Source organism: Neltuma alba, unplaced genomic scaffold (genome assembly GCF_004799145.2).
Source record: "Neltuma alba isolate B1F8T4 unplaced genomic scaffold, ASM479914v2 tig00013419_pilon, whole genome shotgun sequence".
Classification (NCBI taxonomy): domain Eukaryota; kingdom Viridiplantae; phylum Streptophyta; class Magnoliopsida; order Fabales; family Fabaceae; genus Neltuma; species Neltuma alba.
The window spans coordinates 321,821-383,468 of record NW_021637672.1 but is presented as its reverse complement, the minus strand read 5'-3'; the positions used below and the strand labels follow the sequence as shown (position 1 = coordinate 383,468).

At 33.1% G+C, this 61,648-nt stretch overlaps 1 protein-coding gene, 1 long non-coding RNA gene and 1 pseudogene across 2 annotated transcripts; 1 reads left to right on the top strand and 2 right to left on the bottom strand.

Annotated features, from left to right (window-relative positions):
• Window positions 1-2,910: 2,910 nt before the first annotated feature.
• Window positions 2,911-3,795, bottom strand: LOC114737251 (probable galacturonosyltransferase-like 1; annotated as a pseudogene).
• Window positions 3,796-27,674: 23,879 nt separating this feature from the next.
• Window positions 27,675-38,699, bottom strand: LOC114737249 (uncharacterized). Its single transcript, XM_028925165.1, has 9 exons — window positions 35,754-38,699; window positions 35,194-35,454; window positions 34,349-35,077; window positions 33,116-33,952; window positions 32,637-33,017; window positions 31,257-31,994; window positions 29,469-30,302; window positions 29,008-29,122; window positions 27,675-27,796 (listed from the first exon to the last, which is right to left on the bottom strand). The coding sequence occupies exons 1-9, from the start codon at window positions 38,544-38,546 to the stop codon at window positions 27,675-27,677; spliced, it is 6,810 nt and encodes a 2,269-aa protein (XP_028780998.1). The 5' UTR covers window positions 38,547-38,699.
• A 19,058-nt stretch (window positions 38,700-57,757) lies between these two features.
• Window positions 57,758-59,035, top strand: LOC114737255 (uncharacterized). Its single transcript, XR_003739409.1, has 3 exons — window positions 57,758-57,790; window positions 57,910-57,987; window positions 58,953-59,035. It is a non-coding gene; the product is annotated as an uncharacterized LOC114737255 (long non-coding RNA).
• The last annotated feature ends 2,613 nt before the right edge of the window (window positions 59,036-61,648 follow it).

Here is a 61,648-nt window from a genome sequence, read left to right as displayed (position 1 = left end):
CCATAACAAAAGCAACAGTGTATGCAGAAGAATCGTAGCAAGAAAAGAAATCAATCTTCAACCAGCTTCTTCTTCATGTTGTTTTTTTTTTTTTAAATTTAGTTCACATCTGGAGACTTAAATGTAAAGCAGTACAAAACCTTTTAAAGAAGTTTTTTTTTTTTTACATGTAGCTTATCTCCGGAAATAACCGAAAAAAACACGATCAGAAAAAGAGAACAAGGAAAACAAACACAGTGAACATAAAAACTGGAAACACTTTACAAAATGAGAAGCTCGACTCCTCAGCAAGTTGAAGGAAACTGCCAAAGAAAATGGAAGAGCACAGAGTGGGATGAAGGGTTTGAGAGGAATCAGTAACAATGAAACAAATGCGATGAGCAAGAAGAAGAAGAAGAAACAGCAGAATAAGGTTGATAAGAGTGAGGATTGAAATGGTGCGCAACTTGGAGAAGAGAGTGGTAAGCTGAGGAATGCGAAGACCAACAAGAAGAAGGTGAAGAAAGACCGATAGCCTGGTTAAGGACTTTATGGATTGACCCAAAGACTCTTCAGACTTCAGAGTCGTCGTCAACCTTACCGTTCACGACGTGCTCACGCAATTTTACTATTTACACCTTTCCACTGTCTCCCAAATGAGCTTTCTGCCCCTCCCGATTCTGGAAGGTAAAAAGGAGAATTACTATACTGTTTGGTTCTATTTACAGGGTAGCGAGAAAATAATTTTTGATCCTATTTATAGGGTACTGAGAAAATTTTTTATGGATGTACAGTTTTAACCCCTTATTTATTATTGTGTTGTCTTTGTTTGGATGAGGTATAATGTATATTAACTAGGATAAAATTGAAAAGTTATTAAATTTTAAATGAGAGTTAATAAAGTTTAATGTTTTTTTGGTCTATGTGAAACATACTGGATGTGCTTTATAAATAGGATCAGAGGAGTATATTAAAAAAAAACACCCAAACCCAAATATGTCAAAAGAAAAGGAAAAGATTGGAAAAAAAAAAAGGGTATTTATTTTTAGATCAAGAATATAATAGGTCAACTAGGAATGCTCTTTTTTTTTTTTAAAAAAAAAAGAATCGTCAAAAAGGAAAGTAACACGGGAAATTATACTCTTCAGTCATAAATGTGAATATAATATCTATGTCGTAGCGTAAATTACACACAAATCGGATGAGTATAATAAATGGCTGACCAGTAACAGACCTGATGATATTGAATACCAGCATGATGGGGTCAAGTTTTGATGTCCCCACCACATACTCTTAGTGTTCCCTGGAATTTGCCTAACCTCCCAGATCCCAGTGAAGCCACGTCCCTCTCTATATTATCACCAGTGGTTTAGATGCCGTTTATTACCACTCTAATTGAGAGAAAAAATTTTTGTTTTAAATATAAATCACTTGTAAGATTTTAAATAATTTATTTTTTAATTTTATCCTTATTTAATAATTGTTCAAAAAAAGAGAGAAAGAGTTATATGTTGATGAGGAAGAGGCATGGAATTCCTTTCTATATCTTAGGAGTAGCTTTGAAGCTGACCTATTTTCCCCTCTATAAATGATTTGTAATTATCGATAGAGAACCTTAATAAGGGTAAATTAAAAAAAAAGTCATTAATTTAATGTATTTCTTTACATATGATAATAAATTACAAGTAACTTATAACAACGACAGAAATAGTGTATATTATATATCAGCATGCTGCATGCATCTCACTTGCGAATTATTGGTCTTTGCATTTTGAATTTTATTAATTAGTTGGGAAGAAATAACAACAACCACGATGGACGACATTAATTAGTTGTTGAGGGAGCCGCTAATAAAATTAGTTGCAATAGTACACGGGATCCTCTTTAGTTACTCCCTCCAGTCTTTTTTACAAGAATCTGAAAGTTGAATTCTCTTGATTCTTTTTATAAGAGCATGTGGTTGTTTTTACTATTTTTATGCCTAATTAATTTTATATATTACATTAATTAAAAGGTTGACAAGTCAGTATATGACGCTCACTTTCATACTTTCTCTTATTATTACTTCATTTTTTTTCTCTAATTATCCCTTATAAATAAAAACATACTTAAAAAATTTATTTCTTACATATTTATTATTTTTAACTTTTTTTAATCACATAATTTAATTATTAAGCTCTTATAAAAAATAACGGAGGCAGCAATATCTAAAGAAAGTTTAATTTAGTTAATGGAAATTGCATGGAACTATATATAAGGATTTCTTGCTCCAATTATGTAATTATCGTCATTTGTCTGTGTCAGCTTTCAAATCAAACAGTGACATACTTTGTAAGATTAGAATGGCATTTGTAATTTGTAAGTATTATTTGGACTAAACAAGAAGCTAACTTGCTCATCAGTCATCAGTAGTGTGATGAGCCATTATTGGATGTTTATCAGCTTGACTTGGTACTGCGTCAAGGTTTGATGCCCCCACCATATTTAGGGAGTATTTGGATAAAAACCAAACTATGGTTTCAGAAGTGTTTTTACAGATTACGAAGTAAATATATGGAGGAGGTTACCTCGTTTTGCGAAAAAGTGCTTCTGAAACCACGGTTTTAGAGCATCTAAACAGGCCCTTAATTCATAGTCACTCAGGAAGCTTCCTGGAAATTGCCTAACGTCCATCATCGCCATTGCTTCTTTAAAATGGCCCTTTCATTTTTGCAATTAATTCTGCAATTAATTAATCTAAATAAAGTTTATGATTAATGACATAATTGAAGGATTCTTTTTTTTATTTTTTTTATTAAAGTACGCTCAATACCTGAACTATTTTTTCAAGTGCACTCATTGTTCTAAAATAATTTTTAGTACACTCACTAATCGTAAAATAATTAAAACGCTGCAGCCATATCCAGAATAACAGAAACGTTTGTTTAACCGTTAACCTATACTCAAAATTGATCCACCAGAGTGATCGTTTCCCGTGAACACCAGCAAGAACGGCGGCGGTGATCCCAGCTCATAGATCCGCATTCTCTTCTGCAGCTCCATCCACTCCTCAATCTTCCTCATGTAATTCCCTTCCTGCCATTGCTCCAGATCGATCACCATCACGTTTGTGTTGAAGTAACAAGCTTTCGACCCGCAAACATGAGCGATAGAGACGGGTTTGACCAGAACGATGGCGTGAGGTAGTAGGCGAAATTGGCCTTGCAGTATTCCGACGCGGTGAGGACCAAATCAGAGCCGAGTGGCGAGCTTGGCAACATCTTCTACCTATATTCCATAACTCCGACGCGATGGCATATATGCAGACAATTGTATCTTTGGATCAGATGAAATCCTGACCATTCTTTGAATGATAAAGCAGTAAGAAATCTCCTAGTTCAATGACCATTTGGGCCCCACAGAGACCCAATTTCCACTCAGTTCCAGCAGGGTCCGGATTCACCAAGTCGGAGTCCAGGTAGACGACTATGTGGACGGACGTCGGGAGGAGGTTGGCGAGGTAATTGTGGGCATAGATGAGAGGGCAGTCCAATGCGGAGCATATGGAGGAGGAGATGAGGCTGGAGAGAGTGTGGTTGAGGATGGAGGAGGAGGAAGGCTTGGAGGCAGCGAAGATGAAATGGAAGATGATGTTTTTGGGACAGGAGGAGTGTTGCAGTCTGGAGAAGAAGGCGGCCATGGAACCTCAAAGATAGAGGAGGTCGAGGGTCATCGCGACGTGGACAGCGGCGTCATCATCGTCGGAGGGGGGGAGGTGGGAGAGTTGTAGAAGCAAGGGGCTTGTTTGAAGCGAAGAGTGGTGGTAATAGTGGGATGGAAGAATAAGAGGAGGAGAAGGAGGAGAGAGACGAGAAGAGGAAGGAAGGAAGAAGAGAAAAGACATGACGGGGCTGAGAATGGAGAGGGGGAGGAGGAAGAGGGAAGGGATTGAGAATGAAGAGAGAGAGAGAGGTCAACTTTGAGCTTAACAGTCAAACTAAACGTTTTTGTTAGTTTTGAATATGAGTGCACCATTTTAATTATTTTAAGATAGTGGATGCATCAAAAATTATTTTAGGACACCGAGTGTGCCTGAGAAAATATTTTGAGGTGTTGAGTGCATTTTAACCTTTTTTTTTTTAACTTTTTGCTGACCAAGTATGAAACATCCATTCAGTTCAACACTTGCATTTTGATGTGAACATGGAGGACAATTCAGTTCATGAGGAGGTAATAATGTGAATGATGGTTGAGAGGTTATATAGGGCTTGTTTGGTTTCTTGTTTTGGAAACAATTTTTAGTTTTTTAAAATAGAAAAATAAAAAAACTTGTTTGGTAAGTTATTTTTAGTTTATTGTTTTAAAAAATAAAAAACAGTAACAAGTTTTTAAAAACCAAAAAACCAAAACAATTTTTATATGTTTTTCGGTTTTAGTTTTTATGTTTTTTTATTTTTTGTTTTGAAAATTTTTGAGAAATCTTATTTCCTTTTCATCTACTATCCATTACTTATTATTATCAATCATAACTATCATCTAGCAAGTATGGTTTTTTATAAGTTTTTTTTTTCAAACATGATTTTTTAAAATTATTATCTAAACAAATTCTTTTGTTTTTTGTTTTCAAAACTTGTTCTAAAAACAATTTTATAAAATTGTTTTGAAAACAAGAAAACAAAGAACAAAAACAAACAAGCCCATAATTTTTCTAGATTTAGTTCTGATTTTTTTTAAATTTGAATTAAAAATTGGGCAGTATCAAATGAATAACAATTCAAAATAAAAATAAAAATTTTAATTAATGATTCTTCTAAATTGTAGCGCTTTTAATATGTATGATGTAATCAAAGAATTAAAATGACGACCAACGTGATACTTCGTGGCCTAGGCTCTCAAACGTAGTTCTAATTTAAACGCCAATGGACTCGTCACGCTGCCTCTTCATGCTTCGCAGAGATATCCCAACTTAGCCCAAAGGTCATTTATGTCATATACTCTTAATGGTTTATGTTAGAAAAGGTAACAATGTCATTAGTTAATTGAATTGGATTCTATATAAATAGGTCTAATATGATGTTGGTTTAGTGTGTAGAATGTGTTATCCTCATCAATATAAGGGAGAATAACTTAGGTCTCCCTCCTTAATTCCAATAGTTTTGAATTGTTGATTAATCTATTAAGTCAAGGATTTGGTTAACCCTAAGAGAATTGTTGTATCCTGTTGATAATTAATAATACTTCATACTATTTATTCTCGTTTCTTTACATGGTATCTAGAGCCTAGGTTTGTTCGGATCAGAAACGAAGAGCCCAGTTCTTGAAGATTGGTTTTCTGGTCGGAAGTATATCCTCTGGTAAACGGCGTCACTTGTGTATGCCAGAGGGATATCTTGCTCAGTCCGGCCATCGAGTCCAGCTTGTTCTAACAAAGCCCTAGCAGAATCATGCTTTCTGTCTTAGGGAGGATTCTCACTGTCAATTCTTCAAATTCTTGATTTCCATCTTGTTCTCTTCTTCGCCAATGTCAAAGCTTCCTTTCGAGAATGACCCCTTCATCTTGTCGTTTCTTGTCGCTGCCATTGAAGTGTGCGTCAAGATGAGCAGCAGAGCACAGTGACCCATCATCCGTCACAAGGGCGCCATTTCATGTTCCATCCTTGAGCGTTAGCCACCGTCAGATGACGGAACGCGGTATTCTTCATCATTAGAATCTGTATTAAAGGTCAACGACGAAGCATCGCAGTTAACATCCGGTGCCATCCTTGATGACGCTGACATTCTCTTTAATCGTTTTCGTGAAACAGGTTACCCATTGACTGCTTCTATCTCGCCGCTTTACCGGATCCCAGTTGCTCTCCAATCCACGATGTATGCGTGTCTACTTGCTGTCGAAGCTGTTTCACAAGTCTTCCAAGATTGCCGCTCATGCTGTCGTCTTTGAAAAAAAAAAATTCCATTTCCTTAGGATTTTTCAAAGTTCTGGTTCTTGGAAGGGAAATTGGAAAGCAACGTCAGTCTAGAACGTGTCCGAGTCGAAAGATGAAATTTGAAAGCGGTGGCTATAAATCGACAAGTGAGATTCTGATAGGTTGAGAATCCCATGGTTGACGAAGTTGTGAGTAGAGAAATCTTGAAGACATTGGCATTTACTTTTGAAGACAAGTCTATCTTGTTGTCGAAGCTCTGCTACAAGATTCATATGGGTTGCTTCCCAAGATATGGTTGACGTCTCTGCTCTGAACAACACTCTCTGCAAGCGCGGCAAAGGGAGCAGGGAAGCCATTAATGGCCAGATTGAAGCAATGTGATGCTTTTTTTTTTTTTTTTTGCTCCTTGGTGTAATTGAAGACATAACGGTGAGAAGCATCTAAAGCAGCGACCAATTTGCGACCAGCTATTGTTTGCCTCAATTCGTGGATGCCTAAACTTTGAAGAGAGATTGTCAAGAGGGTTGGTCTCGTGGGTATTAGGAAACTTGATGGAGATAAATTTCTTGGTTCTTTTGATTATTGACGAGTCTGTGATATCTCTTTAAGGATTGCTGGTTCAGGGTGCTGTTGCATACGCAATTCATGTTAAGTGGAGAAGATGGATTCAGCTATGCTAGCTTTTAGACAGCAACGTATAATCTAAAAGTCTTAAAAACTACCAATGGAGTTTTTAGTAGCTGTGATGAGTACAATCATGGGCATTGTCCATCAATCTGAACATAATTCTCACTATGGTTCTATGGTTCCACCACGCAAGCAAACCAATGATGGCATGTGGCACAGGAAGTCGAAATTGAAGTTGTTAGTAGGCGGACCAGGTGGCATTAATTCTTAGGAGCAAGCCAAGGATGTAGGTAAGGAAAAAAATTTTCTAACTTGAAGATTCGAGCGTGACTGAAGAGGATCAACAAGTAGGGAGAAGAGTGTTTCAAGATATCTTGTTATTTTTCACATTAAATTTGTATACCCTTATTGCTTTTGTGTTTAGCAAGTTGTTCACTTCAGTTAAAAGGTGCTCAAGTTGAGGGGCATGTTAGAAAGGATAACAGTATCATTGAGTTAGACTATATATAAATGGGTCTAATGTGATATTGGTTTAGTACGTAGGATGTGTTATCTTCATTAATGAAAGAGAGAATAACTTGGATCTCCCTCTTTAATCTCAATAGTTTTGGATTGTTGGCTAATCTTTCAAGTGAAGGATTTGATTAACCCTAAGAGGATTGTTGTATCTTGTTGATCATTAATAACACTTCATACTCTTTATCCTCATTTCTTTACCGTTTTTGTTTACCTTCTCTCTTTTTTTTTTTAATTGAAATCATATTCATCAAATATTTAGCTTATGTCTAAATAACAAAATATCAACAAGGCAATATTTGTTTATGCCTGATGAAAACAAGCAAAAGGGTAAGGATCCCCTGTTTGCCTATGTTTTTGGCCCCCAAAAACAGAGACAATGGAAATAAGATGCAAGGAGTTATAAATAGTGAGAAGGATGGCGATTCGTAGACTGAAAGCGCAGGGAGTTAACTAAAAGGATATATACCATGGGACCTAATTACAAAATTAAATGAAATTATAAAGATCAGAATATTAATTTCTCCATATGGCAAAGAAAATTAATTTTGTCTAATTTTATTTTTTAAAATATAGGGACTAATTTATAAATGGATAAATTATGTTGCATCAAATCAAAGTGCAAGTGAGTGGAGACAATAGTGACTGAATTGCATTAAATTAAAATTTAAAGATTGAATTACAAATAAGTTAAAACTATAAAGACCAAAAGATTAATTTATCATCATTTTATTTTTAAAAATATGCAAGACATGAAAATAATCTCTTAATGGCCAACTTTTAAAAAAAATGATGATTCGTCATTAATAATATTAAACTTAAACTATTCAAAAAGAAGATTTTTTTTGGACAAACGGATTTAAAAGAAAAAATCAGATCTTATCGGTCAGTAAACGTAACAGCACTCTAAGAGAACCAAATCCAGGAGTTATATACCTTGCTCAATGTGAATGAGAAGTTAACCGTCTTGGGCTTGAGATGTGAGAAAGGCAGCAGCTGAAGTTCTGTAGTTAAAAACCAGAGAGAGAAAATAAGTAAACAAGAAACATGTTGTTCATACAAATTCAAATCCGAAATACTTAACCATCAAGATAAAGATTTTACCAGTGTCAATTTATACGATCAGCTCCACTCTTGCGACTGATCAAGCACAGATGGAGGAAGCACCAAAACTAGTTCTAACTAAATTGCAGACTTCTTCTTAGTTTTTTGTTGCCCACAACAAAAGCAACGGTAGATGCGGAAGAATATAGTAGCAAGAAAAAAAATCTTCAAACCAGCTTTTTTTTTTTTAAAATTTAGTTCAGATTTGAAGACTTAAATGCAGGGAAGCAGCACGAAACGTCCTAAAGAACGGATAGATTGACAAGAAAGTAGCCAACTTAATCAATGCAAAAAAAGACTGATAGAGCTAAAGAAATTTTTTTCTTCTAATTTTGAAAAATTATGATCGACAAGAACGAGACAAACTTAATGCAAAAGAAGAATAACAAGTTTTTTAAATGTAGCTGATATCTGGAAGTCACCAAAACAAACTTGATCAGAAAGTTGAAAGCAAGTAAACAGACATAGTAAATATAAAACTGCAATCGCTTTAGAAAATGAGAAACTTTTTTTCTTTTTTACCAAAAGGAAACAAACTTAACGCAAAAGAAGAATAACAATTTTTTTTTTTGGGGGAAAACGCAGCTTATATCTGGAAATAACAACAAACACGATCAGAAAATCGAGAACAAGGAAACAAACACAGTGAACATAAAAACTGGAAACACTTAACGAAATGAGAAGCTTGACTGTCAGCAAGTTGAAAGAAACTGCCAAAGAAAATGGAAGAGCACAGAGTGGGTGATGAAGAGTTTGAGAGGAATCAGTAACAAAGAAACTGATGCGATGAGCAAGAAGAAGAAGAAGAAACAGCGAAATAAGGTTGATAACAGTGAGGATTGAAATGGTGCGCAACTTGAAGAAGAGAGAGTTGTAAGCTGGGAAATGCGAAGAGCCACAAGAAGAAGATAAAGAAAGATGATAGCTTTAAACCATAGCCAGGGCAAGTTCTTTATGGATTGACCCAAAGAGTCTTCAGAGTCGTCGTCAACTTTACCATTCCATTCACAACCTGTCCACACAGCTTTACTATTTTACACGCTCCCATCTGTCTCCGAACCGAACACGCCTCCTGCCTCCCCAGATTGCAGACATTATAACCAAAAGCAAACTGAGATGAGCTGTAAAGTTGAAAGTAGCAATCTGAAACTTGCAAAAATGACTGTACATGAAGGGCCCACGCGGTTGAAGAAAAAGGGTACGGCTCGCCCTTGCAGTTCTCACAAGTCACAACGCCCATCAATGGCAGCTGAATATGCAGAAACAACAACGATCCAATCTCGGAATTCTGGATAACAGTGAAGTTTTAATAAGAATAACTGAAGCCCATTAATTTTAAAAGCCCCAAAACAATTTAAAATGTTACTGCAAAATGAAATTAACTTCAAAACAGAGAAGACGTTGTTGCTTTTCAAACTCTGACTCTAAAATTTGAAAAAGAAACAATTGCGAAATTTGTTCGGTCTTCCGTCTTTTACTCTCAACTCTCGATATGAAGCCCTTCCTTCGCTCATTCTCTGAAAAACACAAATTTGTGAAATGATAAATAAAGATGATGTCACCAATATTCTATTCATTTTTTTTTTTGACCGGCACCAATATTCTATTCATTATATCATATATAAACATATGTCTACATAAAGTAAAATTCAAAGCGACTCGTCATAATCATTCATGAGTTACGATCAAATGAAACTTATTCTTCATATTTCTTATGATCAAATATCTTTTTACCGAATTTCTTAACTAATGACATAGAATGAGCGTCTGTTTGGTGTGAATGAGTGATGAACGGAGAAGAAACAGAGTGGCAAATGGAAGACCCTTTCCTTTGCCAGAAATCACAGTGGATCCCAGTCAGATCTGTGAAACACGCTCATTTATTCCGCGCATTACCGTATAAAGTGAGGATGGTGGACCAGTGAAATGAAGAAACGTCATCCATAGAGGACAAGGAACTTTACGGATTGACCCAAAGACTCTGCAGAGTGGTCTCAACTTTGCCTATCCGCGTTTCTTTACTGTCCCCGAGCTCGCTTCCTCCCCATCCAGATTCCGCTACTTAAAAAGAAGAATTATCACGAGCTTCAAGGGAAAAATTGATTTCACTACAAAAAAATCTCTGTAACAAAATACTACCTCATGTTATAATTATAAAATTTTGTTTATAGACTATAAACGAAGTTTTATAATTAGGACTAGAGATAGTAATACGTTTTAGAAGATAACGAGACTTTTTTGATAATTATACTTCTTTATTCCACTATAATTCTTTGAAGTTAAAGTTATTTTTGCGCCAATAAAGGTTGAGTCTAGTAAAAGAGATTAATTTGTCACAATGTGATGACTCAGGATACAAATTTCTGCTAAGAGAGGTACTCACGTTTAGTTCCTGATAATATTTCAAATAGAATTGTCTCTAATAAAAAATACTCATGCCTTAGTTTGGGGGGCTACTCTTGCATGCCATAAATTGGGTGTCTCTGTCATTTTAGATTTTTTAAAGTTTAAACATCTTCCCTTACCGGCCTATCATTCTTCACCTTGTGATTTTGTTGTTATTCTTCTCCGCCCGTTTCAAATTTTTTGTTTTTAATGCTCTCTTCTTTCTCGTATTTTTTCGTATTATAACACTAAAGAACGAGTAAAGAATAAGAGAAGAAAATAAAAGAGAATTAAAAACAGAAATATTTCTCATTCCATTCAAGGGTGTTAAATACATGATACATGACCTCTATTTATAGACACAATTTATATTTTTGACAGAATCTACACATTACATAATAATAAAAAATAATTGTGGGATATAGAAATAATCAGAGACATTAGAGATTATAAGAGATATTAAAAATAATGGGAGATATATATCCACAAAAATATTATTATATTCATAACACTGCCTTTTGGATATCCATTATATATAAACTTTCCTCATTAAAAAACTTCAACAAGAAAAAATCTTGTGGGAGAAAAACCTAGTGAAAGAAAAAGAGTACATTATTTATTGATACGCTCTGCAGTGCAGCTTCGTTAAAAACTTTGCTAAAAAAACCCAGTAGGACAAAATTATAGACAAGAAAAATACAGCATGTATTAATTCCTCTTCTTGACAACAATAGTTGACATTTTTTAGCCTGCAAAGTCTAATATAGCAAAAAATCCTTCCAAATATTGTAGTGAGATAAAAAACGTCAAATATTAATTTCATAATTTTCTAAAAATCACAAGACAAATATTTTTTTTATAGTTTAGCCACGTGTGGATCATATTGTGATCTCTCAACATAATGATCAAATGAAAATACTTTATCTATATAGCCAATAAAATTAGTCTTGTGTATCTTCAGATAAAATTATATCTTAAATGTAGGAAGCAGTACAAAACCTTTCAAAGAAGAGGTTTTTTTTTTTGTGAAATGTAGCTTATGTCTGGAAATAACCAAAACAAACATGATCAGAAAATTGAGAACAAGGAACCAAACACAGTGAAGATAAAAACTAGAAACGCTTTAGAAAATGAGAAGCTTGATTGTCAGCAAGTTGAAGGGAACTGCCATAGAAAATGGAAGAACACAGTGGTAATGAACAGTTTGAGAGAAATAAGTAACAATGAAACTAATGCGATGAGCAAGAAGAAGAAGAAAAAACAGCGAAATAAGGTTGATAAGAGTGAGCTAGGATTGAAATGATGTGCAACTTGAAGAAGAGAAAGTTGTAAGCTGGGGAATGCGAAGACCAACAAGAAGAAGGTGAAGAAAGACGATAGCTTTAACCATAGCCAGGGCAAGGACTTTATGAATGGACCCAAAGACTCTTCAGAGTCCCCGTCAACCTTACCGTTCACGACGTGCTCACACAGTTTCACTCATTCCACTGTCTCCCAAACGCGCTTTCCGCCCCTCCAGATTCTGGAAGGCAAAAGGGAGAATTACTATATACTACAAAAAACACCCAAATCCAAATATGTCAAAAGAAAAGGAAAAGATTGAAAAAAAAAATTGGTATTTATTTTTAGATCAAGAATATAATAGGCCAACCAGGAACGCTTTTTTTTTTTAAAAAAAGGATTGTCAAAAAGGAAAGTAGCACGGTAAATTATACCATAAATATAAATATAATATCTATTTTATAGCATAAATTACACAAAAATTAGATGAGTATAATAAATGGTGGACTGGTATGATAATATTGAATATCAGCATGATAGGGTCAAGTTTTGATGTACCCACCACATAGACTGATAGTATTCCCTGGAATTTGCCTAGGCTCCCCAATGTCCAGTGAAGCTACGTCCATCTCTGTAATATATTATCACCATTGGTTTAGATGCCGTTTATTACAGCTATAATTTGGGGAAAAATTTTGTTTTGAACACAAATGACTTGTAAAATTTTGAATGATTATTTTTTAATTTTATCCTTATTTAATAATCGTTCAAAAAAGAGAGAAAGAGTTATATGTTGATGAGGAAGAGGCAGCGAATTCTTTTCTATGTCTTAGGAGGAACTTTGAAGCTGAGCTATTTTTCCCCCTGTAAATGATTTGTAATTATAGATAGAGAACCTTAATAAGGATAAATTTTAAAAAAACTCATTAATTTAATGCATTCTTTTATATATAATAATAATAAATTATAAGTGACTTATAATAAGGACTGAAATAGTATATTTTCAACATGCTGCATGCATGTTACTGGTGAATTATTATATTGGTCTTTGCATTTTGAATTTTATTAATTAGTTGGGAAGAAATAACAGCAATCACGATGGACGACGTTACTTAGTTGTTGAGGGGAGCCGCTAACAAATTAGTTGCAATAGTACACGGTATCCTCTCTAGTTACTCCCTCCCGTCTTTTTTAAAAGAACCTAAAAATTAAATTTTCTTTGATTCTTTTTATAAGAGCACGTGGTTGTCTGAATATTTAAAGTGTTTTTATTATTTTTACTCCTAATTAATTTTCTATATTGTATTAATTAAAAGGTTGGTAACTTGGCATACTATGCTCACTTTCATACTTGCTCTCATTATTATTTTATTTTTCTCTTTTAATTATCCCTTATAAATAAAGGTATACTTTAAAAAAAATATTCTTACATATTTATTATTGTTAACTAATTTTAACTGTTTTTTCAAACTATATAATTTAGTTATCAATCTCTTATGAAAAAAATGGCGGAGACAGTAATATCTAAATCATTATCCTCTTTGGTTTTGATGTCCCCACTACGGACTCATTGTCTCCCGCTGAGGAAGTTTAATTCAATTAATGGAGATTGCATGGAACTATATATAAGGATTTCTTTCTTCAGTTATGTAATTATCGTCATTTGTCTGTGTCAACTTTCGAATCAAACAGTGACATACTTTATAAGACTAGAATGATATTTGTAATTCGTAAGTATTATTGGAATAAACAAGAATCTAACTAGGTCATCAGTCATCAGTAGTGTGATGAGCCATTATTGGATGGTTATCAGCTTGACTTGGCACTGCGTCAAGGTTTGATGCCCGCACCATATTTAATTCATAGTCACCTAGGAAGCTTCCTGGAAATTGCCTAACGTCCAGCATGGCCAATGCTTCTTTAAAAATGGGCCTTTCATTTTTGCAATTAATTCTGCAATTAATTAATCCAAAGAAAGTTTATGATTAATGACATAATTGGAAGGGTTCCTTTTTTTTTTTAATAATTTTTTTGCGGACCAAGTATTAAACATCGATTCAGTTCAACACTTGCATTTTGACGTGAACATGGAGGACAATTCAGTTCATTAGGAGGCAATAATGTCAATGATGGTTGAGCGGTTATATAATTTTTTTAGATTTAGTTCTGATTTTTTTAAAAGTTGAATTAAAAATTTGGCAGTATCAAATGAATAACAATTCAAAATAAAAATGAAAATTTTAATTAGTGATTCTTCTAAATTGTAGTGCTTTTAATATGTATTATGTAATCAAAGAATTAAAATGATGACCAACGTGATACTTCGTGGCCTAGGCTCTCAAACGTAGTTCTATTTTAAACGCCAGTCGACTTGTCACGCTGCCTCTTCATGCTTCTCAGAGATATCCCAACTTAGCCCAAAGGTCATCCCAATGAATTGAAGCCGATTTTCAAAAATCGGACAGGTCTACTAAAATAGATATTAAATGATTTTTTCCATGAATATTAAATGATGAAAATTTTAATTTTAAAGAAAATTTTAAAAAGATTTAAATGAAAAAACTGTATAGACAAAATAACTTTTGCTTGTGTAACGGAAAAAATTGTCAATCATCTTAAATAAAAAACTGTATAACCAAATTTTAAATATTTATTGAGTTTACTGATTCAACCAAATAGTTCAACTGTTCCTAATTGTATGAATCATGAGTTGCTGACCTCTCCTGTGTGTGCTATAGACATAGGACAGAGGAGGGAGAGAGAACTTCTCTTCTACTAATTTATATATAGAAAACAAAGGATTATCTTTACTAATCTATGTAAACTATCGTCTTCAATCATGTAGATTAAATGATTAGAATTATCCTTTGGTGAAAATTTCTTATAATTAATAGAAATATTTTTAGAAAAAAAAAAGAGACGAAATAGATTGAAGTCTCATATTTAGAATAAATCTAATCTTAGACTCGCTCTTATATTAAAAACTAGAGGTAGTATTATTATGACAATTGGTAATAGACCAAGACTATTTCCAAACTTAGAGTCATTCTTATTATTCGCAGCTCGCTGAATGAGGACAAAATACCTCGCTAGAATTTATTTGTATCTGATATGTTTCCAAATTGTCCATGCTGAGTAGATGGCACTATCACTTCATAATTAAGCTTGCCAGCCACTTCAACACAACAAAGGGCGGGTGCGAAAGAGAGTGTATTCCATGTCAAATCCCAAAGCAGAAATTAAGAGAAGGAGCTTAGAAATAATCAACCACAAAAGAAAACGTGGCTTTGGGGTCCCTGAAAATTTAATACTTCAATTACCATAGTTACTCCTTCATATTATTCTTGAATAATTTAATTTCAATATTTTTTAAATATTCATCCTTTAAAAATTAATATATAAAAAAAATTACTATATCACTTGGCTTTTCAACTTTATTGAAATTATATATTTTTTAAAATTTCAAAATATACAATTTAATTAATTGTAATTTTGGTAACTAAAATGCTCTCGGATCCAGTAACCGGTATATACATTTTAATTAAATTAGGAAGGTTTGAGCTTTTGACTTATGTTAAACTCTTATCACTAGAGCTAACCACATGTGGCTAATTGAAATATATATTTACATAACTAATATAAAAAAAACATTTTTCTACATGATAAGTGTGTATTTTATAACTACATAGTTGTCGATGTTTAGACATATTAAGTTAAATTGATAAAATTTTTATAATTATATAATTTATTTTATATAGTTTTAATTTATTTCTACACTTAGTTATATGATAAAAAGGGATTCAATTACGAAATCTACTTTGTGATTTTTTTTAATATTGTATACAGGAAAAGCTATTAAAAAAAGGAAAGAAGGAAGGAAGAAAATGAAACAAGAAATTAGAAAAATGTATAAATATGCTGCCAGGGCCAAGAAAGATGGAGCCACGAAGAGGACGTTGATTTGTTGTGTTAAAAAAGGACGAAAAGTAACGAAAAACAAAAAGAGAACAGTAAAAAGGCAATCAAGGATGAAACATTCTAGCAAAACAAATTACGTGAAGACGCCACCTGGCTTCACACTTCAGGGATCTCCAACCTCTATAAATAGAAAAACCTTCATTTTTTGTTTTGTTTTTGGGTAAACAAAGCATTATCTTTTGAGGGAAAATTGGTGACGAATAGCATTGGGAAATTGAGCCAGCCTGTCACAGGACTCGGCTTAAAACGGGCCGGCCTATTTAAGTTAGAGTTCTAAAAATAAACAATTTTTTCAAACCGATCCCATGAGATGACAGGTTCAGGCCGGCTCACGGTCTTTTGGCCTATTTAACTAAAATGCAATTTTTTTAATTTTTTTATTTATTTTGTCAAAATAATAAAAATAAACCAATAAAATTACTAATAAAAGGTATAAATATAAATAAAATTAAGTCACAAACATAAACATCATCATGTCTAAACATCTATCACAATGTAATAGAGTCTATTGAACAAACCAATTAAATGGAGGATAGACATAAACAACTAAATAAGAACTAAGTTAAGTAAATAATTACAATACGGATGATCTGGTTTAATTATAAATAATTAACAAAAATTTAACTAACAAACATATTATACATAAAGAATAATCATTCATCCTACCGACATAAAAAGAAAAGAGTCTATCATCCCTAGTTCTAAATTTGTTTCTAACTATAAAAATGATATAGATCTTTATTTTAATTTAAAAGATTCTTTAATTAATTCTATTTCAAGCATAAAAAATATGGGAGAATGACAAATAAAGACCATAAATTACTCATTTTGACAACTTATAAATAACAATACATTTTTATGAATATACCTAGTTTTAAATTTTGTAATTTTCACCTTTTTTTTGTTATTTTTTTTCAATAACTATAGTGATTCTTTTTTTTTTTGGGTGAATGCTGTCTGTATGAGTTGCTGGGGTGAGTGAAACTAAGAGTGTGTTATGCGCAAAATGTTAGGGTTTTCTTTTTTAAATTAAAATAGAAATTAAAAAAAATTGTTGGCGGGCTTAAACAGGCTAGCCCGCGGTCCTACAAGACTAGCCCTTTTAAGCCTAACTTTCTTTTCAAGGCTCCAAAATGCAAGCCCGACCCTCAACTTAAATGGGCTCAAATGGGCCAACCCGATGTGCTCAACCTGTTTTCCCGGCTTTAGTGATAAATCCATCATTGAAATTAATTAAAAAAATAGTCCATATAATGATGAGTTGTACAAAGGAAAAGAAATTGTATGTAAGGAAAGTTGAGTTGCATATAGGAAAGATAGTTTGTACAAAACATTATTCTTATACAAGAGACTAACTTGGACATAAGAATTATAATTTGCACAGAAGAAAGATGGGTTACACACAAAGAAAGTTCTGTCACACAAAGATAAGATGTGACACAGAGACAAAAATGGATTGCACATGAGGATGTGTTTGGCTCGGGGAGGGAAGAGAGGGATTTTAATGGAGGGAAGGGAAGAAAAGAGAGAAGAAGGATTTTAATATTATCTTGTTTGGATTGATAGGGGAAAGGGGAGGGAAGGATTTTTTATGATCTAATAAGTGTACAACAATTATCATCCTTTCCTCGCATAATAAGATCAGAAGGAGCAGATCTCATTCCAAGTTCATTTAATGAGGTCATATTCTGTCTAACTAAATTAGAATAGTGCCCTAATAATATTTTCAGCGAATGAACAGCAAAAGTAAGAAATACTAAACATGTTCTCTTATTCTAGACTTAAAAATAATAACATACAGATCAACAATGGATAAATGCCAATTCCTTCAATACCTAACATACAGAAGAACTACATCAGATACAAATAACAGATTAGTATTAATGTGGATTAAACCAATCAAACCATGAGGCTAAGGATGCCTCAGTAGAAGCTAACTCATTTCTAAGTGTGGAAGCTTTGGCTTCAAAATCAAAACTTCTAAGGCAGCACAACACTCTCTGATGTGGTTTCGGTCATCCTTTATTAAGTCGCACCTCCAGGTGGTTTTCAAAATGCGAGTGACTTTGGTGAATAAGGCAGCAAAAATGTAAAAGAAATGTATTACTTCATCTGTTCGGGGCAAAAATAATGGTGGTGAAGACTGATTAAGCAAATTCTCACCAATAGAAAATTTTTAATCCAGTGATTATTCTACAGTTGGTTTCGTTATGTATGCATAGTAGATATGAAATATTGAACAGTATTTTTATCTATCTCATGAACTACTGTATATTCAATTATATATTCATTATTTTTAACTTATTTTAACTGTTTTTTTTTTTAAACCACGTAGTTTAGTTGTCAAACTTTTATTAAAAAAAATAGCAAAGGCAGTAACATCTAAGTCATTATCCCCTTAGGTTATGATGTCCCCACCACAGACTCTCTCCCGCTGAGGAAGCTAAATATCCTGGAAAGAAGGATTTCTTTCTTCATTTATGTCATTATGGTCATTTGTCTGTTTCAACGTTCCAATCACACAGTGACACATTATGTCGGGAGAATTTCAAAATTTTAAATCACTCTTGTTAACCATATTTTAATAATAATTGATAACATTTGAAAAGCACATGACAACATATTTTCACAGTTACTCTTGATTTGAGATTTTAAAATTTTAGAAGTATTTTCTTTTTAGATTTTTCCAATTTTGTAATACTCGAATGATATTTGTAATTCGTAATTATTATTGGAACAAACAAGAACCTAACTAGCTCATCAGGAGTGTGATGAGCCATTATTGGATGGTTCCCAGCTTGACTTGGTGATAATGCGTCAAGGTTTGATGCCCCCACCTTATTTAATTCATTATTGCCAGGGACTTTCAACCCCACGAGGTACGGGTGTGTGTGTGTGTGTATATATATATATATAATTCTGCAATTAACTAATGAAAAGAAAGTTTATGGTGACATAATAGAAGGATTTTTTTTTTCAAAACTTTTTTGCGGACCAAGTATTAAATATCCATTCAGTTCAACACTTGCATTTTGATGTGAACATGGAGCGCAATTCTGTCACTTTACATGAGACCGGTCAGGTGCAAGAACACCCAAATGACAAAAGTCAGATTTAAAAAGATATAATGTGTTTTTGGGGGTCATTCCAAATTTTTTTTTTTTACATATGTATCCGGTGTCTAGACCAATCCTTCAAGAAATTACAAACTAGACTAATTCGGATCAAGTCATGATAGGACTCATGTAGGCGGCAACCCTACCACCTACATTGCGGCAATCCTACCAGTTGATCCAAGTTAAAGGTTCAAAACACAAATATATCTCTTGTGTACCATATGTCATAATAAACGTATCCAGTATTAAATATCCATTTCGCACTTGCTTTGTTCCGAAGATGTGTAAGTGAAAACTCTAGAATTCCTAATAATAACAACTAGAATACTCTAATTTGTTGGTGAAAAGCGAAAACACTCAAACAGAATAGTCTAAGATCACACACTAGTTAGACGGATTCCTTCATTGATGTTATTGATGAGAAGAACCATGAACTTCTTATAAAATTTAAGAATTAATCAGTACAAAATAAAAAAAAACTAATTAAAATAAGTCTGATTCTCATTAATGTCATTTGAGACTTTTTTTATAGGCCAAAGTATATATTTAGTACTTTAATTTTATACAAAGTTTTCATTTGGTCCTTCAACTTAAAAAAATGTACTTTTAGTCTTTTTATCCCAAAATTGTTAAAAAAAAATGATGTTACTGAAATTTTAAATGTTGATAAAATATTTTCAAGTTCAAACATATTAAGTTTAGTTTTCCAACAACTATGATTATTATAAAAAAATTATTATTTAAACCTAACAATTTTAAAGTTAAAAGACTAAAAAGATACTTTTTAGACTTAGGGCATGTTTGGGAAGGCGTTAAAAATTCCTTGTAAGCATGTTTTATGTAATTCGAGACAAAACTCTTCTGACATATTTGTCTCGTATTTTGTAAATCATGATTGAAAAGTTACTTATAAATTGTTCCAAACAAGCCCTTAAGGGTTCAAATTGAATCTCTGAATAAAATAAAAGGTTTAAATATATATTTTAACTTCTTTTATAACACATATATTACCTTTTGTTTATTCTTGAAACTTTGTGACCTTTCAAATAGACTTTTCATTTTACTATTCATGTTCATAAATATGCATGGCCTTTTAGACATTCATTTGGGACTCAATAAAGTTGAATCACATTTTAAAATTGCTATGATGCACTGCACGATGTATTTGGGCTCCAATTCAAAAGATTAAAATTCGTTCAAATAAGACGAAAATTGATCACTCTAATTTTGGACTTGTAATAAAGAAATTAATTGTGAAATTAGATATAATTCTAAATATAAAACCTTGATTTATATGTTATTTCCTTTTCCTTTTTATTTGCAACCAAGTTCCTTAACATAAACCCACAAGCCACTCGTTATGTTAAGCTCAACATATGCTATACCTCAAGTCCCAAAAGGGGGGCAAAAAAAACATACGCCCTGCCTCTACATTTGAGATATACATGCACATAGGGTGTTATTGAGATGGGACAAGATTAAAAAAAATTTTCAAGACGCAATGGGATATTTTTTTTAAAAAATATTTATTAATATTTATTATTATATTTTTCAATTTACTTATTAATAATTATTATTGTTATTTTTTATAGTGATTTTTAACTCTTAAATTATAGTGTTATCTCAAGACGGGATCGGAACGAGATAGGAAATGGAACGGAAATTTCGTCCCGTCCCTATTCACCAGGATGGGACCGGAACTGGAATTGTTCCGGTTCCGTCCTGTCCCATGAATAGCTCTACATGAGCACACACATATATAATCTCTTGGAAATTCTTAAAAGTTTGTTCCTCAAATTTTGTGGAGGAGCAAAGGCGAAATATGTGCCCCTCATGTGTTGTTTCTTTTTTCTTTTTTTTCCTTTTATATATCTTGGGATGGGGTTTATGTATTTATATATACAGATGTGTGTGTATATATAATAGTTGCTTCTCACTCGTGAATGAATATATAATAAAATTGCAATGGAAAAGCAACTAGAGAAATAATCTTAAAAATTATGATAGAGTAATTCTGGAGCACTTCAGCATTAAGGGGTCAAGTTAGTAAATCTGGTTTTTTTTTTTGAATTAATTATTCCACAAATTATCTGGTATTCTTGAGAACTCCCCTGCTTCTCCAATGGAACAAATACTCCACAAATTATTACTCTGTTTTGAGTGCTAAAAACAGGGGAGGGAGTGGCCCTGCAAGAGGACTTTGTGAAATTGGTCGGGTTGGAGGGTATGGCTATGACGGATTTATTAGAAAATTTGTCCACATTTAATGCTCAAGCCTTAACTTGAATAGGTTTGCCTTAATCAGAGAGCTAGAAATATCAATTTTCATATTAATGGTATTTCATATTAAAAGAAATAAGATACACCTATACATCACCATCATAACAGAGGGTTAGAAATATCAATTATTAAGAAACAGGGTACCGTAACAACTAGTGAGTTATTAAATATTACTAAATAAAACAAAATGAACTAAAATAAAATTGAAATTGCTGGGCAATACTGAAATCACCAAAACCCCAAAAACAAGTCAAAGAAAAATATACAAGTAATTGGGCATTAATTTATGACGAAATAAAACTAAAACCTATATCACGAAACAGGGCAGGGTACGTAGATTACCACATTTTGAGGAGTATGAACTAAGGGCACTTTTTGAGTACAAATATATCTTAATTAAGTAGCATCTTCAGTGCTAGTTATAAAACCTTAATTATAATATACAAATGAAATCTTATAATTAAAACCGAAAATAGTAATATCTTTATAGGATTTCAATGGACGCGACAGAAAGTTAGAATTTGTTGGTTAATGCAATGAATACTATATGACAAAAATTGATTGAACATAACAAAGTTGTTCGAAATCAAATATGCTGAAGTAGGGACTGCGGAAAAATTATATCTGGCCTTAATGGGACTGTTTGGGAGGACTTAAGAAATCTTCTATAAGCACGTTTCACGTAAATCAAAATAAAACTCTTCTCATATACTTGCCTCGTATTCCGTAAATTATTATTGAAAAGCTACTTATAAATTATTTATAAGTTGTTCCAAACGACCTAAATGTGTTTTACACATCTCGAGCTCGGAAAGCTACAGTAAGTTAAAAACAAAAAAGAAACAGAAGTTAATTTAAAATTACGACACAAGATTTCAGTATACCGAAGATGAATTACTTCTAACTAAAATGTAAAACATCCATTTCTCTGTTGTATAGATGTTGTGATTTGCTGAATTGAATTTTCAAGGAAGAATTTCTTATGCCATGTGAAATAAATTTGAGTTAACATGCTAATTAAAAAGTTATAATTAATAATTAATTTATTTAAATAGTATAAAATCACAAAGTGGGGTCTAGCAGGTGGGGCGCCTAAGCTAGCTACTCTGTCCTGTTTTCATCACTTTTCAATGACACTGTCCCTTTCTCTATATTGCAAATTTTCTTTCGACAATTATGGATAATATTAAATAAAATACTGTCATTAGTACGTGTTAAAACCAAAGTTATTTAACTTTTATTTCTTGCTCAATCAGTCAAGTTGTTGTTTCGAACAGCACGGTCTAATTTCAACCAAAGACAATCAATCTAATCTAGGCAGAAGAAAGTCCAAGTTCATTTTATGAGGTCTTTTCCCTGATTTCACGAGGAACCAAGCCAAATTCTTTGAAACTATTGAGCAGTAAAGGTAATACCACCACTAGTCCTTGATATAAAAATTAATTGATTAATTTAAGTAGATTAATAAGCTAGTTAAGTTAGTTATTTATACTATCTCCAATTCTAAATATAAGAGCTAGTTGATTAATTTTAGAAAATTAATAAAATATGTTAAGTTAGTTATTTGTCATTAAATAGGTGTTATAATATTCTTGCTAATCAAGATTGGCTAGAACTATCATTATTTGAAGGATTATCTTAGGAAAAAATTAGATAAATATGAAAAATAAAGTGAATTTAGGTCTTATATTTATGATCAAAATAAAAGTCAAATGAGGTTTTGTATTAAGCACCTGAGATAGTAGTAAATAAGTGTTGTTTTTTTTTAAAAATATTCTTGTTAATTAAGTGTATTAGCTAGAACTACCACTACAAAGAAAAAAAACTTTAGGCGACAGTTTTCGGCGACGACAAAAAAAGTCGTTGCTGAAAGTGGACTTCAGCGGTGACTTTTTTTATTGCCGCTGAAAGTATACCTTTGAGAATCATTGGGTTCACTTTCAGCGGTGACATTCTATGGTCGTGGAGGGGGCTAATGATGATGTGGCACCTGGTCGATGATGAGGTGGAAGTGGCTAGTGATAACATGACGGCCGGTGGTGATGACGTGGCAGCTGGCGATGATGACGTGGCGCTGACGGTGATAATGTGACATTGGTAAAACCAATTCTTTTTAAGCATCACTTTTAGCGGCGACAAAAGAATCGCCGTTGAACATTTGTCGCCGCTGAAAAGTCTTTAATGTCGTTGCCTAAAGTGTCTTTCAGTGACGACAAATATCACCGCTGAAACTTCTAAAAGTCACCGTTAAAAGTGTCTTTCAATGGTGACCTTTTTAATTGCCGCTGAAAGTTTTCAGCCACGACTGCTACGGCAACGACTTTTCAGCAGTGACAAGTCGCCACTGAAAACTATTGCTGTTGAAAGTCAATTTTTTTGTTGTGTACTATTATTACAATGATATCTTAAAACAAATGAATAAATATGCAAGACAAAGTGGATTGAGGTCTTATATTTAGGATCAAAATAAAAGTTAAACAAGCTCTTATATTAAGTGTTGAAGATAGTAAATGCTCAATATATTCTTTCCCTTTAGAATGACTAAGAATTAGTCTCCCACACTGCAATCCAAAGCCATATAATTAAAACAATACCCTGAGACGGATATAGCATAGCCAATGTCTGCTGCAATATGTCATAGCATTGCCTAAAATATTATGCGGTAGACAGACCACAAAAGTAGCATATAAAATTAAATACATAGTGCAGAAAAAGAAATCGTCTAAGCAGGTAGCTCTAAGAGAGTGCACACAAACTTCAGGATTCAATGAAGTCGTCCAGCCTATTAGCCTCGTCAAGCAACAACACTGAAGACTCTTTTACAGAAGCTAACTCCTTGATGGACTCAAGCTGAGCTTCGAGATTGGAAGCTTGGCCTTTAGTCTCCTCAACCTTCCTCTTCATGCCTTCTCCATCACTGCATTCCCCAATGCATTTATTTACGTAACTCAGCCACGAAGCATCAAAGCCAGCCACTTCTAAGACGGTGCAGCACTTTCGAATGTAGTTTCGATCATCTTCTGTCAATTTGCCTCTCCGAGTGGTCCTTAGAATACGAGTCACCTCAGCGAAGAAGGAAAAGGAGGAGGAAGCAAACACTGTTCGTTGCTTTGTGTTGAGCCAGTTAAGAACTTGAGGATGCCGCTTCACCCCAGCTTCCAAATAAGGCAGCAACTCTGGGGAAATGTCCAACTCCTTAAAGCTACTACTGCAAAAATCTGCTACTGGTGTTGTTGATGAAGACGGAGCTTTTGAAGCTTGAGAAAGGGTTGGATCAATTATATCTGGTTCAATAAGTAATTAAAAGGAAATTAAAACCAGGAAATAGAATGACTCAAGTTTTTGAAGAGAGCAAAAAAAAAAAAAAAAAAAGAACAAAAAAGTTGTTTTCTTGCTTCTAAAAGAAAAAACCTTACATGCTCTTCTTTCAGCCATTGTAGAGTTTGATGTTTGACAGTGTAAGTTGTTTTCAACAGTAATCTTTGCATCTGATTTTCCAGCATTAGAAAAAAAATTAATTAATTTGTAGAAGGAATATATTCCTATTCAAAAGAGAGCTAAAATAAAGTAGAATCTTGAAATCGATACTTGAAGTATTAAAACCTGTAAAAAAAGTGGGGGGACTTCTACAAGCATTTGATCTTTCATGACAACTTGAAAACTACAAATAATACTACTTCGATCTTTAATATAAGAGTTAGTTTGACATTCAATTTGATCTTAATTTCTATACATGATTAGCAAGAATATTTTAAGAAAGACAATACTTATTTATTATAAATAACTAACTTAACTATTTCATTAATATTCACAAATTAGCTATGCAATTCTTGCATAAAGGACTGGAGGTAGTATGATATCAACTTCTAGGGAATTCATATGTTTCTTGTGTCCCACTAGCTGAACAAATAATTTCTTAGAGAAATTAGAAAATAGAATGACAAGATTTTGTGAAAATTGAAATAATTTTCTATATAATAAGTGAAAAACCACATTACTTTCTTTGTAATATGTGTCCATAGAAGTGACCTGGTGGAACAAATCCTTACCAAAATGGATATCTGAGTCATACGATTCAACTAGTTGATTTCAATGAATATAGTAAAAAATTAGAATCATTATCCGAAAGACTACTGTTATAACTTTTAGGTCCCATTTGGTAGAAAGCATTGAAAATAAGGGATTAGGATTGGGATTGCAATTGAAAAAAATCATTGAAATAGTATTTAGCATGAGTAATTACTTGTTATATAGGATTAGGCAAACACATAGATATGGGATTGGGGAATACCACTTCCCCCCATAGTATTCTTTGATTCTACATACATGGGTTTGACTAATCTCATATAAAAAGTAATTACTCATGCTAAATACTCTTTTAATAGATTTTCTCAATTACAATCCCAATCCGGCAATCACAATCCCAATCCCAATCTCTCATTTTCAATATTTTCTACCAAACGTAACCTTAGTGTAACCAATAAGTTATAGAATAGTTATACATGGCAAATTTGGAGACAACAAAACTGGACTTATTAAATCAAACTTTTCTCCAGTATTATGGTAATGTCCCATTTATGTTGTGTAGCTTGAATGAAGGATTTATCAACACTCTCGTGTCACATGAGTCCCAATAGCTACACAAATGACTAAAACAAACCAAAAAGAAAAAAATAACTGAGAACATTTGGGCAAAATACATATTTTTTCCTTTCAAAATGGATAAAATATACTAATCACACCTATGTTCTCAAGTGAAATAGGGATTAACATGTCTTCAGCATTTTGAACCGATAGTGTTTGAACGGTTTCATGCATCTCTTTAGTCCCATTATCTAAACAATCAAGATTATTTTTGAGAGAAAAACATAAAAACAAATATAATAACACAAATTCTGCAAAAAGATAAATAAAATTAATTCCTTGGAAAAGCAATATTACTTTCTTCGGTATCATTCATAATAGATGTTGTGTCTTGGACAAGCAAATTTTCATTTGGACGAAGTTGTAAACCCTGTGATTCATCTAGTGCATTCCAGTTCATAAAAGAAATTAATACACCAGAAAGTCCTCTAATGGAGTCATTTACATATTGCAGCAATTTTACATCATTTGATGCATATCTTATCATACATCTCTTGATTTTGAAGAGGTACACACTTAGTTTGCAAAGGTAAAAGTAATTTAGTTCCATCTAATCACAAAAACGAAAAATTCATTACTTTTTTGCTGCCAATAATTTTAGAAGTTGTCGTGGCTTGGTTAAATATATTACCACTTAGATATTTGTGTCTTTTTCCTTTTCTATTAGATTTTAGCCCACTCATAATACCAAAAACTTATTTTCAATAATTAAGCTAGACAGTATATTAAACCCAAATGTCATGAAACAAGAATTAACTGAAGAGAAAGATCAGTACCTTCATTTTTTATTGATAAGGTCACAGCTTCTAAAGCTCGTGAAGGTGGATCAACAGCTACATAAACAAGTCAAATAAAATTTAGAAAAAAGGACGATTTATATTTTGGGGGAGAAATTCTTCATTCTAAAAAAAGATGGGGAAAAATAGTTACTTACTCTACTTTTAGCTGCTATACAACTTTATAGTTTCACTCGTCAAATTCTTGTTAGAAGTATATTTTTGGATCATGTAATTTTTTAAAATGTATTTTGATCTACATGGTATAGAGCTTGAAGCGTCAATTAATAAGTAATAGAATGCCTTAACAATTAATAAGAAATACACAAGATCTAAACAGTTCAGATTTAATGAGTGTGGACTATTACTCTTGGTGAGTATGCAAACTCATCCCATTAATGAGTTATTATACATCACTAAATAAGGTGGCAAATCAAACTAAAATAATATAGTTGAAGCTTGGGAGCAATTAGCATTTGAAGCATAAGAAGACATATTAAGGCAAAAAAATCGTAACTTGGAGATTGTAAAACAAAAATCAGTACCCATATTGTCAATGACGGAAGAGCTTAGTGTATTTTGAGCAAAAGGAACTATGGCATTCTCTAAGGTGTGGCATATCTCCTGATTCCTAGTACCATCTGAATGTATTTTTTCTAGTATATTAGTTAAAATAAAAATAAATTATTAGTTAATCAAAAGAATGCAATAACCAAGACCAATTCAATTGAACAAAATTGTTTTAAAACATAATAATATTGTACTTCAATAGAAAACATAAGATTAGAACCTATGTTCTGAACCATGCCAAGAATTAATGTGCCTTGTCCTGTACCTTGAACCAAGGGCCTCTCAACGGTTTCATCTTGAATTTGAAGAGCTAAACCAGTAAGTAAAATAGAATAATTCATTGAACAAAAAAAAATTCAAGATTCTAGGGGCAAAAGGAAAAGTAAAGTAAACTTTTTCTTCCAAAAGATTAAACTGTTTTTTATTATGTTCCATTCACACAATAAAAAGTCCACGTACGTCATAAAATATGTCACGGCACACAATATGATAAAGCACTTCATTAGCATGATTTATGGCAAATAGGAACCACAGAATATACCTGTTTGTTGAACAGAGGTCTGAGTTAATGTGCTTTCATCAGCCTCAGCTAACGGTGTTTGAGTGGTCTCATTCATCTCTTCAGTCCTAATGGCTGAACAGACAAATTTCGGCAAAAATAAATAAATGCTACAAGATCTGGCAAATTAAAATGAAAAAATTTTCTTCTTCGAAAAAGTAAAGAGAAAAAAAATTACTGTCGTTGTCATCAGTCATAACCAATGTATCGGTTTCCAATTACAAGGTATCTTTTAAGTCTTATTATTCATCTAATAGATTTTAATACGTTAGCCAAAAAAAAGAAATAGATTTTAATATATATATATATATTTAAAAGAGTTAAAATTTTAACTATATTGGGCTGCAGAATACTGGGGAACACAAAACAATGTTATAATATCTGAACAACCATAAAAATAAGCTAATTAAGAAAAACCTTAAAAAGCATTAAGGATTAATTTTTGGAATTTATTTGATAATTAAGTACTAATAAGAAGGGGTAAAATAATAATAAATTCATCACCCTAAGCCGAAAAATGATTTTGGGATAAGATTAAAGCCCAAAGTATGAAGGCTAAAACGTGCCCCACCTAAGAATGAAGATGAGTTTCAGATTTGTGGATGTTGGTTGGTCCAATAGCTCCTCACTTCACTCACATTGCAGAACAGAACAGGGTGGGAGAGCAGGAGCAGAGGACGTCGGGGAAGAAGGAGAGGGAGGAGGAGCGCACGGTGCCCACATGCAGCACTGGTTTTAGGACAAGGAGAGTCTCGTAAACCTTTCCCCCATCTCTATTTTCTTCAATGGTTGCTATTTGGGAATGATGGGGCCGATTGAAATCTACTTCTTTTGAGGCAGAAGCAAACGTCCTTGTGGGGTGAGGATAGTTTGGCATAGTTTGAGCTTCCTAAGAGCAAAATTTAGTGTTATATGTGTGAATTGTTGATGCATGCTCGCTGTGCTGATAGTGAGATGGTTTTTGAACCCAAAGCACCTTGTCCTAATGAGTATAGTATCGGGTTCACATTAGAGAACGGAATGGAAGTTTAAACACTAGTATAATGTATGTGAAGATTGTGTGACTCTGGGTTGAATTTTGCTTTTAGGTGGTGAATATATTTTTTGAGTGTTAATATCTAAATAAATAGATATAGAATATGTTATGAGGTTGTAGCAATAATAAAATAAGTTTAACTAGAGAACAGTACTATAGAAAGCCGATAGAATCTGTAAGAAAATAAATTAAAGCCAATATTTGAGCAGTTATGAATAAACGAAGAATACAAGAGAGTTTTAATTTGGACCTGCATGTGGAATTGGAAGTTTGTGCATTTCTTGCGTCCCTGAATCATCAATCTTGTTAGCCCTTGATTTTTCTCCATCTTCCACGGAGCTCAATGCTCTGCTTGTGCTCGCACTCTTTTGAAGGGCAAAATAGAAGGGAATCAATGCAAACTAAACAATACAAAAATCGCCTTTTCTAAATGTTCTGTAATAATGTTTTCTGGTCATGAGGAAAAAAATCAAATCGTGTTCACAAAAAGAACGATTAAATTTTGTCCACGTCTGCGAGAAATGTTTTTCTTAAATCAAAACATGCCATATCCACAAACATCAAATTAAATCACATTGAACGATAAATTTGCCATTATTTTCAAATAGCTCTCGTACTATGTAAAAAGAAATTGCGACTACATGTACATGATATTCTGATGCTCATCATGACATGATTAATTTCTGTTAAAAAAAAAAAAACAGCACATACCATATCTTGAAACATCTTGCTGATTGTTCTAGTAAGATCACCTTCCCAACACCACATTTCATCTTGTTCCTCTGTCAGTATCTTTTGAAGCATGGGTGCACTTATTTCCCTTGCAGAAAAGCTAGTCATTCTTGGACATCGCTTTATTACAAGTTTCTTCAACAATGGAAGCTTCAACAAGCAGTTACTAGAGCAAAACATTTGGAGTTTAGGCAAACTATCAATTTCTAGAACTGTTAGACTGTTGAAAACAATTTCATTTATGCTCTCCCCACCCTCTTCAGCCACAATTTGGTCAACTGAATCACACTCTCTTATCTTCAATGTTGCTAACTGAATCATACTTCTTGCTGTTGAAGAGGTCATTAAATACATCAATCCACTGCAATTTTGCACCTCTAAATATGTTAGGTGATTAAAAGTTACTGAGGAAGGCACCAAGTGCTTCAAATTGGAACATTCTTTCACATGTAGGTATTCTAGAACATCAAGAACCTGATCCAATTGGCATCCTTCTCTGCATATGTGCTGGAGTCCATGCAATTTACATAGCGTTAGCTTCTTGAGTCGTGTTTTAATATCAATTTCTCCTTTCTCATCTCGAGGCGTTTCGTCTGGGAATATCACCTTGAAAGCATTTTCTCGAATGACTAGCCATTCCAGACTGGGTATATTTTGGAGAAACCAATATAAGGAAGTAGCATGAGCATCTTTTAATTCATAGAACCGCAGAAAGTTGAGTTTGTGAAATTGATGATCTCGTGGAACTTGCGATTGGAATATCATGCTTGCATGCTCATTGCCCAAACTCAAGATCTCTAAGTTGTCAATCACCTATGCCATGCAAGGAAAACAGTTGATCACTAGAAAGGAAATATGTCTAGTTATGTCTTACAGGAATTCTTGGCAGGTCTTGAGAGTTCATCAAATCTCTAGTCTCGAGCAATGTAATAGAAGATAAATTGTCACCCAGCTAATTATACCATTCTCAATTATATAATCGGGCAACATGCATGCAAGTGACTGATTATTAGCATGCCTAATATTTAGATTTGAAAGGAACTTTAAGCACTCTTAAAACTTTGGAGGGAACACAAATAATATAAAACATGTTTGAGTTATTAAAATCAACAAGCAGCAAGATCGCGGGATGCAAGGCTAAAGACACCAGCTGCCTCTAGTATGTACATGCAGAACCCACATCAAATATAGGTATATTATCAATATCAATTTTTTTATGAGATAGGCCACAATTAAAAAGTGTTAGGGTAGACTCAATATAAGTGGTAACATGAATTTATGATGTTAAATGGTGTTGATTTATTTTCTCAGTTGAGGGTATTGAGAAGAGTTCTAATAGAAGAAATTAATTAATATTCTCATAGAAGTGTTGAACTGTATAAAAATTGTATTATTTTTTTAAATACATGCATTACTTATGGGATGTTTTTATTGACAATGGGTGTAATAATTGTTACTGATTTAAGTTTTCCAAAATTAGAAGTGCTTCTATCATCCTTAATAGGTTGCAAAATATGTTGAATGATGATTGGCAATATTATCAATTGAAATTAAAAAAGTTAGAATTACTCACTTATAAAACTTCGATAAGTGATTTTGCAACTACAAAAATAAGAAAAATAATATAAATATTATTAAGTAATATAGACCTAAGTCTCTTCACTGACTTCACCTAGAGACCAGTCATCCCTGGACACATCCCTCACAAACATATAAACACTTAAAAAGTATAACTAGTTATTTTCTTTAATAAGAGACAACCCATACCTCTTCGAGTGTAAAAAGAGGCTGTTGCTTTGAGACATGGAGATTGTTGTTAGAAAGTCTTTCTTGGCTGCTTGCACCTTGTGTCTTGAACAACTTTAATTTCTCACACTTGTAAACATCTAATTCTTTCAATGATGAACAAGATAAGCTATGATTTCCGGCACAAAATCTCTGCAATTCTTGTAAATTCCAAAGCACAATTGAGGTTAGCTGATTAAATTCAAATTTCACACCATTGTCTAAGGGTTCTTCTCTCTTGGAAACAATTTCCTTCATCTTTTCAGCATTCTTTATTGTAATTGCTTCAACTTGAGGTAGGTGCTTAGCTATGGAGAATGGAAAAAGGTACTCTAAATTTCCACATTCTTCAACTCGCACAACTTGTAGACTCTTAAAATAAAGACTTGATTGAGGATCTCTCCTCCAAATTTGTTTCAGCTTTGGCAGTCGAAGTATGGTTATATTCTTGAGTCGCGTTGTATCATCTCCACAGCACATTTCACGGACACCCAGCTGGAAAATTTCCTCCACTAAGTTGCAGTTTTCAAGCATCAGTGTCTCTAGTGTTGCAAATGCTCCGTGCATGTATATTGGAAATATATGCTGAATTTTCTGACAATTTTTCACTTTCAATGTCTCAAAGCTGCCCATGGAATTCGGAGTTAGGATAGGGTGCCATATTGTCTCCAGGTTTTGCAAGTCTTCTATTATTATTGTTTCTAGTTTGGGTAGAAGTACCTGCGATGAAGAGTTTCACTGTTAATTATAAACTATCCTTGGGATGAGTTTTATATAAATAAAAAACACACAAGTAACTCCGTTCTGTTTTAGTCATAATTACAGAAATGCAAAATGTAATTCTTTCTTTCTTCCTTCTTACTTTTTTCTATTGGTCAGTTGTAAAAGTAATTTGAGTGTATTCAAGATTCAACAGTCAAACTACTCTACTAAGTTATTCTCTATAGCTTATTGAGTCCTTAAATATAATTTAATTGGCAGAGTAAAATGTGAATAAATAAATAAAGTTGTACCCTGAATGTTTTTTACGTTTCTGTGTACAATCAAAGATGCTGGTCGTTGATGCTATGGATCAGCCTCATCTTTTTTTATTGAATTTTAAAAAAATGTTCAACTGTATTATATAGTTTGTTACTCTACCACATTGTTCTCTCTTACAAAGATTGGTTTTTGGTTATTGAATAACGATTCAGTCCGTTTTACATTAACTAAAATTATTCAAAACTAAAAAGAATATCATCAATGAATTATTGACTGCTTGTACATATTTTGATTATAACTATTCAAAACTAAACTGAAAAGCAAAACTTTAAATAATTTGTAGTTGAGATATGTTTCAAAAGCAAACGAAATATCTCGCACCTTTTGACGTTGGATTTCAACTTCATCCTCTTCTTTTTTCCCTCCAAGGCTTGGCTTCCACATGTATTGGAGTTTAGGCAGATTAGATAGGCAGATTTTTCGCAGATGACTGGTCTCTTTATCTGATTCTGCCTCTTCTTTTGCATTGTCAAATTCAATCACAGCTTCAAGTGAATCACAGTCTCTCACTTGAATTTCTTCCAACTTCCCCAAGGCTCGTAGAAAATTTGCAGGAATAAGAACATCTGACAAGAAGTTACAATTTTCCACCACTAGAGATTTCAAATTACAGAATACTTTGTTCTCAACGGGACTGTTCCAAGAATCTCTTAGATCAGGATACAAGGATAAACGAAGATGCTCCATGTCACGAAATGCAATCTGCACAAAAGGAAATTTCCAATGAAGAGTTGTTAAACAACAAACTTTCGCTTGTTACTACCAATTGTCACACCATTTTCAAAGGGAATAAAACATACCTTATCCACATAGATTTTTTTTATTGTTCCATTCAAGTTACCTTCCCACCACCATTCTTCATCTTTCCCATCTTTTGTTATGACCTTTTTAAGCATTGGTGTGCTTGCTGCTCTTTCACAGAAGGTTTTCATCCTTGGACATTGTCTCATAACAACTTTCTTCAACAAGGGGAACCTGAAGAAGAACTGACTAGATGAAAAACTGTTGAGCCTTGGCAAGCTTTCCAACACTAAAGTTCTTAAACGTCTGAACACTATTTCATCTCTTGCCTCGTTCATCCCCTGCGTCACTACTTCTTCAAGTGAATTGCATTCTTTTAATGTTATGTCTTCCAGATTGACCAAACTTGTTGCAGTTGATGAGTAAATTAAGTTCATCAATCCATTACATTCCATGATCTTCAAATATGTCAAGTGGGAAAAAGTGACGGAGGAAGGAACCAAAGTTTTCAAATTGCCACATTCCGTCACATATAAAACTTCAAGAGCCTCAAGGATGGGATCGATATTGCATCCTTCTCTACATATGTGTTGCAATTGTAGGTAATCTAATCTTAGATATTCAAGCTGGGTGTTAATTTTGTTTTTGCCTTCCTTATATGGAACTCTTTTGTCTCGGAATATCTCTTTCAAGGAACTATGTTGAACAGTTAGAGATTTCAAACTTGGTGCCTTCTGCACAATTGAGTCTAAAAAAGTTGCTGCTGTTTTGTCCTCAAAATAGGACAGTCGAAGTGTCTTCAATTTACTCAGACCATGGTCCTTCCATTGTGGGTCTTGCAACATCATTATAGCCTCTTCATTATGTAATGTACACAGTTCCAACTGTGGAATCACCTGCAATATAATATATTTCATTTATTTATTTTCTCTTACATATAATAACAATAATAAATGCTAACAATAAGAAATATTTACCCATAAGCAAAGAGGCACAATACACACATAATAAGTTATGTTCTATTTGGCTATATCACTGAAGAGCAATAAACTTCACGTAAAAATCCCCATACCTTTTTTCCTGTTTCCATTTTATTATCTTCTAAAATATACCCAAAATAAAATGCTTCATATAAAAATTGAAATATCACAATTTTTCCTTACCTTCAAACCATAAAATTTTCGTTTTCTATACGAATTGCATTAAAAAGTTGAGCTATTACCTAACTGAAAAGGAATGTGTGTGTGTGTGTGTGTGTGTGTGTGAGAAGAATAAACATATGATGACCATACCTCTTCAACTACGAAGAGATGTTGTTGGGTGGGATGCGGATTTTGGCCATCAGCAGTCTCTCTATGGTTGCTTGTATTGTGTCTCCCGAATAACTTCAATTTTGCACAGTTGAAGACCCATAGCATTCTCAGTGATGGGCAGGTTAAACTGTGATTTTCACCATAAAACCTATCAAGTTCATACATGTTCTTAATCTCCAAAAAGTATAATCGATCAAAGTGAAATATGGCTTTTTCCTCCATTGGTCCCTGTTTCTTCGCGACAATTTTATTCATTCCACAATAATCCACTGTGAGTCGTTCAAGTTGTTGAAGTTCCAGCGCTATTGAAAATGGGAAGAGATGTTCTAACTTTAGACAACCTCCAACATAGACATCTTGGAGATTATGAAAGCAGAAATTTCCTTGGGGATCCTTACTCCATATTTGTTTCAACTTTGGCAAGCGGCGCAGATGGAGTTTTTTCAATTGTGTGACTTGTGTTCTTGTGTCGTCCCCATTATTGATTTCATTGGCAGGTAATTTGAATATCTCTTTCACTAAGCCACAATCACTAACCATCAACGTCTCTATTCTTCCCAATGTTGTGTGCATATCTGGGAAAATATTCTCAAGTTTCTCACAATTATTGACCTTCATAGTCTTCAACCCATCAAATTGGGAATGCCATGCTTTCTTTAACCTTTTCATGTGGCTGATTACGATAGTCTCCAATTTTAGAAGCCCAACCTGTGATGCAAAGGCCAATTTATAGGTCCATATATATAATAAATGATGGCAACTACACAAGAGCATATTTTTTTATGTATAGTGATATGAGTTGCTCAAATAATACAAGTTCTTACCTCTTCTATTCCAGTGCCATTTCTCCCCTCTGTACTAATTATCTCCTCCATCATCTCACACTCTCTTATTTCAAGCTCCTTAAGGTTTGGAAAACTTTGAACCATAGACGATGAGAATAAATACTTCAAACCACTGCACTTCTCGACACTTAGTTTAGCCAGCTTGTGAAAAGAATTGGCTATAGAAAGGTGATCATCTTGCCAAATATTTTCTAGATAGATTGCACTCAACTTTAGAGTCTCCAAATTAGAAAACTTAGCCTGTAAAAAAAAAGTAAATTATTAGTAATTTCATGGAGCCACAAGAATTAAAAAAAAAACACTAAAATAGTTAAGAACAGTGAAAATGTTGAGGATTTTGATCATACAGAGGATAATGGTTCGGTTGGAAGTAATTGATCCAATAATCAACATCATACACATATATGGTCAAACTTAAAAATTGTTTTCCTAACAAAATTTTATAAATTATACTTTCATTAGTATTTCTAATTGTATCTTACTATTTCAAAAATATATGCATACATAGAGTGAATGCAATATAAGAATAAAACAAATACCTTTCCACTAAAAAAAGATGATGAAGCGTGAATGTACGACGACGAACTCTGCATGGTTGTTGATGAAAATGTCGACAAACCAGAGTAGAAATCCTCAATGGCTAGTAGATATTGCAAAGTTAAGGATCGCAATGAACAAAACTCAATATTGTCATCAACAGTTTCTGAGTTTGGCAAAGAATTTTCTATAAACACAATCTTTTTCATAGAATTACATTCTGAAACTTCAATCTCATCAAGTTGGCAAAGGGCTTTGACCATCAGCGTTGAAAAGAGATACTTCAACTGGCCACAATATTTGACTCTGACGGATCTAAGTTTTGCAAATGAATTATTCATAAATGAGCCATGGCATATCTTCTCTAATTTATTGAGATTTTGAAGTAGTAATGTCTCCATCTTTGGGAAGAAAACAAGACTTCTTTTTCTCTCCGTTGAGTTGACGATGTGTTGAATTTTTCCATGATTTTGGATGTGAAGATGCTTTAACAAGGGAAATCCTTCTCCATTCAAATGGTAAAGCACATTGGAGATTCCATTTACTTCATCCAAGTACAAATCCTCCACTCCTTTAATAAGTTCTTTAATCCCATGCTCCAAATGAATGACACTGTCAAGCTTGAGTTTCAACATTTTGGAGGCCCCATGATTATCAGCCCATTCCCAAGCATCTCCTATCACTATTTTGTATCTTTCTAGTTTGTCAAACATTATATTCCTTGGTAGAACCCAAGCCCCTTTGATTTGAATTTCTAGAGCAGTCAAGTTCGCTAGATACCCAAGTTCGGCAAGGGAAACATTTTTATTTTCCTCATTTGAATCCTCTTGGTCCCACTTGATGGCAGTATCCCCCAAATACAACTCCTCCAATTTGATCAGTTTTGATATAATGTTGGACGGGAAGATTTCGATTCCTGAATGGCTCAAATCCAACATTTTAAGATGAGTCAATTGCCCTAGTTCACTGGGCAATGTTCTCATAGATGATTTGTAAAGGCTAAGAACTTGTAAATTCGTTAAAGCTCCAATGTTGGTCATATCTTCCAAAGCACACCCATCCAAACAAAGAGTTTGAAGGTCACTAAGGGAATGAAAAGATTGGGGTAATGAAGGTAAGTGCAGGCGAGTCAAATCTAATACCTTCAAGTTTCTCATTCCCTCAAAGAAAGAATTTGGGACGCTTAGAGATTCATTGTTATTAAACAAGTGAAAAAGTTTAACGTTAGGACACTCTAACCTTTCAGGAAGTTTAGGAATATGACACTCATCTAAGCTGATTTGAGTGCATCTTTGAAGGGATTCCTCTGGTGGCCATAACTCATCTCCCCTTCCAATTTTGCAAGCATGTTGATCTCTTGAAGCAATTGAGACTGCCACTTCATGTACAATATCATGCATTTTAACTTCCATGTTTGAGTTGTTTTCGAGTAATAGACAGGATGCCTTCAAGGAACCAATCAACCTGTGAAGTTCAAGTCTTGCATCTTTTGCAGAATAAGTTTGGTTGAATATGCCTAAACCTATGGCATATTTGAACAACCATTCAACAGAAATTTGTGGACCAACTAATCCACAAAGCAAGAAAAATGCCTTCACATCATCACCCTGAAGATGATTGTAACTAAACTCCAAAGCCGAATAAATTTTCTCACTCATTCCTTTCTTATCAACGGTCTTTAGCTGGTTCAAGGCATATTTCCAAGAATCAAGATTATCTTCATTTTTCAATGCTCTTGCCACTGTCACTATAAGAACAATCAAGCCTGCACATTTTTGGGCCACCTTGATTGCCACATCACGTAAACTAACTTCTTTGACAACATCACCCACCATATCTTCAAACAAGCTCCAAGCTTCTTCTTCATTTAAAACATCTATCAGAAAATCTTCGTCAGTATCCATTGTTTTTAGTATTTCTTTATTTCTAGAAATCAACAATAGCTTGCAACCCTTGTGGTCATTTAGAGGAATTCCCACCTTTTCTAATTCAAGCATTGGCCAAATATCATCCAATATGATCAGGATACTTTTCTCATTTTTAATCCTCTGCTTGAGGCGATCTGCTCTTCCATTGATGCTCATCTCTTCAAAGTGAAGACCCAAAAAATCTGCAATTTGACCCTGAATTCTTTCAAGATCTGCAACTTGGGATGCCTTAACCATAACAACTTCATCAAACAGCTTGCTTTTAACTTTTCTAGCAATTTCTTCAACTAGAGTGGTTTTTCCCACTCCGCCAAGCCCATAGACTCCTATTCGGCTTAAGTTGGGATCTCGTAGAGCCAAGACAATGTCCTCCATCATTTTCTTTCTTGATTGAAGCTTCTCACTACTTGTCGCAGACGTAGAGCCTACTCCCTCTAGAGGAGGTAAGAATGCGAATGGACGAATGTTATCTTTTCGTTGCATTAATTCAACAACATTGCCAGCCATTTTCTTAGCTTTTCTACTGAGGTGATGTCGTGACTTCAAATCAGGAAAAGGCCACTTGTAGCAGCCAACGTTCCTGTGACGAGGATCATCACCAAGTTCCTCTGCTGCTCCAATGATTTCATCTACGCTATTTAGCCAGTTCTTTACAGCATCGTAAATTTGCCGTCCATTTCTTCTTTCTGCTTCCACTTCATGACTGATAGTTTCCTTCAGTCTCTTCAGCTCCTCTACTTGATCCCTCAGATTCTTGAAATTGCCTTTGTAGAACATCAAATAACCCAATTGCCTTCCAAGGGGTGCCACGGTGTAGCCTACTATCGGTTCTACAAATTTTCCAGCAATGGTCGTGACAATCTCCATTCTTGTTGCCCGATTTAGCTGTGTAGCAACTCAAATATATGGTCAACTGATAATACCAAGAACAGCAATTGGTAAGAGAAAAATTGGCATCAATATTCAATGCCAATGTCTCCATTTACATTATAGCATAGATGTCTTTTTAAATTAAAGAATTATAAATAATATACTCCATGAGTCCTATTTACAAGGCATAAAAAAAAAATTTCTTGATTAATTTATAAGTTACTTTATTAAATTTTTAACATGAATATACTATTTTGTCCTCCATTTTTTATAATGTATATATTAAATAGGAGTAAAGTTGAAAATTTATTATATTTTAATAAAGAGTTAATACAGTTTAAAATTTTTCTTAATTTATATAAAACATGCAAGAAGTATCTTATAAATAGGACTGAAGGAGAATGCATTGTCTTTCCACTGAAAATGCATTCTAAAATTATCATTTTTTCTAATACTGTGTGTTTTTTTTTAATAGAGTACTATGTGTTTTATATTATATATGATTAAGATTATTAATTTTTGTCTGAATGAACTTTCAAATTAAAATATCTTGCAGTGCTGCGAGAAATTTTTAAGTAGTAAAAGTGAAGAAGTTAGAATAAGCGAGCACAAATTGTCCACGTAGAAAATTTCTCTTAAATGTAACAGATAAAAATTATGAGATAATTCAAAAAAAAAAAAAAAAGAAGTTTCAGATCAATCAGTGCACCAATGAATTTTTACCTCAAAAAAATCGACCTTGTGCATCCTTATCGTGAACAAATTGAAAATAAAACTAGTGAGAATACCCATAATCGCGTGCCCCAAAAAAAAAAAAAACAAAACAAAACAAAAAAAGAAACTTAGGCCTAAATCCAAAGTATATAACCGTCAAGAGAAGGATTTACCTGGATCCCTTTGTGATCAGCACCACTTTTCTGCGCCTGATATAAACGGAAGAAGACAGCACCAAAACTCCTGAAGTGCCCACTTCTTAGATTTTCATATATGATCGATCACAACAAAAGTATCAGTATGTGAAGAAGGACAGTAGTAGCAAGAAGAGAGAAATATTTAAGCCAGACTTTTCTTTGTTTTTTTGTTTTGTTTTTTTTTTTTTAATTTAGTTCAGATCTAAAGACTTAGGCAAGCAGTAACAAAACCTTTTAAAGAGACTTTTTTGGGGCAAGATTGACAGCACAGGAATTTTCCTTTTGTTGCTTTTTTCCCCCTAATTTTTAAATATTTTTATGACTGAAAGCAACAAATTGATGCACAAGAAAATGAACGAGAAGAGAGATATGAACAAGGGAGTGAACGGACACATACGGACAGTAAGGATTGAAATGGTTTGCAACTTAAAGGGAAGTTCAGAAGAGCGTTGGAGAACAGAGACTTAGTAAGCTGAAGAATGCGAAGATGAAGAAAGACGATAGCTTTAACCATAGCCACACATATTGGAGGGATGACAAAATGACTTTATGGATTGACCCAAAGACTTTGCAGAGTCGCAGTCAACTTTGCCTACGCACACTGCTGTTTACACAGTTGTCCCTGAACGTGACACTCCAACTTAAAATTACTTATGCAGATCATAAATTGGTTGTCTCTCTTCAGATTATGAGCTTAGAAATTAAGAGAAGGAGCCTAGAAATAATCAACCACAAAAGACAATGTGGTTTTGGGGTCTTTGAAAATTTAATACTTTAATTACCAGCTAATCCTTGATATTATTCTGCAATAATTTAATTTCAGTATTTTAAATATTCATCCTTTAAAAGTCATATCCATTAGCTTTTCAACTTTGTTGAAATTCTTCGCTTTTTTTAAACTTCAAAACATACACTTTGATTAATTGTAATTTTGGCAACTAAAATGCTGTCGGGTCCAATAACCGAAATATATATGTTTTTAATTAAATTAGGAAGGTTTGAGCTTTTAGCTTTTAACTTATGGTAAATTCTTTTCACTTGAGCTAACCAAAAGTGGCTAACTGAAACATATAAATTTACTTAAAGTAATATAAAAGAAAACATTTTTATACATGATAAAGGCATTTTTTATAATTAAATAGTTGTAGTGTGTAAACATATTTAAGTTAAATTCATAAATATTTTATACTTATATAATATATTTTATATATTTTTAATTTCTTTCTACACTTACTTATACGATAAAAGGAAATTTCACTACAAAAATCTACTCATAGTTGTGATTTCTTTTTAATATTTTGGACAGGAAAAGCTTTAAAAGAAGGAAAGAAGGAAGAAAATTGAAAAAGAAATCAGAAAAATGTGTAAATATGTTGCGGGGGCAAGAATGAGGGAGGCACGAAAATGTACGTTGATTTGTTGTGTAAAAAAGAAATTATGCTAAGACACTACCTGGTTTCACACTACAGAGATCTCCAACATTTACAAATAGAAAAAACTTCACCTTTTTTTTTTGTTTTCCGGTTAAACAAAGCATATCCGAAAGTAATCCTCTTATTGCTTGAATTTTTTAATTAAAAGAACAAATTGGTTCACGAAAAGATGACAACAAAAAAAAATAAAAATAATAAACAAAGCAATATTTGATTATCTTTCAAAATTATATTTTTAAATATATATTACATTACATAAGCAATATATGTATTATTAAGTTAAATTGAAGCATTATCAAGCTTGAACAAGAGTAGTCCCTTTAACTTGATTTCTTAAATCCACAAGATTTGATTGAACCTCACCTTTGATTAAAAGATATCAAACCCTCTTTAATTTAATCCCCTCATTCATTATTACATACAGAAAATATTTTTCATATACTCAGTTAATAGAAAAGCATGGATATATTTTTCTTTACATTTAATAAAAATATTTTAAATTAATAGTAACCAAAATTTAATGAACCTGGCTTTCCTTTTGGGCTCTTACCATCTTCTTCCCTCCTCTACCCAAAACTACACCGTTTTGGGTGTGCAAAAAGTAGACTGATTTTTTTCCTCCAAACTAACATTCTTGAATCTAAAGTATTTTTTCAATAATATCTAATATCTTAAAATAATTTTTAATATACTTGGCACACAAAAATATTTTTCAATAGGACTCAATATCTAGCAAACTGTACTCTAGTAGCACCCAATATTCTAAACTAATTTTTAGTAGGTCCAGCATCCTAAAATAATTTTTCATGCACGTGGCACCCAAAATTATTTTTAAGTAGTACTAGCAAGAGTGCAGCAAGCTACATTCTGAACTATTTTTTATTAGCAACTAGTATTTTAAATTAATTTTTAATACATCCGATGTCCCATATTATCTTTCTAGTAATAACACCTAATTTCCTAAAATTAATATAATACTGCAAGTCCAACTTACTATATACTGGGTGCTGAAAAAATATTTTAATATATTAAATGCTTAAAAAAAAGACTCAATCACAACTTATGCTTAAAAAAAAAAAAACCTAAAAGCTGAAACAAATTTGTGTGAGACAACTATAAGTAAATATAAATACGCAATATAAAATAAACTTGAGACATGTAAATCATTTAAATAAACAGTAAGTTGCTGGGGGAAAAAAAAAAGAACAATAAACTTGAAGTAAACATAAATAAACAACATAAAATGCACTACTAGTATATAAATAACTTTAGTGTACAGTAAATATCTTTTAAATTTAAATGGATGAGCTTGCAAATTTATTCGAACACATTAATCTTTCAAAAACAATGATAGAAATCATTGCATATAATAATCTGAATTAATCCGCAAACCTGAAACAAATTCATTAAAGAAAACACCAAAACATCTGTGAAATCTTAATATGCAATGATAGCATCGTTAAGTGAAGACTTATTTAAAATTTAGTCAAAATATAAAAACATAGTCTATAATAACTAAGCTTTTTGAAATGAAAATAAAAATAAAAATTTTCTAAAAACAAAGAAAAACACAATCTATAAACTAAATTCTAATTCAAATTCTAATATATATATATCAGTATCAAAATAATTAAAATTGAAGGGTGTAAACAAAAAAAATAATGAAAAAAATGTTTTAATTAAAAAAGGGGGTTGGGACTGGGATGAGACGAGACATCATCCCAAGGGTCTTCCTGAGTCCTGTCCTGTTCCCTTTGTGTCCCGAATACATCCCATCCTCAAATGACTAAGACAGATACAAGCCTATCGAGACGGGTATATGGCTCAGCACTTCTAATCACTATATGAAAAAAGTTTAGGAGGGTCCTCAACAGTTGTTATTCAGAACATTAAGAAAATTGGGTCCAATTCTCCTTCTTAGATATGATAGTCAATTAATTAATTCATCAATGTTAAGAAAAATGGACCTTATAGAAGGAAGCTCTTGTCCCATCATTATCATGTGATGTGATGTGACCATATCAAGTCAAACTTATTTAATAATAAACCATTCTAAGCTGCTTGTGAAAAGTTTTTTTTCTTGCTTGAGTCCAATTTGAGCATGTTAAAAAAATTTATAATTTAAAATTTTTTTAAATATGTAATAAAAAATACATATAAGTAAAATATACATACTACATAATAATCATTTTTTATTATTATATTTTATTTAAATTTTAATATCAGAAGTAATAATTTAAATTTTAATCACAGTTAATACTATTAAAAACAAATTAGAATTATATATTAAAATTTGAAATGAGATTAGATATAAACACAAAATTAAAATTAAAATTAAAATAAATAAATAAGTCAGTCTTAACATGATTCCCAAAAAGCCTATGCTTAGTATACTAGGCTAAAGAACAACAATATCCAAAACGCCACGGCTTGCCTAAGACTAGATACAAATTTTCCAGCAACGGTCGTGACAATATCCATTTTGGTTTCCCGATTTAGCTGCCTAGCAACTCAAATATAAGATCAACTGATAATATAAAGAACAGCAATTGGTATAGCACCAATACCAATTTCCATTTACATTCATACAATGTGCAAGATATCATAACCTTTTAAAATTTTAAAATTATAATTATAAATAATACACGTGTATTGTCTCACCAAACCGAAAATGCATTCTAAAATTATCGTTTTTTCTAATACTATGTTTTTTTATACTATCTATGATTAAGATTAAGATTAAGATTATTATTTTCTGTTTGAATGAACTACAATGAAAAGTTTTAAACAGTTAAAGCCAAGAAGCAGAATAAGTTGGTACAAATTGTCAGCATAAAAAACTTCCCTTCAATGTAACGGATAAAAATTGTGAGATAATCCCCCCCCCCCCACCCAAAAAAAATAAAATTTCAGAACAATTAGTATACTAATGGATTTGTGCAAGAAAAATCAACCTTTTTTTTTTCCGCCATAAAAAATCAACCTGGTGCCGACTTGTCGTGAACAAATTGAAAATAAAATTAGTGAGAATCACGAAAATCGCTTGTTAAGAAAAAAAAAAAAGAACTGGTTATATATCCGAAACTTCTAAAGTGCATACTTTTTATGCAGGCAAGAGGAGGAATATTTAAACCATCTTTTTTTAAATTTAATTCAGATCTAAAGACTTATGCAGGCAGTACAAAACCTTTCAAAAAAACAAAAGACTTTTTTTTGGCAAGATTGACAGCACAAGAATTTTTTTTAAAAAAAACTTTTCCCCTAATTTTTAAATATTTTTATGATTGAAAGCCACCAGTTGATGCCGAAGAAAATGAACAAGAGAGATATGCACACGAAGAATTAAACACAAACCCCTTTCTTTGTTTTTGTGGGGTTAGGAGGTTTAAGAACTTGTTTGTAGAACAAAAATAGAAAATAGGTGAAGTTCTGCATAAACCAGAGAGAGAAAGTAAGTAAAAAAAGAAACATATTATTGTTCATAACAATTCAGGTCCAAAATATCTAAATTAACCATCAAGAAAAATATTTTACCTGTATTACTCAATGATCAGCACCACTTTCTCGCGTCCCTAATAAAGCACAGATGAAGATGCCACGAAAATTTGTTCTAAATTGCACACTTCTTCTTAGGCTTTTTCCGCCCACAACAAAAGCAGCAGTGTATGCAGAAGACTAGTAGCGAGAAAAGAAATCTTCAAACCAGCTTTTTTTTTTCTTTTCTTACAATTTAGTTAACATCTAGGGATTCAAAATCTAATAAAGAAGAGTTTTTTTTTTTTTTTAACTTGGCAAGATTGACAAGATAGTAACCACCTTGATCAATGCAAAAGAAGAGTGACAGCTAAAGAGATTTAAAACGAAAACAACAACATTTTTTTCCCTTTTTGAACGAGTTTATGTTGAAAAGATAAGCAGTAATAAATGGAAAGAACTTTTTTCTTTTTTTAAAAGGATATATAGTTGACAAGAGCTCAACGACCTTTTTTTTTTTTTTTTAATCAACACGCAACAAAATTAATGCAAAAGCAGACTAACTTTTTTGAAAGGCAACTTATGTCTCGACACAACCATAACAAAGTCGATCAGAAAATTGAGAACAAGGAAACAAACATAGTAAACATAAAAACTGGAAACACTTTAGGAAATGAGAAGCTTGATTTGAATTGATCTGGTCAGCAAGTTGAAGGGAACTGCCAAAGAAAATGGAAGGATGAAGAGTTCGAGGAATCAGAAACAATGAAAATGCGATCACCAGGAAGACAAGGAAGAAGAAACAGCGAAGTAAGCTTGATCGGAGTACCGACAAGAAGGAAGTGAACAAACAGAGTGAGGATTGAATGGTGTGCAACTTGAAGGAGAGAGAGTTGTAAGCTGGGGAATGCGAAGAGCCACAAGAAGAAGACAAAGAAAGACGATAGCTTTAAACATAGCCAGGTCAAGGACTTTATGGATTGATCCAAAGACCCTTCAGAGTCGTCGTCAACTTTTCCATTCCATTCACAGCCTGTCCCATCCACATAACTTTACTATTTTACACGGTCCCATCTGTTTCCGAACCGAACACGCCTCCTGCCTATCCAGATTACAGAGGTTAAAATTACTTTTGCATCTCAAAAGATTGAGATGAGCTAGTAATCAAAAGAAATTGAGATTAGCTGTAAAGTTGAGAGGAGCAATCTGAAACCTGAAAAAATGACTGTAGATGAAGGGGACTACACGCTTAAAGAAATACGGATCGCCTTCCAGTTCTCACAAGTCACAACGCCCATCAATGGGAGGATGTCACGATCACGACATCAATCATCAACTAACCCCCCACCAAACGTTGCCGGCCATTTTCTTAGCTTTTCTACTGAGGTGATGTCGTGACTTCAAATCAGAAAAAGGCCTCGTGTAGCAGCCAACGTTCCTGTGACGAGGGCCATCACCAAGTTTCTCTTCTGCTTCGATGATTAACAAATAAAAATCAAGTTCATCCGATTTTATCGGCCGCTTCCTCCTTTTATTCACTGTTTTGTGAACAGTGCAGCTCCTATATCGGCTCTAATCCAATGCCAGCTCGTGTTGGACTTGATGTCTTCAGTTTTAAATTTTGAAATTTCCTCCATCTTCCAAGGTTTAATTTCGTGATTCTGTCGCTCGCATTTTAAAATAGGCATTTTTTTTGTTATCCACTTTTTAGTTTTTACTCTCTCTTTTCGAAGGAACTGTAAGTGTGGACGGAGGAAGAAGAGCAGAAGCCGGAATACATGCATGAGCAAATTCGTCCGTGGTCTCCCTTCCATTTCAAACTGCAATGCCTACCTCTTCTATCAAACACCAGCAACATTCATCTCCGTCTGGTGTGTATTTTTTCCTGCCTCATCTTCTTTTCATGTGTTGCTTTTTTTTTTTTTGGGGATACGTTCATGTATGCTTGGAAACTTGTCATAATATATATAAGAAAATTGATTTGATGTAAATGTTGTCTGAATACTAAAATTCATGTTTGAAAATATTCCCTATAGTTTTTTTACCCCTACTAAGAAGTAAACACTATTTCTTTAATGCATGTATTAAAATTTTTAAACCCTCATTAATAAAAGAACAAGGAATTAGTTACTAAGTTACTTGTCAATTTTTTAATATCATTATTAAATAAATAAATAAATAAAGATATATTTTCAAGATCATTTATGTATTTAACATACTCGTATTTATAGCTTCCAATTACTCGGCCATGATAAATTGCTTGCTTTATATTTTCAACAAACAAACCTATCCAAATATTCGTAATAACTAATAAAAGGACAATTTTCTTATCATATTTATTATAACTCATGCACTTACCTTGTGAACCTGTAGTTACCCAAATTTAGTAAACAATTTATATCTTTCCAATAGTCTTACTTTTGAGTAGCTGGCAATAGATTAATTTTTCAAATGAGAGGAGTATTTTCTGTAGTAGTGGAGTTACGCAATTCAATAGGCATCTCGTGCATTATTTTTTTAGGTAATTTGGACTAAATTAGTCTTGGAAATAAAAGTTTAACGACACGGGGGCAGGAAAAGTGACCCTTCTATTAGTGGGTCCCTGGTGACAGGACGGTTGCCCCGGGCAAGTCGCCAGCAACCAATTGGCAAAGGACATTTTTATTCTTCCATTATATTTTCATTTATAGCTAAGGACCGTAATTTTTTATTTTGTTGAGATATCAGTAATTTGGAAAAAAAAATTAAAGGAAAATTTTAGAAAGGTTAAAACATACACTACAAAAAAATTAACTTTCAGCAGCAACAAAAAGTCGCCACTGAAAGTTTTCAGTGAAGACTTGTTGTTGTTAAAAAGTCGTTACCGTAGCAGCTGGGCTGAAAACTTTCAGCGGCGACTAAAAAGGTCGTCTTCAAAAGACTTTTCAGCGGCGACAATTTGTCGCCGCCAAAAAGGATGCTCAGTGGTGACTTTTTTGTCGCCGCTGAAAGTAATGCCTAAGAAGAATTGGCTTTACTAACGCCACGTCATCACCGCGACCGCCACATCATCATTGCTGGCTGCAACATCATCACTGCCGTCTGCCACATCATCATCACCGGCCACCACATCACTCCTCCCCGCCACGTCATCATCCAAATATTTTCACCTTAAGTGTGTCTTCTTCAAGGCTTAAACTCGTGACCACCTCCTTTCGTGTCCAATCTTCTTGCTACTGAGCCAAATTGAATTTGTTTATTAATACTGTAAAATAAAATATATATTATTATATTACATTTTCAGCGGTGACATTATAAAGTCACCGCTGAAAGTCAAACCTTCAGCGGCGACACTGATAATCGCCGCTGAAAGTTATCGCTTAAAGTCTTCTTTTTTTGTAGTGATAATTTTAGTCCTTTAACTTTATACAATATTTTAATTTAATTCTTTAATTATAAAATATTTTTAGTCTTTTAAACTGTTAATAAAAAATAATAATATTAAGATCTCAAATGTTCATAAAACATTTTTAAGTGCTAACATGCCAGCTTTAATTTTTAAAATGATCGTGATTATTATAAAAAAATATTATTTTAGACTAATGATTTTAATATTAAAAGACTAAAAATATACTTTTTAAAATTAAATGATAAAATTATAACTACATATAAAATTAAAGGACTAAAGTATACTTTAGTCATTTTGAAAATTCTAAAGTGAGATGAGTGTTTTACAAAAGTGGTATTATGCAAATTAAATAGAGACATTTGCTGGTGATAACAAAATCATTTTGTAAAAAATAATTTTGGGAAAAATATAAATTTATAATCTTAAAAATGTAATCTTTTTGTTTGACAGGTCTTGAGTGACTGTTTGGATGCAAACAAGAGAATCTCTAGCTACCAACAAAATCTCCGGTGAAGGGCATTTTCGTCAATGCTTGAAGTTTTTACTTACAACTAAGACCCTGTTTGGCATCACTTTCAGATGTAAACTAAAAAAAAAAAGAGCAAATTTGCCGGAATATTATGAACAGTAAAATAAATTACAAGGATCATGTATGGGAGAAAGAATTTACTAAAATACTGCATTTAAAATTGTTGTAAGTGTGAATTAGTTTAAAATGACGGAGAAGTCATTTTTGTTTTGAACTATTTTATTACATTTCTCACCTCACTTCCCATCATATTAATTGATCAAGTTTGACATTTATTTTTTTTAATAAGAAAAGTGAAATTGTTTATTGCCTGGACGATTTCACCTCCGCTGCCTTCGATTCTGTGCTTTGTGGGAGTTAAGAACAAGTGAGGGGCAAAAGGGGAAGAGAGCGATGATGGGAAAATGAATTAGGAAATGGGAAAGAGAGAGAGTGGGGGCCTAGAGCAATACTTAAAGATGTGAAGGAGCTGCCTGGTTACATGAAATAAATGTAAAGGTGAAATCCAAAGCAGCAAAGGTGAAATCGTTCTGGCTTAATGCAATTTTCCCATTGTGTGCCATTTTTTTTTTTTATTGAAGCTTATAATGTGATGGCCCAATAAATACTCCCTCCTTTCTTATATGCGCGATGCAAATAATTTTAAACCAAAACAACAAATAATTGAATTATATAAATAAAAATATTTTAAAAAAATGATGTCGTGGCACATGAAAATGATGACATGACATCAAGATCAAGTCAAACGATTAAGGTTTGATTACAGTTTTCATAGGAGTTTTTTTTTTTGGTTTAAATGTAAATTTACCCAAGAAAGTCTTTCCTCAGCATATACCTAGTTAGATTTCTAGAAGTTTTTTCTGTGCTTAAGGTCACTTAAAAGGTTTTCAATCACAGCAATGTGGCCTGCTATCCAAATTTAACTGTAAGTTAATTAAATATGCTGAATTGACATGTTCATATATTATCCATTTCAATTTTTGCCAAGGCACAAATTTATTGAGGAAATTATCATTTAGAAACAAATCAAACAAGTATGCAGAAATTTTTTTAGTTCAACGTTGCTTTGGAATGTTTGCAGGTGCATGTCACGATAAAGGATCGCATTATTATTATATTATAATTACAGAGGAAAACGACATGTATTTGTTGCATTTAATCTCTTTTAAGGTATAACACACCTTCAAAGTACTTGCATAACAACACAGAAGGTAGCCATTTTATCCCTTCATATTTATTAAAAAAAATTTCTATTTTAACATTATTTTCAGGACGTAGAAACGGTATTTTTTGTTATCCTTTTTGTGGCTTTACTTGTCCACTAGAATGAAAGTTACAGTTATTTTCGATTAAAGAATTTAATTCAAAAAACTTCTGAACAGCAACAATATAGCCAAATAATGTCTGTGGGTATTATATAATTATACACATGAAAATCCAAAATGCATAAGAAGCCAGATTTGGACATAAAAGCCAACACCTCTCTGTTTTATTTGTAGTTTTTATCAAACCAGGGGTAGATCCCAACCAAATTTCTGAAACACACTCACTTATTTCATACATAACATTACCATATAAACTGATGATGTTAGACCAGTAAAATAAGGCAAACCTTAACCCTATGTTTAGTATAAGGGAAATGGAAGAGAGAGAAGGGGAGAGAAAATTTTAATGAGCTCCATTTAAAAAATTAGAGAAGTGGAGTTTGAAAATTTTAATAAAAAGAAAATGTAAGATGAAAAATTAATTAAAAGTTTTTAACCTCACTTTTTTTATTTTCCAAATCAAGTTTATTTATGATTTTTTCTCCCTTTTCCTCTCTGCAGTTTCCCTTGTACCAAAGGGATCATAAGGCTGAAATCACAGTTTCAGAGGTACTTAAATTTTATTAACAGAATCTTCACAAGTTAACCATTCTGTGTGGTGCCTACTTCATTGTTGAAAATTGGAACAAAAGACCTTAGTGGTAAGAAAAAAAATTTTCCAAGCTGTTCCCTTTTTGTATCCACAAAATGAGAAAAAGTACAAAACTTGAGTATATTTTCAAATTTAATCCTATTCTGATTCTCACCCTTTCAAAGATATAACAACAAATATTTGCCTTTTGAAGACTAAACTTTTATTCTTTGAACCTTCTAATTCATCTTGAACATAAAGGTCTTCATTAACAAAATGCCTTCAATTTCTGATTCTGGACCATAAAATTTTCTGATTACTTTTCTTTCTCCGTTTGGTGAGCAGTTGTGTGCTGGAACCTTTGGCTAATAGAGAAGTCATGCAAAAATACTATACTAATGGGCTTTGATGATTATATGAGATATGAGTGGTTCACAAAAATGTGCTAACATATGCATCCATGGCACAGAAAGTAATATTCATCTAATTGAATATACGGCACTAAGTAGAAAACAAAAGTAAAAAAAATATGGATCTTTTTTAATGTTTGTAATTAGCTATCTAGATTTACAATAAAAACCAACAGAACGAGGAGAAAGTTGACGTAACAAATAGAGCTTATGGGTGGCACTGACATTTTGGGAAACAAAAATTGAGCCTTTAAATTTAAAATGAATAAACTTGTTCACTTCTCTTTGCCCTGTCTTTCATCGCATTTTTAATAACACTTCAACTTCATATTTCAAATTTTCTTTGAAAGAACATATGTAGTTACGAAGAGTGAGAATTTAGATAACACATTTATCAATTTGTTAATAAAACACACATCTCTTGTGTTCCAAAAAGACCCCTAACTAGGCTCGTAGGCCTCAACACTGGCAGCAGAAGAAGAAGAAAATCCTGTGTTGTGTTTACATTGAACAGGGGAACTCAGAAACAACAGCTCAAAAGAAAACGACGTTATTGATGCCGCAGTGAACCAAGTTTTTAATCTCTTACATATTTCTGATTTTTAATTTCCATACCTCCCAGTTGAACACTACTTTTATTCTCCCATCAATATTGGTTTCATGAAAAGTTTGGAAGCCATAGTTGATTTGACAAGAGTGTTCCTGTTTGTGTTTCTGGACTTGAAAGAACAGATCTCAGTGCTGGCACAGAAAGCTTAGAAATAAACTTAGAATCATTATATTACTTCATTCAGAAAGATAATCGAATTCAAAATCAATGGTTCATGTTTATGTCATGATGCTATTGCTCTCTAACAATAGATATTCAGTGCAAAATCCAAGTTCATTTAATGAGGCATATCCTGTCTAGTTAAATTGGAATATAGCTAATGAACAGTAAAACCACGAAATGCTAAACATGTTCTCTTATTTTAGACTTCAAACTAATATTCTTCCGGTTCTTAACGTAAAACCTAATTAACTAATTTGAGTAACATACAGAACAACAATATAGAAATACCAATTCTTTCAATGCCTAATATGCAGAACAACTACACCAAATACAAATGACACATTCCTATTAATGTGCATTACACAAACCACAAAGCAACAATTGTGAGGCAATGTCCAAGGATGAAAACCTTCTGTGAAAGAGCAACAAGCACGCCAATGCTCAGAAAGGTAATAACGAAAGAGGGGAAAGACGAAGAATGGTGGTGGGAAAGTGACTTGAACAGAACAATAAAAATGGTCCATGAGAATAAGGTATGTTTCTATTCGGTCGGTTGTTTAAATGCTCTTCATTGCCATTCTGTTGTAACTGACATTGGAAATTCCTTTGCGTGCAGATTGCATTCCGTGATATGGAGCATCTTGATTTATCCTTGTATCCTGAGCTAATAGACTCTTGGAGCAGTCCCATTGAGAATAAAATATTCTGTAATTTGAAATCTCTGGCGGTCGAACATTGTGACTTTTTATCAGATGTTCTTATTCCTTCGAATTTGCTGCGAGCCTTGAGGAACTTGGAAGAAATTCGCGTAAAAGACTGTGATTCACTAGAAGTTGTGCTTGAATTTGATGCGGCAAAAGAAGAGGCAATATCAGAGAAAGAGGCGAGTCATCTGCGAAAAATCTGCCTATCTAATCTGCCTAAACTCCAATACATATGGAAACCAAGTCTCGGAGGGAAAAGGGAAGAGGAGGAAGTTCAAGTCCAATATCAACAGCCTCTGTCTTTTCTTGCTAAGGTATGCTTTAGTTTCTTTCATAAAGTAAGATAAAGATGCTATGGTTTTTCTCTTCTTTTGTTTCTTATGTTATCAAAAGGTGAAAGATATTCTGTTTGTTCTTGAAAACATATCTCAACTATAAATTCTTGAAAGTTTAGCTTTTCTGTTTAGTTTTGGATGATCATAACCAAAGCATGTAATTATAGCTAATGTAAAAACAAGACTGGACTGGATTGTTATTCACCAACAGTAAAGCAATCTCTGGATGAGAAAAAATGTGGCCAAGTAGCAAACTATATAATACATCTAAACAAGTTTTTAAACTCAGAAAAAGAAGATAAGGCTAAATTCCACCATCAGCAACAAGCATCTTCGATTGTACAGGTGTGCGACTTGCTTCTAAGTTCTCTCTCTCACACACTTGTATAGAGCTGTGGAAATGTACTTAAAATAATCTTGTACACATAAACGTAGAAAACATCCAAGGAACAATTTTATTTATTTAGTCACATTTTTCTCTGCCAATTAAATTATGTTTAAGAAGTCAATAAGCTCTGGAGAATAATCTTGTAGAGTCCTTTGCATTCATAGCCTAGTTTAGAAGCCATGATGCCCATTGCGTAGCCTTGCTCTTCTTACACTTGTGCTTCACAGCGTGATTTATGAACTCTATGCACAGCCTTGTGTTTTTTGTTTTATGCGGCATTGAAGTGCTGAGAAATATATATGTTTATAAAGTGATTTTAATACATACGAGATATTTGGGGGGAAAAGTGAAAACATTATTCAAATGTTTTATGAGACATATAAATTATATATTTCTTTTAATTAAATACCTTATATATAAATTTTAATATTTTGAGATTTTAAACAACCGCTAAACGAGGGTTCATAAATCATATTGTCATGTTTGCTGACAGGGAGAAGACATGAGGCAAAGTGAAGATGAGCTGGTTGTGTGTTTTGTTTTTTTTCTAATGTCAGCGTCTTTTAATAGCTTAAATATTATTATTGTTTAGAATATTTAAAAAAAACTTCAAAAAATATTTAAAAAATTAGAGGAGTAAATCCAACAAAATGAAGTGAAATTAAAATTAACTAATTGAGACAGAGAAAATGCAATTGCGTATGTTATTACAGTCAATCAATCAAACAATTTCTATTGCAAAAACATGATAACTATACATGTTTCCCAGATAACAGCTATGATTTTCTTCACTAATCGTACCTGTCAAGTTCATATTATTGGTTTCCAATGTAATTATCATGTATTTGTTGAACATTTTGATAAGCATATAAGTAATTGCATACAATGAAGTGACATAAACAATCAAAATTTATTTCTTTTTACCGTGGCAAATCATCCAGTGTTGTACCATATGCCATAGGCATATTAAGTCCCATATAATCCTTTTTGTCGCTAAATGGACTTGTGGACTGCACAAAACCCCCTAACACGGAGGCATGAACGCCGGAATGAATCACTGACCAAATCTGTATGCCTTCAATTTTTGAAAACTTGTCGAAGTACGTGGCGTGGGCTTGGCTTGTTCCAAACAGAGTTTGCTCGTTATTTTGCCAGAAACAGAGTTTACTCAAATGATGTATTTGTTTTTATCAAACTTATCCCAAGTATAGTTTATAACGAACGGTGAAACTGTTGAGTTGATCGCAGGTACTTCTACCCAAACTGGAAACCCTATGGAACGGGAATAAATGGATCCATTTATTCACGATCGGATTATATTTGTTTGATACACTGTTGTCAATATTAATGTTGAAAAAAGAATACAATGGAGAAAATAAACGAATTGAAAACTTAAATATTAAATTGAATAAATACCAATTGAAATCCAATTGATAGTGAAGTAGTACCGTGAGGGAAGGGTGAAAAGAACCCCCATCGGGGAGTGAAATAGAACATGAAACCGTAAGCTCCCAAGCAGTGGGAGGAGCCCGGGGCTCTGACCGCGTGCCTGTTGAAGAATGAGCCGGCGACTCATAGGCAGTGGCTTGGTTAAGGGAACCCACCGAAGCCGTAGCGAAAGCGAGTCTTCATAGGGCAATTGTCACTGCTTATGGACCCGAACCTGGGTGATCTATCCATGACCAGGGTGAAGCTTGGGTGATCTATCTATCCATGCACAACATTTAGAAAAGCCGATTTTTATATTGTTTAGTTTGCATTGATTCCCTTCTATTTTCCACTTCCAAAGAGTGCGAGCACAAGCAGAGCATTGAGCTGCGAGGAAGATGGAGCAGAATCAAAGGCTAACGAAATTGATAATTCGGGGAAGCAAGAAATACGCAAACACACTATTCCACATACAGGTACTGATTAAAACAGTCTTGTATTCCTCGTTTATTTGTAAATGATCGTTGTACTGCTCAAATATTGGCTTTAATTTTGTTTTCTACAGAGTCTAGTGGCTTTCTATATTACTCCTCTCTAGTTAAACTTATTTTATTATTGTTACAACCTCAGATCTTATTCTATATTTATTTGTTTATATCTTAACACTCAAAAGATATATTCATCAACTAAAAGCAAAACTCAACCCACAGTCACTCAATCTTCACATACATTATACTAATATTTAAACTTTCCTTCCCTTCTCTAATGTGAATCCGATACTACACTCATTAGGACAGGGGGCTTTGGGTTCAAAAACCATCTCACTTATCAGCACAGCCAACAGCATCAACGATTCACACATATAACATTAAATTTTGCTCTTAGGAAGCTCAAACTATGCCAAACCATCCTCACCCGCAAGGACGTTTGCTTCTGCCTCAAAAGAAGTAGATTTCAATCGGCCCCTTCATTCCCAAATAGCAACCATTGAAGAAAATAGAGATGGGGGAAAGGTTTAGGAGACTCACCCTGTCCTAAAACCATTGGTGCATGTGGGTACCGTGCCCTCCTTCTTCCCCGATGTCCTCTGCTGCTTCTGTCTCACTTCGTGTCTCTGTTCTGTTCCGCAACGTGGGTGAAGTGAGGAGCTATTGGATCAACCAATATCCACGCAAATCTAAAACTCATCTTCATTCATAGACGTGGCACGTCTTGGGCTTCATACTTTGGGCTTTGATAGTAACCCAAAATCACTTTTGGGCTTGGAGTGATGAATTTATTATTATTTTACCCCCTTCTTATTTTTTTTGCCCCCTTCTTATTAGTACTTAATTATCAAATAAATCCCAAAAATTAATCCTTAATACTTTTGAAGGTTTTTCTTAATGAGCTTATTTTTATGGTTGTTCAGATATTACAACATTGTTTTGTGTTCCCCGATATTCTGCAGCCCAATATAATTAAAATTTTAACTCTTTCATATATATTAAAATCTATTATTTTTTGCCAACGTATTAAAATCTATTTGATGAATAATAACACTTAAACAATCCGTTGTAATTGGAAATCTATACATGGGTTATGATTGATGGCGACGACAGTATTTTTTTTTTTAAAACTTTTTCGATGAAGAAAAATATTTCATTTTAATTTGCCAAATCTTGCAGAATTTATTTATTAATTTATTTTTGCCGAAATTTGTACTGAAGAGATGAATGAGACTATTCAAATACCATTAGCTGAGGCTGGTGAAAGCACATTAACTCAGACCTCAGTTCAAGAAACAGGTACACTAATCTTTTTCTGTTGTTTCTATTTTACAATCTCCAAGTTATGTTTTTTTTTTCCTGCCTTAATATGTCTTCTTGTCTCAACTGCTACAGGAATTGCTCCCAAGCCTCAACTCTATTATTTTAGTTTGATTTGTAATAACTCATTAATAGAACGAGTTGGGATGCTCATCACTCTTGGTGAGCACCCAAACTCATCAAATCTGAACTATTTAGATATGATGTATTTCTTATTAATTGTTAATCCTCTCTATTTCTTATTAATTCATATTTCAAGCTCTGTACCATGTAAATCAAAATATACTAAAAAAATTACATGATCCAAAAAATATACTTCTAACGAAAATTTGACCAGTCAAACTATGAACTCCTATAGTAGCTAAAAGTAGAGCAACTTTTTTTTTTTCATCTTTTTTTCAGAATGAAGAATTTCTCCCTAAAATATAAATCGTCCTTTTTTTTCTAAATTTCATTTGATTTGTTTATGTAGCTGTTGATCCACCTTCACAAGCTTTGGAAGCCGTGACCTCATCGATCAAAAATGAAGGCACTGATCTTTGTTTTCAGTTCCTTTTTTCATGACATTTGGGTTTACTGTTCTCTCTAGCTTAATTATTGAATATAAGTGAGCTAAAATCTAATAGAAAAAGAAGACGGCACAAATATCTAAGTGATAATATATTTAATCAAGCCACAGCTTCTAAAATTATTGGCAGCAAAAAAGTAATGAAGTTTTCCTTTTTTTTTATTAGATGGAATTAATTTACTTTTATTTTTGCAAATTAGCGCCATTTGGTTTACAGAGTTTTATTTTCTTTCCCACAAAAAATTTGTGTAGCTCTTCAAAATCAAGAGATGTATGATATTAGTGTTGAAAGGCCATTGGTTCAATCAACCAAAATTGCTCTAAGCACCGGAGTTCATGACGCAGGTACTTACTACTCGTATTCTTTTGTAGACTATATAATATGCATATCAAATGATGTAAAATATGGCTGTAATATGTAAATTATAGTACTTTCTGGTTTATTAATTTCTTCTATGAATTGGAATGCACTTAGATGGATCACAAGGTTTACAAATTCATCCAAGTGAAAATTTGCTCATCCGGGACACAGCATCTATTCTGAACGATGACGAAGAAAGTAATATTGCTTTTCTAAGAAATGAATTTTATTTATCTTTTTTCAAAATTATTGTGTTGCGATACTTTTTTTCTAAGTTTTTCTCTCAAAAATAAACTTGGTTGTTTAAATATTGAGACTGAAGAAATGCATGAGACCATTCAAAAACTATCGGTTCAAAATGCTAAAGACATGTTAATCCCTGTCTCAATTCAGGACATAGGTATGATTAGTGCATTTTATCCGTTTTGGAAGGAAAAAAATCTGTAATTTGTCAATATCTTCTGATTTATTTTTTTTTCCCTTTTTGGTTTGTTTTACTTATTTTGTGTAGCTACTGGGACTCATGTGACGCAAGAGAGTATTGATAAACCCTTTGTTCAAGCTACACAAAGCGCATGGGACATTACCATAATACAGGAGAAAGGTTTAATTTAATGAATCTGGTTTTATTCTCTCCAAATTCACCATAACTTTTATAAAACTTGTTTGTTATAAGTGTGTGTATTAAAAGTTATAGAAGTATTTGGATATAATGATTCTAACTTTTTATTGTATTAATTGAAATCAAGTAGAAGAATCATACGACTCAGATATTCACCTTGCTAAGAATCTGTTTGATCAGACCATAACTTCTAGGGCTGCAAACTATAAAAAAGGTAATAATTTTTTTCTTTACTTTTTGAAGGGGAAAATTATTTCACTTTTGCCAAAATCTTATGTAATTCTATTTTCTAATTTCTCTGAGAAATTATTTTTGCAGTTGTTGGGACTCAAGAGGAGAACGATTCCAAGAGCAGGTTCTCAATTCATGATGCTCAAAATGTACTGAGTCCTACCGTGCTATATGATACAGGTATTATTATCATGTTATTTTGTAGTCTCTAAGTTTTGGCGAAGGATCAAAGGCTACCTGTAGAAGCTTTTTTCTTAAGTTTTTTTTTTTGGGTAATACTTCCGGTTTGTTTTGAAGATTGTACATTATTTTATTTCACCAAGATTATATGGCACATTATTTTAGCCTCCTTTACTTTTCTTTTTAATTACGTAGCTTTCATTGGTCCGTCTACGGAAATCTCCCTTTTATTAACTAATTAATTTTTCAAATACTCTATCGTGTGAATTGAAATATATTAGGAAAATTAATTAGATGATCCAGAAGTATTCTACAAATGTTTAAAACTGATTTGCTATGTTTAATAGTTCTCTTGCACAGTAATCACTGGTTTAATTAATTGATTATTCTAACTTATTTTTATATGAACCGAAACATATCACTCCTCTGGCCTTTAATATAAGACTTATTTACAAAATAGATTTTATATTTAAGATCAAAAGAATAGCACTTACTAATTAATTTCAACAAGAATCTGTTCACCCAAGTTACAATGGTCTGACAATACAAAAAATAGGGCATTTTCTACTTTGTATGAAATGTAATTCATTTTAATTTTTATAATATCGTATCATTATTTTCTCTTTTTTTTGAATTATTTGAGTTTTATGCTCTATGCGGTGCCACATTCATGGTTGTTTAGATATTATAACATTGTTTTGTGTTCCCCAATATTGTGCAGCCCTATGTAATTAAAATTCCAACCCTCTTTCATATGTATTAAAAACTGTAAGACGAATCAAAAGACTTGGAAATTCATTGTATGTGAAAACTTGCCCATCCATGTCACATCGGATCGGTTATGATTGATGACAACGCCAATAATTTTTTTGTTTTTATGTTTTTAAAGAAGTAAAATATTCAATTTTAAATTGCCAAATCTGGTGACATTTAATTCCCCCCCCCCCTAAAATTTGTCTCTTTAGCCACCGGGACTAAAGAGATGAATGAGGCTATTCCAACACCATTTGCTGAAGCTGTTGAAAGCACATTAACTCATACCTCACTTCAAAGACGGTTGGTTCCAAACGCTGAAGACATGTTCATCACTACCTCAGTTCAAGACATGGGTATTGATTAATTTGTTTTATACTTTTTGGAAGGAAAAAGTATGTGTGTTTTGTCAAAATCTTCTCATTCTACTTTCTTTCCTTTTTGGTTTGCTTTATGTAGCTACTGGTACTCGTGTGACGCATAAAAGCATTGACAAACCCTTTGTTGAAGCCAGACAAAATGCACGGGACATTACCATAGTACAGAATAAAGGTTTAATTTTATGGATCTAGTTTTGTTGTCTCCAAGTTTGCCATATCGATTCTTTACCTTCTTTGTTATGTTAGAGGAGTTATAGAAGTTTTTGGACTAATTAATGATTCTAACTTTTTGTTTTGTTAACTGAAATCAAGTAGAAGAATTACATGACTCAGATATTTCTCTCGGTAAGAAGTTATTTAACCAGACCACAACTTCTATAGCTGGAAACTACAAAGAAAGGAACACAGGGTCTAATACTTCAGGTATTGTTTTCTAGATTCTACCTTATTTTAACTATCATTACTTTATTGATGTTTTATAACTCATTAATTTGTATGGGAATCTCCATCTTATTAATTAATTTTTCTAACATTCTGTTGTGTGACTTGAAATACATTAGGAAAAGCAGATGACTCAGAAGTAATTCACAGAAATAACTTCTCCCATCAGACAACAAACCTTGTAATGGCTGAAAACCAAGCAGGTAATGCATTTTAGTCTTTTATAAGCAAGAAAATAACTTTTCTTTATTTTGTTGCAAAGTTTGAGTCATCTTCTTTCCTGACTTTTCCTTCTACTTATTTACTCATCAGTTATAGATCCAATTCCTTCACAAGCTTCAAAAGCTTCATCTTCATCAACAACACCTGTAGCAGATGTTTGCAGCACCTTTAAGGAGGTGGACAGGTTGTTGCCATATTTGGAGGTTGGGGTGAAGCGGCATCCCCAAGTACTTGATTGGTTCAATACAAAGCCACGAAGAGCATTCGCTGGCTTATTCACTGAAGTCACTAGCATTTTGGGGACTACTCGGAGACGCGACTTGAAAGAGGATGATCGAAACTATATCAGAGAGTGTTGTACTGCCTTAGAAGCAGTTGGTTTTGATGCTTCTTGGCTCAATTATGTGTATGGCTGCATTGAGAGCTGTGGTGATGGAGATGAACTCATGAGAGAGCTTGAGGAGACTGAAGCCAAAGTTTCTACTCTTAGAAATGAGTTAGCCTCTGCTGAGGCATCCCTAGCCTCATTGCGAGATGAGGCAAGTAGGCTCGATGACTTTATTGGGTCATGAAGTTCAATCATACACTTCATTGCCTCACTGGTTCATTACAAGACTTCAAAAAGTATTTGCTTCCTCTTTCATTCTTAGTATTGAGCCTGAGATTTTCATTTTCAGCACTATTTATTTACTTTCGTATGCTGCTTTGTAGTTTGTCTGGTGCAAACTAATAGTAATTTGTGATTTGAATCCGATGCAGTTGTTCTTTATGTTAGGTACATTGAAGGAAATGGGATTTCTATATCCTTGTCTGGATGCTGTTTTGATTATTTGGTTTCAGATTGTGGTGTTGGAGATTAGTTTGAAGTCTAAAATAAGAGGCCATGTTTAGTATTTCTTATTTTGAAAATAATTAGAACTCTATTCCAATATTTAGCAAGATAGAATATGCCTCATTCAATGAACTTGGATTTTATATTGAATATATATATTGCTACAGAGCAATTTCATGGCATAAGGATCAACCATTGATTTTGAATTTGATTATATCCTTCCAGGATGAAGTATAATGATTAGTTAATTGGTTTATTTCTAATTTTCCTATGCCATCATTGAAATCTGCTATTTCAAATCCAAACACACAAACGGGAAGGCTCTAATAAAAGCAATTATGGCTTCCAGGTCCACCTTCATGGAAACATTTCACAAAACCAACAATATTGATGGGACAGTGAAAATAATGTTCAACTTAAAGGTATGACAATAAAAAAACCAAAACATAAAGGGATTAGTGAAGATACTGCATATTTCATGCTAATTCTATCCTGGTATGTAATATGAAGTTGTAGTGGCACTGAAAATGCTATGAAAAACAGGACAAAGCAGAGGAGTGAACAAGTTGCTCTTCTCACTTTATATTATTCGTTTAAAATTTAAAGGCACAATTTTTGGTCACCAAAATGTCGGTGCCAGCTATAAGCTCTGTATGCCACGTCAGCTCCCTCCTCATTCTGTTGGCTTTCATTTTAAATCTAGCCAGCTAATTAAAAACATTAAAGAGATCCAAATTTCTTACTTAGTTCACATATATTCAATCAGATGGACATTTCTTTCTGTGCTATGAATGCACAAGTTAGCAAATTTATGAACCACTTTTATCTCCTATAATCATCAAAGCTTTGTGTAGTGATTTTGCATGACTTCTATTAACCAAGAGTGAAACTGATTTCAAACACAACCGCGAAATATCTCCTTTAGATGCGCCTCTTCAAAGTTCCAGCACGCAAGTGGTCATCAAACAGAGAAAGAAAAGTAATTAGAAAATTTTATGGTCCAAAATCACAAACTGAAGACATTTTATTGATG

Coding starts and splice junctions, on each gene's coding strand:
- LOC114737249 (XM_028925165.1), bottom strand. CDS start 38,546: ATGGAGATTGTCACGACCATTGCTGGAAAATTTGTAGAACCGATAGTA. Junction 35,078..35,193: donor ATGGCACTGGAATAGAAGAG/GTAAGAACTTGT, acceptor TTTGCATCACAG/GTTGGGCTTCTAAAATTGGA. Junction 30,303..31,256: donor CTCTTTTTACACTCGAAGAG/GTATGGGTTGTC, acceptor TGCATGGCATAG/GTGATTGACAACTTAGAGAT.